The 72,089-nt window shown below is 35.2% G+C and overlaps 1 protein-coding gene and 9 non-coding genes across 10 annotated transcripts; 5 read left to right on the top strand and 5 right to left on the bottom strand.

Annotated features, from left to right (window-relative positions):
* Positions 1-12,762: 12,762 nt before the first annotated feature.
* LOC131026986 (abscisic acid receptor PYL9) lies at positions 12,763-22,313 on the bottom strand. The gene is made up of 3 exons (XM_057956986.2): positions 21,664-22,313; positions 15,074-15,289; positions 12,763-13,481 (listed from the first exon to the last, which is right to left on the bottom strand). Exons 1-3 carry the CDS (start codon positions 21,814-21,816, stop codon positions 13,263-13,265), a joined length of 588 nt encoding a protein of 195 aa, XP_057812969.1. The 5' UTR covers positions 21,817-22,313; the 3' UTR covers positions 12,763-13,262.
* A 10,345-nt stretch (positions 22,314-32,658) lies between these two features.
* LOC131027043 (U6 spliceosomal RNA) lies at positions 32,659-32,761 on the bottom strand. Its single transcript, XR_009102436.2, has one exon. It is a non-coding gene; the product is annotated as a U6 spliceosomal RNA (small nuclear RNA).
* Positions 32,762-33,140: 379 nt separating this feature from the next.
* Positions 33,141-33,212, bottom strand: TRNAT-UGU (transfer RNA threonine (anticodon UGU)). Its single transcript has one exon. It is a non-coding gene; the product is annotated as a tRNA-Thr (tRNA).
* A 112-nt stretch (positions 33,213-33,324) lies between these two features.
* TRNAA-UGC (transfer RNA alanine (anticodon UGC)) lies at positions 33,325-33,397 on the top strand. Its single transcript has one exon. It is a non-coding gene; the product is annotated as a tRNA-Ala (tRNA).
* A 99-nt stretch (positions 33,398-33,496) lies between these two features.
* On the top strand, positions 33,497-33,567 carry TRNAG-GCC (transfer RNA glycine (anticodon GCC)). Its single transcript has one exon. It is a non-coding gene; the product is annotated as a tRNA-Gly (tRNA).
* A 4,225-nt stretch (positions 33,568-37,792) lies between these two features.
* On the top strand, positions 37,793-37,865 carry TRNAA-UGC (transfer RNA alanine (anticodon UGC)). Its single transcript has one exon. It is a non-coding gene; the product is annotated as a tRNA-Ala (tRNA).
* Positions 37,866-41,387: 3,522 nt separating this feature from the next.
* Positions 41,388-41,458, bottom strand: TRNAG-GCC (transfer RNA glycine (anticodon GCC)). Its single transcript has one exon. It is a non-coding gene; the product is annotated as a tRNA-Gly (tRNA).
* An 87-nt stretch (positions 41,459-41,545) lies between these two features.
* On the bottom strand, positions 41,546-41,618 carry TRNAA-UGC (transfer RNA alanine (anticodon UGC)). Its single transcript has one exon. It is a non-coding gene; the product is annotated as a tRNA-Ala (tRNA).
* A 147-nt stretch (positions 41,619-41,765) lies between these two features.
* On the top strand, positions 41,766-41,837 carry TRNAT-UGU (transfer RNA threonine (anticodon UGU)). Its single transcript has one exon. It is a non-coding gene; the product is annotated as a tRNA-Thr (tRNA).
* Positions 41,838-42,115: 278 nt separating this feature from the next.
* On the top strand, positions 42,116-42,218 carry LOC131027044 (U6 spliceosomal RNA). The gene has a single exon (XR_009102437.2). It is a non-coding gene; the product is annotated as a U6 spliceosomal RNA (small nuclear RNA).
* Positions 42,219-72,089: the final 29,871 nt, after the last annotated feature.

The following is a 72,089-nucleotide window of genomic DNA, read 5'->3' as shown; positions in this document are numbered from 1 at the left end:
GATTTCTTTGATCATGATGATGTGATTCTCGATGATTGATAGAGCTTGATTTATTAGATTGATAAGATCGAGATTCAGTCGGGTTTCAAGAATGAAACCTTCTGTATAAGACAAAGATGATCAAGGCGTCTGCTTTCAGGAACGATATATCCTGTATAAGACAAAGATGATCAAGCGTCTGGTTTCAGGAATGATATATCCTATATAAGACTTGATCAAAACGTCTGGTTCCAGGAAAGATACATCATGTATAAGACATGATATAATAGATTTAGATGTAATTGATTGATAGAATTGATAAGATTGGTTGGATAAAGAACTGACATTTTGTTGATATCAAGTTGTAGAAAGATTCGGATATGCTGATGTTGGTTCTATTGAGGGGGTAACATAAAATTTGCGTTGGGTCGACAATATCTGGAGAGAGAGATGAGTCTTTGATGATTCCTGTGATAGATTTAACCTTGAATAAGATGAGCTTGTGGGATCACATGCAAGAATGAAATGCAAGCTAAATGCAAACGCCAATGCAAATGAAATGCAAAGCTACGACCGAACCAATCACTGGGTTATTGTGTTTTGTCATCATTGAGCTTTTGCTTTTAAAATGTGGGAAGTGAGTGAAAACATCGATGGTATAATTAAACCATGATGACCTGAGCACTATTTTCCTGGATTTTGATATTGCAAGTTAGCACAAGCATCGAGGCATAATTGAACCAAGATGACCTGAGTGTTGCTTGTGTAAAACAAGCAGCATTAACCATTTCTATACGCAAATCGGAAATGTCTTCGATGATACTCTGATGATCATGTCCTAAGATAACTTTGCACATATTAATGATTAATTTACAGATAGCAGGCAAGAAAAATATCATGTTCCTTCCTTGTTCCTCTAGTCAGAGACATCCTGGAGTCACTCGGAAATCATGATAGCGAAAATCAAGATAGAAAAGTTGAACAATCGTGTTAAAATCATTATCCAAAAGATATCATCCATTGAAAATTGTGTGGTGTACTTAGATTGACATGTGATAGTTTGATGGTGGACAAATTGATCTCGTGTTCAACATTGGATGTGTCTCAGTTTTTGCTTGATAAGAGTTTCCTAACTATTGTTCTTCCTGTTTGATGAATCCCAAAATGATCAAAAAATTTGCCCCCAGCTAGGTGTAGGATTTTGCCCCAAGTCTAGAAACAAAGTCATTATGATATACCCAATGATCCAAACCATGGTGAGAAATCACCTACGTATGTACAAAGGCTTATTATGGATATGAACAACACCGATGGAAAATGAATGCAACTGGAAGTATGCATGAACTAATAGATGGGAGAGCTAGCCGACAGATAAGGCCTGTTTGCCAGGTTTTCACCATCTGTTTTTATTGCACTTTTTCTCATATTTTATTTTTATTTTATTTTATTTTTTTCTCTTTTTTTATTTTTTTTCAATGTTTTTGTTGTTTTTGTTTTTTTTGCTTTTTCACTGTTTTTGGATTTTCTACTTTTTTAGACATAAAACTTCTTCAGATGCATGCTATTGATGGGTTCCTCGAGCTAATCCTTGTCCTGTGTTGATAGATGATATGCTCCTGACCTAAATACTGTTGTGACCACAAACGAACCTAACCAGTTTGGTTCAAACTTCCCTTTCTTTTCTCGATCTACTTGGTTGCATGGATTTTCTTTTAGTGCTAGTTCCCCAACTTGAAATGCTCTTGGTTTGACCTTGTGATTGTAACTACGACACATTCTTTGCTAATAGACCTTTAAATGATCAAAAACATTTTGTCTTCGTTCATGGATCAATTCTAATTCTTGCAATCTAGATACTCGTTGTTCTTTATCTAAGATAAGGTCTTTTAATGATACTCGTAGAGAAGGTATCTCCACTTCTATTGGCAGTATTGCTTCTTATCCATAGACAAGAGATAAAGGTGTGGCACCTGTTGGTGTACGGATACTGGTACGATAGGCCCGTAGAGAAGGGTTCAATTGAATATGTCAATCTCTTCCAGCATCATTCACGGTCTTTTTGAGGATTTTCAGAATGGTTTTGTTTGATGCCTCTGCTTGCCCATTCCCTTGTGGATAGTAGGTATTGAAAATTTGTGTTGGATCTTGAATTTATCACATAGTTCTTGTACATCTTGGTTCTTGAACGGTCGCCCATTATCAGTGATAATGGTCATGGGTATTCCATAGCAACAAATGTAGTTCAAGATAAATGCAAGAATTTGTTTTCTTGTGATATTGATGAGAAGTACTGCCTCAATCCATTTTGTGAAATATTTTGTAGCTACAAGGATGAATTTGTGACCATTGGATGGAGAAGGATTTATCTTTCCTACTAGATCAAGACCCCATTGGCAGAAAGGCCAAGACGTTGCCACAACATGAAGTTCTTGTGCAGGTGCATGAATCAAATTTCCATGGATTTGAAATTGTTTGCATGTTTTAGTTATCTGAAAAGAATCTCGTTCCATAGTTCGCCAATAATAGCTCAAGAGTATGAGTTTTTTTGAAAGGGTAAGGCCACTTGAATGAGTGCCACAAATGTCGTTATGGACTTCATTTAAGGCCTTCTTAGATTCTTCTTGTTCGAGACATCTTAAAAGAGTATCGTCCAGACCTCGTTTAAAAAGGGTATCCGCGACGAGAGTATAATGGGAGGATTGGCGAATAAAGTTTCTCTTTTGGTTTTTTGATAAGTCGGGAGGGAGGATATTATCTTTCAGGTATGTGTAAGTTTGGCCATAGTGGGAGGAATCATACCCAACAAGGTGACAAATAGTTTGGGAATCAGGACAATTATGTGCAGGGTAAAACAATTCTTCCACCAAGAATTCGTAATGCTCTTGATTTTCCTGTGTTTGAAGTAGAGAAGCAAGTGTTGCCATGGCATCTGCTGCTTTGTTGTCATTCCTTGGAATCTGCTGAAAAGTTATTTCTACAAATTATTTCTTGACATCATCAACCATCTTCTTATAAGGCATTAACTTTTCATACTTTGTTTGATAATCATCATTGATTTGATTGATGACAAGCTGAGAGTCTCCAAAGACTTGAAGTTGTGTAATGTTCCATTCTATAGCCATTTTGATACCTGTAACCAAAGCTTCATATTCTGTTGGATTGTTGGTGCATGGAAAACTTAATTTGTATGCTTTTGGAATTGTATGACCTTCTGGTGTGATGAATAGAATGCCTACTCCCGATCCATGTTGTGTATATGAACCATCAAAGTATAATTGCCATGTTTTTGTGGTGACCATTAGGATATCAGCATCGGGAAACTCAATCTATAAAGGATGATCATCTTGAAGTGGTGCCTCTACTAGTTGGTCTGCAATGACTTGCCCCTTTATAGCTTTTCTGTCAACATACTCAATATCAAACTCACTTAGAATCATAATCCATTTTGCTAGTCGTCCTGTTAATGTTGCCTTGTTGAGCAAATACTTTAATGGATCAATTTTAGCAATCAAATTGATGGAGTAAGATAGTAGATAGTACCTTAATTTTTGAGAAGTAAAAACTACCGCCAAACATGTTTTTTCTGTTGGTGAATAGTTGATCTCGTATCCTACTAATGTTCTTTTGATGTAGTAGATGGCTCATTCTTTTCCTTCATTGTCTTGTTGTGCAAGCAGGACTCCTAATGATACTTTGGTGGTTGATACATAGAGTAACAATGGCTTTCCTAGAATTGGTGACATTAGGATGGGTGGTTGCATGAGATAGGCCTTGATCTTATTGAATGCATCCTCGCATTGATGGTCCCACCTAAAAGTAACATTTTTATGCAATAGATGAGTAAATGGTTGGCATTTATTGACTAGTTGAGCAACAAATCTTATGATTGACTGTAGTCTTCCTTGAAGTGATCTTAGTTGACTGATTTGCCGAGGAGATGTCATTTCCATGATTGCTTTGACCTTAGCTGGATCTACTTCGATACCTCTAGCTGAAACAATGTAGCCCAATAGTTTGCCTGAAGTGACACCAAAGGCACATTTCTTGGGATTGAGTCATAGCTTATATTGTTCTAACCTGTCAAAGATCTTTTCTAGTATTCCTATATGGTCTTCTCTGTTGTATGATTTGGCAAATATGTCATCCACATAATCTTCCATGAATGTATGCATCATGTCATGGAATATCATTGTCATAGCTCTCTGATATGTAGCACCTGCGTTCTTTAGTCCAAAAGGCATGACATTCCAACATAAAGTACCCCACGGACATGTGAAAGCCTTCTTTTCTTGATCTTCAGGTGCTATTTTAATCTGATTGTATCCAGAAAAACCATCCATTAGAGAAAACATGGAGTGTCCAACAGTTAAATCTACAATGATGTCAATGTTAGGCAAAGGAAAATCATCCTTTGGACATGCATTATTAAGATCTCTAAAGTTTGTGCATATTTTAATACTTTTATCTAGTTTGGAAATGGGAACGATGTTGGATACCCATTGAGGATAAGCCACAGGTCTGATGAATCCTACATCCAGTAATTTCCTTACTTCTGCTTTGACTAGGAGAGCGATATGTGGATGCATCTTCCTTAATTTATGTTTAACTGGTTTGGCTCTTGGACTGACATTTAAGTGATGCATAATAAGCTTTGAATCCAATCCTGGCATGTCTGCATATGACCATGCGAAATTGATTTGCCATCGTTTGAATAATTCCATATATTGTTGGATTTCTTGTTCTGACAGAGAACTTGTTGGATGTAGGATCTTTGGTTGCTCTGTTGTCCCAATGTTAACTGTCTCTGTTGTTTTGATCAAAATGGATGACCTTTCTTGATAGTGTGCAGGTAAAGTGTCAAATATCCCATCTTCCGATGCCTTGAGGATATTTTCACCGTTAGATGTGTCCTTTCTTTTTACTTTTTCCTAATCTAATGTTGCCAAGAAATGGTTTTCAGCATTAGACCTGATATTGTTTTTTTTATTTTCACTTTTGCAACTAGGAGATTTGGCACCCACTTGACTAGAAGATGCGTTCTTGAAATTCTTGGTGAAAGTTGTTGCGGGTTCGATTGCATTAAGATATACAAATATGGCATGGTCATTAGGAAAGGTATCAATGGCAGTATGTCTTTCATTTTCCCAATCAATTAGTTCAGGGTGGATTAGAGGTAGGGGGTCATCAGGTTGAGATGTTTCGAGGGTATCAAGGGTCATGATAGATGTGTCAAAAAAAATTGATATGTATGTCAATGTCTAGAACGGTACTCTCATCAAAATGACCTCGCACGAGGAGCTCCTGATAGTCCACAATTAAGTCCAAGTCAACCAAATGTGATTCTAATTCAAGTGGGATAGTTCCTAATGTTTGCCCTACATACGTGTGAACTGCATCGACTCCTACATCTTCCTCAAAGCAATTTCCTTCAGTGGATTCTTCAGAGTGATAGGAATCCCATTCCCATTCATTAGGATATGTCTCACTTGCAGCTTGCAATCTACGGATTTGTTCATATAGTGTTTGATTTGTTTCTTCTTCTTTTCTTGCTATATCTTTTCTTCTTTCATATTCAACCTCTTCTGGACTGAGATTGAGTTTTGTCAACCTTGTTATGAGTTCGCCTTGAGTAGTACTAGGTTCGTGCTTGTTTTGATTGAGAGTTAATGCTGCTTGGGAGGTGCTTTTAGTTTGTTTTTCTTGTTGATTTGAAGCTTGCTTCTTTTTCCATTTCATGTTTGCTTGTTCTTGTTGCTTGGTTGATGCTTCTTCCCTTTCAATTGCACGTTGTTCCTGTCTATTTTCGTATTCCTCTTGTTGTTGGCTAGAAGATGTTTCTTCTAGTAGAGTAACTTGACCATACCCTAAGTCTGCTTTGTCTGTACCCTGCTGAGTGTAAGGTTGGATAGGTTCTGAGATACCTTCTTTTCTTTTTCCTATAGGACTCGTTCCAGTGTATCCCATTTTTTGAAGAATGTTAAATCCCTTTTCCATACTTTTCAGTGGGTATTCTAACATTGTTGATCTTTTGTTGGATTTATTCATCCTTGTATAGCCACTGTAGCACATATTTGTCTTTTGTTTCCTCTAATAAGGTCCCAACACTAACAAATGCTCCATCAAATATTGGAAGATGTTTCACAATTGGTTGTTGTTTAGAATTTGATGGTTTTTCATAGGACTTAGGAGAGAATGGTAATTGTGATATTGAATATTCTCCGTTCCCTTGATCTCTTAGTTGCATTTATTTTTCCATACTTGACAAAATTGAGGCAAATGATTTTTCTTTGGATTGTGTGTTTGAAGACGATGCCTCCCTATCGTGAGGAACAATGACCTCTTGAACTGGTTTGAGATTACTACAGTACTGAAATGGATTTGAATATGCTGAAATCGTGATTTCTTGCCCATTGTAGGGAAATTTTAGGCACCGATGATATGTTGATGGAACAACTTGTATGTCATGTATTCAGGGTCTTCCTAAGAGTGTTGTACGATAAGTCCAAGTCTAGAACTTGGCATGTTGTGTCTTTCTGCAAAGGTCCCACTCTGATGGGTAAAATCACAATTCCTTTAGAGGAATGCTCTTCTTCATCATATGCTTTGATGGTGATCTTTTTCTGAGGATCAATTGCATCTTTTGAATAACCTAGAGCACGAACAAGACTCAATGAGCAAATGTTTAAGCCAACTCCCTCATCTATTAGGACACGTTTAATGAGTGTTCTATGAATGAGGACTTCAATTTGTAAGGGAGCGTTATGGGGATGTTGCAAGGAATCGATGCTTAGATATAAAGGAGATGGGCTTTGAACATGATCCTTTGAAATAGATTTGATGGCAATCATGGATATCCCTTGGGGAACTTCATCTTTGGGTGTATTGTTTGGTGATGATGCTATGGAAGGTTCTTGCAAGCTTTCAAGAGGCGTAGGAGTAGATGCCTTTAGAGAGTCAATTTGCTTATGGGGGGATGATCCATTACTAGACATAGGTGTGCGATTTTGATCTTCCTCAGCAAAATCCTTTAGGGACCTTTTAAGAGTTGTATAAAAGAGCTACCTTTCTTTGGAGATGCATTTGAATCCTTGTGAGGTTTTGACATAGTTGGATTTTGATTTTGGACTTGTTTGATTTCTCTGATATGTTGGCTTGTTATGTCTTCTTCTTGTATTTTGCTTTGGTATGCCATGTTGCTATGATTTTCACTTATTTCAAATGTTTCAATTTATGTTTCAGGGATCCGATTGTCTAAAAGGTGTTTCGATAAGTGACCAACTGCCAATGTAGATATGATAGAGTGATATGACATGAAAAGATAATTCAAGCGTTTAAAAGTTTGCAAGTTTTTCGATCTTCGGTTTTGGAGTGCAATGATGATGGTTTTGATAAAAACCAAGTCTAATAGGACAATGTATCCTACGATGTGGGAAAAGGTTATCCTGACCAAACGTTGAAGTTTCGTGATAAAGGATGATAGATCCTGATGAGAAACTATGTTTTGAGTGATCAGTTTACCAAAGAGGGTGATAATGCACTTTCAAATGTTTAGATCTTGAACTTGTTGAAGGTGACTACTTGAAAATCTTGAGGTGTCTATTTCTAGAATCCAATTTGACAAATGATAACTTTACCAAGCGAACCAAGAAGACAATCTAAGCACAAAATGACAAATATCAGGTGTCTATGCTCACTATAAATTGATCAAGCAAATATGAGAGATCTAAAAAAGACATGCAAGAAGACAGCTCTGGACCGACAGAGACAAAAATTTGTACGACAGTTTATAGAGCCCCGGATGACAATTTAGACAGGCTCATACGACAAACTAAAAATCTCACATGACAAATGCATAAACTCGTACGAGCTTTCTCACAGAACCAGACGACAAAAGATAACACAAAATCCTCTACTAAACTAACTCGTACGACAATTCTTATTGAACCAGATGATAAATTAGATTTTTCGTACGACAAACTAGAAAACTCGTACAACTGAGGACAAAACAGAGATAAAAATTTTGTTTGGATAAATTTTTTATCAATGAAGTTTGATGTTTTGCTTCCGTTTTTTCAGTTTTAGATGTTTGATTTTCTGCTTTAAGGATGAAGACACAACAAACACATGATATGATAAGTGACCTCAAGCACATCATGTTAAATCCTAAGGAAGTTGGCTGAGAGAGAAAACATTTGCTTGCAAACTTAGGTACACACTCAGTAGCTAATCAGAATACGGCCGTTGAGTCTCACACAATAGATTCTCAATGTCGTATTATCCGACTCCAAACGCTAATGGGGGCACGATATGGCAAGTGTCTTGGGAGAGTTACTATCTCTCTTGCACAAAGATTATCCCCCTTTCGGAGGTGAATCGAGTAGCCTCTATCTTAGGGTTCGTAGTAAGGGTTTCCATTTGAAATTACCCCTTGTAGTCATGCAAGCGCGATTGAGGCCTATAGCCCTACAAGGTACCGAAACAAGAAGTAGTCACGCAAGCGTGATTGAGACCGCGAGGCCCTACTAAATGTACGATATGAGAGATCTCAAAAGAAAAAACTCAAATAATCCCATCATCCGAGACTTTAATCCTGAGAGGCCTATTTTTTAGAGTGAGTTGGAAATCTTAGGTCTAGGTGTACTCACTTGGGTCGTTCTTACAGGGTGATTACTTTTTCCCACTATGACAGGCCTGCTAAAGGTAATCAAATCTCAAACATAGAAGTGCTTCAAAGGTCGGGATTTCTGATTGTCCAAATGGACAAGAGAATACTCTCCTACCTTTTAGACAACTTCTCAAGCATAGAAAACAAGATATTCATTTACCATTAGCAAAATAAGTGTGCCTAGAAAACTTAAAGAAGACACAAAGTTTGGTTAAGTTCTCCTTAGGCAACCTGCAAAATAGATACGTTAGTAGTCATGTTGTTTTAATGAAATGAAGCTTTGACAAGCGTAATCTTCAACAATTGTCCAGCAAAAACCAGTTAGGCTGCTAGAAAATTTCACAAACAAACCAGGGTTAGCATTAGTAATAGCCAAATTGAAGCATGAAAACCCTAAAATGTAATCTGTTTTGAAAACATAGAAGCAAAATTTTGTAAGATTATTCTCACCTACTCATACGAGTATTCTCACATTCTCGTATGAGTAAACAAAGAAACTCGTACGATAATTCAAAGGAACTCGTACGAGATTCTGAATTAAACCCGGTTAGAAACCTGCTATATTGAAAAATTGATGATGCTAAGAGGCCAAAAATGAGATTTTCGGCCTCACGATGGGTGCCAAAATATCGTGTCTGTGAAGTGTGGTACCTGCAGCTGCAACACAAACACTCAATAGATCATTACAAGCATGGCTAGCAAATAAAATCAAATGAAAGATAAACCATGACAAAGCGACCTATCGCCTCCTAAGAGATGCGATTATGAATTTTCTCTCAGATCTGGATAAGCAATCCCAGTGACTTGACTACACCTAGACGGAGGATTTGAAATGATAATGATATGCAAGCTAGATGAGATTGATTATGCTAGATTGATCCAAGAGGATAATTAAGCTAATGATATGCATGATTAAGCTATGATGATCATGAAATTAAACTAGAATAGAGATTGATTAAGCTACATGATTCAACAATTATTCTAGAAAATGATCAAATTAAAGTAGACCTAAGATGCAACTGCCTATAATAACAATGCTTAAATGATATGCTAAAATGGATATGCCTATAATAATAATGCCTAAATTGATAATGAGATGGGATCCTTTGTGCTCCAAAATGGGGAATATTTATAGGATTTCCAAGGCCGGGGGTGAGGTGGTAGAAATCAACGGTCAAGATTGAGTTTGAAGATATCAAGGGTGAAATTGGAGGAGGTTGGAGAAGAGATTGGAGGAAGGGACACTTGTCATCTCTATGGTGACAAGTGTCAAGGAGCTTTTCTCATAAGAGGGCAAGTGTCCAAGAGGGGAGACATGTGGCCAAAGTGCCATGTATCTCAAGGGAAGAATATCCACACCATAGGAGGTTAGGATAAGGAGGTTAGGATGTGCAAGATAGGATAGGGTTAGTTAAACCCAAGGTTAGGTGGAATGGGTTAGGTTAGAGGGATGGTTAGGTTAGGTGGTTAGAAGTTAGGAGGCATGTGGGTAATTTGAATTTAAAAATTTAAATAATAGGAAAAGACAAATTAATTTTCAACAACTCATAAATTGATTTGTTTTAATTAATTAGGGGATTAGAAGAATTGATTGAATGGGGGGAGGACTAATTAATTTGAATTAATTAATCAAAATGAGACTATTAAAATGAACCTATTAAATAAATCCTTAGATTTATTAATAAGTACATGAAAGGGAAAATTTAATCAAATTGCTCATGAATTCAATTAAATTAGGAAAGGGGATCAATTAAATAATTGTTTATTTAATTAATTATCTTCAGACCATTTTTAGGTATATACAGTGTCCCATTACTCCAAATAGAAACAAAATCCACTACTTAAATTTACCTTAACATCAACATTCATTGCATTTAATATGTTGGAATAAATAATTCATATATTAATTAGTCAATTATATTAATCCACTAAATAATCGATGCTTTAGTTAGTAATTAATTATTGGCATTTATTAGTTAGTTAATTAATTAATATTTATCTCCATGCATAATGCAAACTAGGAAAAACAAGCTATGTTTAGATTTGAAGAGTTTCATGCATTAATTAGTCTATTATGTTTTTTATGCATACATGACTGATTCATGCATTGTGTTTCTATATGTTGAGTTATCGTGTATTAGCTAGTAATTATTAGTTTATTATCCTCTACCCTTAAACTAAACTTAGACATTAAATAATATTGTAGGTATTATTAAATACACATTATTCTTTTAGGGTTGCACAAATTTCGAGTTGCATAATCTCCTTTTATAAGGATTGTATTGTATTTCTTTTTCATTCCCTCTTTGAATGATAATATTTTTCTTCAGAGCCATTATTGTTTTTTTGTCTTCATTCTTCTCTTGTGACATGTATTTTTCTTGCAGGTGTTCTTGGGGTCTCTAAAGTTGTATTTATCAACTTCTTCATGGTATCAGAGCTTACATTTGCTTCTACTTGTTCTTGATTTTTTAGAAGAATTTTTTGGAGGCTAGGGTTTCAAAATTTTCAGAGTTTTTTATTTGAATATGGGGTGCTTCTTTGTTTCTAAGCATTTTGGGCTCAAACAAACTTCACGGTTGAGCTCAGACTACCCAAAAACCCCCATTTTCATATCAAATTTGTCCAATTTGGACAACTCCAACCCCTACAATTTTGGGGGGGTTTTTTTGCCCTTTTGGGCACACATTTCAAGAAAAAATATCAAAAAAAAAAATTGGGCAATTTAATGGCGTGCCCAGGCCGATGCGGTCTCCGCACCACTACGGTCATGACACCAATCACCGAAACCACTGCCGCTGGCGATTTACTCACCATCGCGGCCAACAGTAGCGATGGTAACCGTCAACGGTGACCGCCACCGCTTGCAGACACCACCGACTAACCCGCCACTACCGGCAGCTCCACCTAGTCACCGTCAAACCCCTCTTGAAAGTCTTTTTGATAGCAAAGTCGTTTTTTTGCAATAACTTAGGCAAACGGAGTCGGATTTTGGCAAACGAATAGGCGTCGAAAAACTCTTTCCGAGTTGTCTTCAGATCTAGAGGTTTGATCTTTTTTTTTTGTTGTTTTGATGTTTGTTTTTTTTTAACGTCAAAGCCATAAGTTCTTTTTTGCACTCCGGGAGGCATATCTTGAACATCCAAACACCGTTTTTGGCACACGAGATATAGTTGAAAAATTGGTTCTGTGCAATTTCAATTGGTTGGATAATTATAGAATCCAATGGTTTAAATTGATGTGAGCATAGTCAATAAACCCTTTAATTTGATGCCCCTATATTACCTTTTATTAAGTCTCACTACTTTTGTATTTGGATACCTCTAAATATATAAGGCACATTTTACTTCAACTCAAAATCTATACAATTAAAAATAATCATCATATTATTTCACATACTATAAAATTCCACTTATTTATTTTACTTGTTTTTATTGAACATTTAAACTAAATAATACAATATGATATAAATAATATAATATAACATACAAATTCATCCTTGTTAAAATAATCCTTTGTATTCTTTTTAAAATCAATAATACTTTTGGTAAGAATATATTATATAATATACATATTTACTCTTTAAATAACCATCCGATTTCATATTAAAAAATTGGCATTTAATTAGTGTAATGCATCTTTTCTAAAGGTAATATAGTAGAAAAGCTGGGTACTTAAAAAAATAACGCATTGACCTTGACATTTCCAAATTATATGCCGTCATTGAAGATTGAATTTATATAAATTAATAAAAATGGTTTTTAATTATATTAAAAAATTAAAGTGGGATTTTCTTTTTAAATTGCTGATTCTGTGAAGATATTACGTGTGAATGCTGCATACCATCCGTGCCCTTACACCGAACTAAATATCAAAAGTTTGGTGATTTTTATAATTTTTAACTATACACAGATGGCTTGAATATGTCCCATCGGGCTACAGTCATAATTACTGTATTGAATTGTTAATTGCTTATTAGGTTACGGGTGTTCATCTATATTATGATAAATTATGTTTATATTATAATCGGTTGAACGAGAATGATGTGGAGAGTGTGCAATGACTTCTTTTGGTAGTAAAATTATGATAGGAAATTTGCAACAGAAAAGATCTCCAGGTGAAAAGAAAAAAGATTACACCACTACCATATAGATCATATATGTATGATGGTTTCCAAGGAAATGGAAAATAAGAATTTCTGCAGGTTTTCGGACTCTCAAACATATAAATTACAGTTTATAGACATTCAATATGACATGCACACAAAGCCACAGGAGCCCAAGGCTCCATTCCGGACCACAAGAGTAACAGGTTTCCCTGGTAGGCAAAAGTAGGAAGCAACATGAGAACCTTTCTTAGTATGTATATCTCCTCTATAGGCCATGTCAAATTCATTATACCCACTTCTAGGCTGTGTTCGGGGAAAAACATAGAACACCCTTTGACCCCACAAAATTCTTACAAGAGAGAGTAACACTAGTCTTTTTCAAATAGAAATAGAAATATGGGAAGTAGAACTTCAAAGCTTTCTGCCTCCAAAACACATCCAGCTAGGCCCAAGATGCAGGTTTTCACAATGGTGTGGAAAAATAGTTTGGGTATATGGTCCCGCCTCAGACTATGCTCTCTCCAGAAGTTCTGTGTGGTGCTGTGATGCCAATTTTTCTGCCACATCCGCAAGGGACTTGAGATTGCATTTGACTAATGCTTCTACAAAGTAACAGGTTTCTTCCTTGGTGTTTCCATCTGGAACATCAACCACATATGATTCAATTACCATAGTGCCTGGCCTCCCATCTATCATCTCTGGATGAACTGTCACTGTTGAAGAGTAATTCTGCAGCCACAGCCACACAGAGTCAAATTTCAAAACCCCACATGACCATTTGAGAATTTCAAAACAGAGTCGAATTAAAATACATTTATTTTTCACAATCCATTAATTGATGAAGATAGTTTTTAGATTTGATTATGTGTTTTCATCTTATAAATCAAATAAATTAATTTTTTACAATCCATAAATCGATGAAGATAGTTTCTGGATCTGATTATGTGTTAGTTTTTTCATCTTATAAATTAAATACATTAATTTTTCACAATCCATGAATTGATGAAGATAGTTTCTGAATTCCATTGTGTGTTAGTTTTTTCATCTTATAATAGATTAGAGTATGATCCCAAACATTGATGAAAAACCAAAACACAATTGAATCCAGAAACTATCTTCGTCAAAATCAAATCAACTTGCTACATGATAGACAAATTTAAGAATTTCGAGCCATAGAGCTATAGAATATAGTCAAATGGACCTATAGGTTTATGAAAACAAATGAAAGATTTTATTAGTGCTATACTTCTTGCTAAGTAGCATAATTTTGTTTCCTCCAAAATATACTTAGCCTTCACCCAACACTCAAAATGTTAGTGTGGTTTCGTGCTGCATTCAAGTTCTTTCAAGGTGGGGGATGAGGTCCACATTTATGGCCACACTGACTTGGGGACGATCAACCCCAAGAACTTTGACCAATACATAGAAACACTCCACAAGGTCATAGAAAATAAAAAAAGTTTGATGATATGGTCAAGACTGAAAGTAACATATCCTTCCAAGATAATGCCTTGTCCAGCAGGCCCTGATATAGTGGCAGGGTAAAGCGATTGCCATGATGATGACACTTAACCAGTCAACTAACCAATTAAAAGAAAAGTAGCCGAATGCTTCCAAAAAGCAAGGTTTGCCCCTAAATCATTTTGTCAGCAGAAGAGCTAAAGTATATTTTTAGGGTAGAGAGAGAGAATAGAAGAAAAATATTAATTAATGTGGAGGATCCGAATCTCATCATAGGGAAATGTGACATGACACTACGACCAGAGCTTGTAACTACGGCATACACAGAAAATTACTACAAGCTAGAAACAGCCCACATGGCTAGCGCATCAGAGCTGAAAAATGCATCCTTCTGCTTCAGAATTGGTGAAGTTTTTGTATAGGTAATGTCACAGTTCAAATAGATAATGAATTAGAGTAATGGAATATTCAAAAGATTGTTTCCAGAAGCAACCCTTTGAATATTACATGGACTAAGGAAAACTAAAGTAATGGAGTAATATTCCAGTAAAAGAAATATTGGATACATATGATGATTCTACAAAACATATAATAAGAATTATGTGAACAAAGTGAAGGAATACCCATCTCTCCAGACTGGATTTTGTTCAGGATACATGGATACCAATACATCCCTGGCCTCTAGAATGTTACAAATGGTGCTACTTGCTACCATCCATCCCTTTTCTTCCAATTCAAAGTTACACAAGGTTCAAAGATTCAACAGGAAGTTTCTGAACTACCGAGATTAAAAGTTCCAAGTGAACTGCATTTATATTAAGGTTACTGTATAATGTTCATTGTAGGTAAAAATATCTCACCTTCAGCCGATGATCACCACCAAGAATTTTGACGCTCAAAATATGTTCATTGTCATCCAAGATTTCTAATCTCTCTTCACTAGCTGTTGCTGGTAGACCAGTTTTGACGTTCACATTCCTTATGCTTCCTACTCTGATATCACCCCTCATTGTGCAACTATGAACAAAGGGCTTATACTTTTGGGGTTGGTCAAATGTTCTGACTATGGACCATACCTGCAATATCACTAGCATCTAGCTGTAAGGCTCATATCAAAATGCACACAATTTTCTAAAATTTAAAAAAAACATACTAGTAGTAGTAACCCACATGTTCTGTAAGTTAAAGCTTTGATTTTTCGTGTCATATTTTCCCTGCAGCAACTGAACTAATGTCTAATTGCAAATGAACCTTTCAATATTTTGTAATGCGTAGGAATAAACTTGCAATATAATGAAGTTTAATGACCTATCTTTTACCTTCTTGTAACAAAATACTTACTCCTACATGTGTGCTCACCAACATTTTTGTTATTCTATTTATTAAGCTATCAGCCCAGAGTTTTGATTAATTCACTCTTCATAAAGGATCCTTTGCTACATGGTAAATAGCATATCAGTGCATGCAAGGAGTGCCTCTATTTATATTTTTTTAAGCTAGCATATTCAAAAAAATTATAATTTATAAAAGGGGCAATAGTATGAAGGGGCTGAAAGAACAAGAAGCAATTTAACCATTTAAAACAGTACTATAAAGTACAAATCTTTGGCTGCTTCTATTGTTTTGCACGATTGTGTTAACTGCGCAATATAAACCTTATTTACGACAGTACAACTACAGGGTAGTTATACGGATACCACTATGACAGAGAAAAGACCCATATCCAGAAGTGGATAATACAAATCATGATGGTATGTGTTCTAGTTTGAATATTTTGTGTGAGAAATGTTCCTTGTTTAGGTCAAGACTCAAAACTCGAGAAGAAGAAACAATAACTCTAAAAACTAATTGAAACAGAAACTGCTAAAAAAAAACTAAGAATTTGATATAGGCAATAGGTCAAGACCCAGGGAAATAAGAATTTGGTTCACATGAAATATCAAAAAATGATCCCAGGAGAAAATTATTTTTAAAGAATTTAAAGAAAATGGTCAAAAAAGGAAAATTCCAAGAATTAAAAGAAGCTAAATCATAGTCCAAGAATATAAGAATTTGACTTTCTGATGTAATATCAAGCAATGGTCCAGGAAGATAAAATTCCGATTCCATCTAGTCAGATGGTTCCAAGAAGGGAAAATTCCATTTAATCCATTTGTAGTGAGATGATTCCATGAAATCCATTTGTAGTGAGATGATTCCATGAAACATTTAACTTTTTCCCCAACGTTGGTCAATTTTTATGCCTTTGAGTTGACATCATCACTAACCCTACAAGTTCTTGAACCTTGATCTCATTCAGGGCAAAACATCTTATACAATTTATCCACTGGTATTTAATATCACTAAAAAATGTATTGCTATGGGCAGGTCCCCAAGGCCCAAGCAAAGAATCTTATCCAGTTAATTGCTGGAAAGTTGGAAACTGATTTTCACAGAGAATATCGGACAACTACCTTAAACAAATTGACAAGGCCCCTTTTGAAGTAACCTTTTTTATAGGGGAAAATTCCAAACTAAGAATTTGTCTTTGAAATAATAAATATCTAGTTTTTTCCTACAATTTGTCAATCTTAAAAGAAATTGCATACAAAGTTCTAGACATATATATTCCACAAGACTAACTCTCCTCTATCATTTGGGAAAAAAAATTATAATAATCATGAATAATTAAAATAAATAAATCTATCAAAATGTATACTTATTCTGAGAGGCAATACCTTACAGTGGCTGTAGGAGAGGAAAGCATCTGATGTGGTGAGCATGCAAGAATAGTTGGAAAAAATCTATTTAGATCAGATTACTTTTTACATATAAAGATGGAGATATATAAGATTGAGGTGCTTATCCATCTTAATTAACAAATTTAGTACCTGTCTTATACATGATAGTGTAAGGTATCTATATTAGTAGTAGTTAAAATTATATAATATAATTGGTTTGTGGATTAATCTTAATTGTTAAAGAGTTGGAAGTTAAAAGTTAATGTTCACCAATAAAATAGGACAACTATTTATTATTTTTGAATTTGGATGAGGTGTAAACTTTTAATTAAATGTTTGATGGTTGATTCATTTGATATTTACTTAATTGTCAAATAATTCAGACGACAAACGGGCAGCTGTAAGTTTACACCTCATTCATGCTCAAAAGTAATAAAGAATTATCCTATTTTACTTCTTTCAAATCTAAGAACAACCTATTGATATATTAAATATTTACTTAATTATCAAATAGTTCAAGAGTCGAACAGTTTTCACCCTATGGTAAATGGCAAAAACTTGAACCCTTTAACCTATTTATAGAACCAATGCTCTTGATATAAATTAGGGGTAATTTGCAATAAAAATAGACATCAGATTTTGGTCTTCGTTGAAAATTACCAATTACAAATTTCCTGGAAAAAGCCCACCATACAAACACAAAAGCTTGAAATATGGAAAAAACACAAATAAAAAATAGGGCAACAATGATCATAAAATTAAGAACCAGCCAATATTTGAATTTGACCTCTATTTAGCAACATTTCAATAAAGTGGCTACCAGTACTGGATGCTGCTGGGGAAATTTCAGACCATTTTGCAGTAGGACTCTCCCATTAGATAAGAAATATCCAGCTCTATGCTCCAGCTTTTCACAATTTTACATTCAAAATTACCAGCTGCGAAATCGCAGATGACTCCACAAAAAATCCACCATACAACTGTACCATTTGGGAAATAATAGTACAGTTGTAATTATTAAGCATGTATATAAGCTCACCAAAAGTTAAATATGACAAAATGAACAAGTTGAAGTATCCCAAATTAAATAAGATGATAGTTGTTCAGCAACAATTCTATTGAGGGGAACTAATTAAGCTCCCACGATTATAGTCATAGTTACCTCGAGATGGGAATGCCATTGAAATGAGAATATGTTATAGACTAAACTCTTATGAGGGCTTCAGGAATTTTTCAAGGAATAGGAGATTTAGGGAGGGAAAAAATTTACATGATAAATTGGAAATCTTACTGATAAGAGAATTTTACAATTCATAGAAAAGATAGAAAGTTGTTTCTGGTTAAATTATGTACAAGATTTTTGAATCAATCTTTTTATTGTGATGATGGATCACTGGGTGTGATCCCAAAAGTTGATTCAAAAATCTTGTACACAATTTAATCCAGGAACAGCTTTCTATCTAATTGGAATCTTTTTCAAAAAAAATAGGATGGATCAGGGAGTGTGTGATAGGAAACGTTGATTCAAAAATCTTGTAAACAATTTAATCCAGAAACAGTTTTCTATCTAATTGGAATCTTTTTCAAAACAATAGCAGCCCCTGCAAATTTGAACAGGTGGAAAAGGTGATGGCTAGAAATTGCCCCACCAGCTTAAACTTTTTTCCTGTCAATCGTCAATAATCCTAATTTAACATGGAGATGCCAAGTACCAGGCTAATTTTCAAAAATAGGAGATAGGGTTATGCTATTTTTTTAATATAACTTAATAATTTAGGGAAAATTTCATGACAGAGAAATTTGAAAACAAAAACAGTAAACCAGTCATTAAAGACAATTTCTCTTTAGACCATTGCAATGACAGGAAATCAACCATTATCCAAGCTCTTTGTTTTTTTTCCCTTCGTCTTCTACCTTTTAATATGTTTTGTACTAAGTTTTCTGCTAGACTTCAATTTTTTATTTTACAAAAAAGAATAAACTAATCTTGTAGCATACTTTTTTTTTTTTCAAAAAAAAAAAAAACTTCATACTCCATAAATTTTATCCCCATATAAGACCTGACCTTTACAAAATAAATAAAGTTACAGTTATATTATGTATAGCTCAGGATGCAATCTCTAAAAGGGCATTGGAAGAGGGACATGGTCCCTTCTTAGTATTCCAAGAGCTTCCTGGTAACATAAAATAAATATCACAGAGAATTTCCGACCAATTTGTAATGAAGCTGCTCCATGACACGTGAAATCAATAATCAGGTTGCTGCGAACTTATAGCCCCGTCTCAAAAATTCTACGTTGGTAAAAATAGCAGCTCAACAAAGGTGAAGATTTCATCTGTATTCCATTTCTAAGTGTCACATTAGATTTGCTCTTAAGTATAATGCTAGTCATAGGTCAATTTTGGGAGGGTCTTAAATTTTATTTTATCAGTTACAAGTCAAATTTAGGACCTTCTATTTGTTGTTGAATTATTCTACCATTGTGCTACAATCCATTTTCAATTCAATTATGGTCCATTTTCCAGATCCCTTTAGTCATACTGTTGATGTTTGGAGATTCTCGTTTATCCTGGCTTTGCTGATCTGATCTCTATTTTTATATTAAATTTTTCACGGAAGAGTTGAACCTAAGACCTCCCATTTATTGCTGAGTGCTCTACTTCTGAACTACTAACCTTCTTAGTAAGAAGTCCAAATATAACTTGGGGATTAGAAAAACTCCGATTTTAAGACTTGTGAAGAAATCCAGCAGGTCTATTTTGGCTGCGTCAGGTAGCACAGCCTATGGAAGGGATTGCGCCTTTCCTTTGCGAAGAAACTATCACCCAGATGTGAAGATAGGGATTTTACTATCCAAAGAGAGGATATAGGAAGTTTTTTTGAGACGACTACTATATTAAGATTTAGTTTTTAACAAAATATTTATCAGACGATTTAAATTCATAACAGGCAACTTCATCGCAACTAACTCCACAATTTATTCATTGTCACTAGTACAAAAATTAATCATTAGAATTCACAATAAATAATCTTATATTTTTTTAAGGTCATTTTATTGAAAATTAAAATCATTAGAATTCACAATAAATAATCTTATATTTTTTTAAGGTCATTTTATTGAAAATTAAAACACAACTTACAAATAGAGCTGAAGCTGCTGAGATTTTTTAGGAAGCTCTTTTTAGTTGGTGGTCTCATAATTTGTATGTAAATTGTTTTGATGGGATTATTTTTTGTTTTTGTGGGAATCAAATTCAGATTATTGATTTACAGATCTAAAAAGTAGGAGCTTTTATTTTATAAAAAAAAAATTCAAATAATCCTGTAACCCAGAAAAAAAATTTCCATAAGACCTCATTTTCTTAAAAAAAGGAGGCTTAAACCACCTCATGAAACCCCTGCCTAAGAAAACTTAATTACTACAATTCACAATAGTTAGTTTTATATTTCATGAGACCATTGCATTGCATTTCTGGGAATATTTGGGATTTTTAAATACCACTGTTACCTGCCATAAGATATTGCATTGCTATAACCCGTTTGACAATTAAACAGTTTGGCAATTGCATCTAAAACTAAACAGAGACTGTTTTAAATTTCACCGAATCTCTTGATTTTGAATTTGCTGTTAACTTGCTCCTGGGCTGGAATATTTTGGCATTGGGATCCAATTCAATCGTCAACAAGTGATATGTTTGATTATTTTTGTTTTATGCAAAGTTTCAGAGATGTTCACAAGGCGGCCTTGGATTCACTCGTCCAAGGCAACTTGTAAACCAATTGCCCACCACTCTCAACAACATGGTACCATATTGAATTGAAACTTACAATCTTTAAATCATTTGTTTGAAAAACAATTACAGTGCAAAGAGCCCCACAGAGACCAGTAAAGACTGTTAATACCCAAAAGCAACCCTAGGCAGTCTCACCCCAGGGGGTCATTAATTGCAAATGATTTGCACTACTGAGATAGAATACATCGTCCAGGGCTATGCCTGTGGCAAACAGAGGGCTCGCTAAATGTCCTTGGCCGGCTTAAGTCTAAGCCCCTCCAACTATCTACAGTAGTAAACATCTATATTTTGCAGAGAATGGGCAGATGTACGTCTAGCTCAAAGGATTGACAGCCTTAAGGTGTGGGCAGGGTAATACTTCCCAGGGCATAGTACAGCAGGTGTAGGAAAATCCAAAGGCCTATCTAGGCTCGTTACAAGTATATCTAGGTCCATAATATAATGTAATCCCTCTAATATATCATACAGACAAACACAGAAGATGCAGTCATTAATTGGGACTCTCTCTGAACTCTCTGAGAGTTATGAACTTGAAAGAGAATAACTTGATTAGACTCTTAAGGCTGTCAAACAATTCCAGAACTTGACCTGCAAGCAGTAGAACAACAATTCCCTATGGATTATTATAACCACTAATTAGCACTTGTTCACAAGCAGAATTGATTTCCTAAACATCGCAGTACACTAGTGCTATTCAATAGCAGCCTCTGGCTTCTACCCTTCACTGGCAGTTCACTCAAATACATACAAACTCACAGACATCATTGGTATCTAAAATATAAAGAGTCACACCCATCCAACAAGATCCCACAAGTAAAAATTAGCTGATAAATAGTATCCAAAATGGGTGCTGCTCTTTCTTGCTATCAGATCTGATGATACTGAATATGGAAGATTTAAGACATGAGAAACCGAATGTGAATAGTAGTACTAACCAGATGTACAGGAGCCTTGATATGTTTTACAAGTTGAGACGTGCACTGATTTCCCTGCAACTCATGTCTGTGGTATCTTAAAACATAATCTGACTCCATATTTCCTCCTAGCCACAACCTTCCTTCTCTCCAGCTACCCCTACTTCCATCCATTTCTAACACTGAGCAGCCTCTAATTCAAAGTATAGAACTTAAACCCACAATTATTTCTCAATTGGGTATGTGCAATCAATTCCAGATCCAGTACCCACCTGATAGACTACTCTAGACCAGGCTATTCCCTCAACCGAAGAAGATAAAGATATATATTTCTACCTAAATAACTCCAAATAATTCCACTGTAGAAGTCTCTCTCTCTTTCTCCTTTCTATACTCTATTAATTGCACTTGCTAGTACTTAAACGAGAAGCAAGCAATAGAAATGCCACAAAGAAGCAAAATTTGTCTCTGAGACCCAAAATCAACCATTCATCTGCAGCACTTTTTTCGCATTGAAGGACTTGTGTTGTTTAGGGAAGCCCAAAGGTGCTATCCCTGACTCCTTTTCACAACATAACACGTGTCAGCCGACAAGCATTTCACTCTTTTCAGACACCCATAATCTATTTTCCCTCGATATCAATTCGTACACATTAAATATCTTTGATCCAGGAAATTCCACCCCTTCAAAAAAAAAACTGAAAATTTGTGGAAGTGGGTTTTGATTAAATACTTTTTGGTCTTTTCATGTCATGAGATATTTATTGGAGTGCCAAAGGAGTTGTACTTAGGTGAACAAATGAATATGTTATTGTATGGGTGGACAGGACACATTATTTTTGTGCATCTTTCCTTTAGACCAGACATTTTTGCCAGTGATTTTTGTCCATAGGGTGGATTCCTTCTTGTTTATCCCATTTTAACAACCTAGTTAGTTGCACCCTCACATCTCCTTCTCCATCCTTATCCTTTAGTTGTTTTGGACTTTTACTCATATACCCAAGGTGACTAAGTAAAGTGTTTGTGTACGACTGTGGAGAATAAATCTAAGCTAACATATTGTGAGTGGGTGGAGCATTGATAAAGTAGCTAAAGTACAAGGGGGCAAAACTAAGCAAGTGGGAGAAAATTACATAGAACTAATTATATTCTTTCAATGTTTGTGACAGCATCATTTTGCCACGCCTGGTGTACTTGAGCATCTTCCTTGCCACATTCGCATCTTGATGACATTATCTCAATTGTCATCTATGACCTTAAGATTCCTTTGCTTTTATATGTTCAATATTCATCAACAAATGGATCATAATGGCCCTCCCTCCCCCAGACCTTTATAACCCATTTGCAACTTGCCTTGGGCTTATTAGGACAGTTGCATAAATGTCACATGTATATAATCTTTGGTAGAGATGGAGACTAATTTTACTTGGATTTGTGGCCACCTTTATTAGGCCCAAGTGGTTTAAGTCTACAAGTTCTCTACTTTACCTTCTTGAGAGTGGTTCCACTACCTAAACCTTGTCATTAAAAGATGAGACAAGGTCTCAAGAGGATATTTATCTAATCATTTGGTATGGGGGATTATAACACATCTCACTTTGAAATTACTTTTTTGTATTTCAATTAAAATATTGTTAAATATGTATTAAAAGTGGTTTTTTTTTTTTTTCCATAAATATTTTGTATAGTTTTCAGAGAGATTTGTGTTTTGCTTTTCTTTTCATTTGCTTTACAAATTTGTTCTTGAAAAACTTTTAATGTTCAGTAAGACATCATTTTGAAATTACTTTTTCTTCACTTCAATTTAAATGTTGTTAAATATGTATTAAAAGTGGTCCTTTTTTCATTTTCTTTATAAATTTGTTTTTTTCTAAAAATTGTAAATGTTTTCTATAGTTCTCGAGAGAGATTTGTGTTTTGTTTTTCTTTTTATTTTCTTTACAAATTTGTTCTTGAAAAACTTTTAATGTCTTATATAATGTTTGAGGGAGGTTTGTATTTATGAAGTTGAAGATTGGAATTATGACGACAACATATATAATGAGTCATTTTAACTTGTTATTTTTGTTTATTTGATTTTTTTATTGTTTGTTTTTAATTTTAAACAACAACAAGACAAGGATGCTAACCTTATAGACAAACAACCTAAAGGCAACTTTAACCAGCCATTAACAATACCAAATAGTACAAAATTATAAAATTAAAAAATAGTTCAAAGTAAACTTAGCAGTATAAGATTTTATAAAACTCAAAAAACAACCAACAAAATAGTTCAAAGTAAAATTAGCAATATAAGAGTTTATAAAACTTATACGATAGGAAACTCAAAAAATGACCAACACAATAGCTAGGCAAATAGATTGCCCTAAATCTTGAGTGAGGAATTTAAAGAGATCTTTGTAATTTTTTTACTTTGTTATAAGTAATGTTAGATTTATATAGTTCAAAATTATGTTTGATTATTAGGCTCTTGTTTCTAATTTTAGTCAAGGAGATGCCTTAGAAGTTATGGAGAATTCAACTTGAAGGTTTTTATCACTAGGGATTTTGTATTTTTGTTTGGGACGAGCTTGGAATGATCTAGAACATATTAGGGATGACTTGAAACAAAAGTGCACATGAAAAATGGAGTAGAATTAACTAATTTTAGTCAAATTGCTCCTAAAATATGGGTAGGCTACAATACCAACTCACTTTTCTATCCATATCTTTGTAACTAATCATTATGTTGGTGATCTAAGTTGTCAGTCTCAAATCCCTAACTTAGGTAAGTCTTTTATTGAGTGTTAGGGTGTCAAACTTAGGGAAAATACGTATAACCTTATGATTAGGCAAGGCAATTTAGGACCCATTATTGAGGTGGGTAAAAATCCCTTCACTTTTAGCTCTATTAAATCAAGGGGGGCTTCTCTAATGTATTTTAATATATATCACTATAGTGACTAAACACCTTACCTTGGCACAAACCATATCCATTATATAGTACACAATTACTGCAATTTTTACTTCATGCACATTTGTTGGTTTGAGGGATTCAAGGTTTAGCACTTGAATAGGTAGATGAACTATCACATTAGATATTTTGTCATATCTCATTTCTAATCAATTTATGTCTATACATGTTAGGCTTGCACTTATTTCTTTCTTATTTTTATTTTTTGTGATTTTCCTTTCTAAGTATGCTTTTCCTCCACTCTTCTCTTCCATTCTTCCTATACAAGATTCAAACTTCTCCATCTTGTCACACTTTTCATCTTTTTCCTACCCCACTATCATATTTGTTGGACTTCTTGAACTTGCCCTTACTAGCATGCTTGTTGTTCAACTCTTAATGCCCTAACCTATAGTATGTACATCTGGTGGTATGACCGACCCATTATGCCTTGACCTATAGTAATCCTAACTTCATAACACGTGTCACATTATTTCTAGTAGTTTTTTTGGTGCCATAACTTTCAAAGTGGAATCTTTCCCACCCATGATCACTATATTAATTTGAATTTATGGATGTACTTGATGACCAACCTATTTTATTTATGGAGGATATAAGCAAGAAAATATTTTTATTTAAGATCACCATTGACACGCAATCAAATTCCTCTTAAAAACTATTTTGAGCATTTGTGTTCAAGTGTGAGAATCCTAAGATAAAACCCTAGTGATTTTAGAGGAAAATCTTATATATAATTTTATATTTGAGATTCATTATACATGAACTTCAATTGCATTATATTGATATGATTTTCCATTGCTATTGGTATGAATTATTGTTGTACTTATTGATATTGTAAAACTATTTTAATATAATACAATCATTATTGTAATAAGAAAGTAACTTATTACTTGTTGCTCATTATAATATGAAGATAAGGAGTTATGTTTGTCAAATAACAAAGTAGAGTAGAATATTAACAAATGGTAAAAGATATTGCAACCACAGTAAATTATCTTAGATAATTTTATATCATGTGCAAGTTGTAGATGGCTCACAAGCCTAATGTATGAACTAAGCTCTTTGATACCACATGTAGTGATCCACTTGGCCTAATAAAAAATTATTTTATCAAATAACAAAGTAAAATAGAATATTAACAAATATTAAAAGTTGATGCACATACTTTCTTCACTTAACTAAATGCAAGTAATTGATGACAATAGTGAGTTTGGCCTACCTTATCCAATTGAACATTCAAACTTACTAACCAATCTAGCCATTTGATGAACAATGGGCAAAAGACATGGATACTTGCTAAAAATGACTCCAAATGACTTTAGATCAAGACTATAGATGGCTTGATGTATTCATGTCCAATCCTTCCAAATTTAGAATAATTTCGTTATTTTGTAGCCCTTATAGAAAATTTGGTAGAAACCCTATTTTTTTAATAACTCTCTCATATCTAAGTTCAAAATGACCTCAAATTTATGTCATAGTTGCTTCAATATGTCCTTGATCAACCTTCTAGAAATTAAAAAAACAAACAAACTGTCAATTTGAGAGAGATATACACTTCACGAGTTGACTTCTTGAATTAAAAAAAAAATGTAGTGTTTCATATATTTCTCATGCTAAGATACCACTTGTAATGAAGTAAATTGAACAAGGAAAGAATATAATATGATAATTCTTGACAATTATAATCCATTTCAAGGTAGAAAAATTTCAAAGGTCTTTAAAATGAACACAATTCACAATTTGAGAACCATGAACTAACAAGTAGTTCTTATGTATACCATATGTATGCCTTGGATGCTACCTAGTTTGAATTAACTACATATATAAGATCATATAAATGATTGTATAACTTAATTACAAGTTATAATTCTAAACATAAATCTACTATACGTAGCCTAATTATTTGATAGGCTTTTCTTGGTGGAAACTCCACCAAAATTGTCATGTCTCATGCTAGTTTTTCATCTTCACAAATGCAAGCAACATGGTCAACAAGGTATCAATGATCGCAATGAATTGTGGTGTCACATCTGAAGAGGGAAAGGATAGTAGAGCCAATAGAAACCATAGAAAATAGAAGCCAACACAACCAATTCATGTCTCGTCACACAATATCAAAGAAGTTAAAGAAGGGTACCATATACACCACCCCCACCTCCATTAGTACAATTGATTGCTCATTTTTAAAGAAGGGTACCATATAATTTTTCTTTGAGTTTTGTATAGAGGTAATTTTAGCAATCAATTGTATGGTTTTCAAATGTTTTGTGGGTAGATCATTCTATGTTAGATCTATGTATTGTAGGGGAAAATAAGAATTTTGGAGAGACACCCATATGAGAAGTTGTATTGAAGAAGGTGTAATGAAGACAAGTTTGATGGGCTTTGCTTTATTGAAATTCTTGTAATTACTCATAGATAGGGTTTCTAGGGTTTCAATAGGATATTGTTTTATTTTTGGTTTCATGGGGACTATTCTTATGGGATTTGGATTTAGTTTTGGCAGGGCATCTAAATGAGTATAAGCTATCATGGTTATCCTACCCAATTTATTATGATTTGGATGATTAATGAATCTCTAAAATTTGTTAAGAAAAAAATCATAGATATTGCTATTTATTAAAATTCCATTTCCCATACTAGATTCATGTCACATTTCTATTTATGTTTCTTGCTCGAAAGACACCACTCGAGATCACGCTGAGAGAGTCGATATCCTCGACTTGTCCCAATTCGAAGTACCCTTGTGGGGTGATGAAATCCCCAATCAAAGATACCCCTCACTACAAAAAGAAAAGGCGGGTGTTGTTAATCAATTTTCTCTTACACCCAAGATCCACAAAGGCGAGGGGAGAGGATACTAAGCGTAATGATAAGTCCACCCTACGAATGTGCAAGCACACAAAACACGAAAAACACACGTTCTTTTTAACACCAAAATATGTGTTTTATAATATAATGCATGAAAATCAAATCTAAGCTAGTGGGAAAATGATATTCTTTGACAAGTGTCCTGCAACAACGATTAGTAGTTTTGGTTCTTAGTCTTGGACAGACGAAAACGTTGTGAGGACAAAGAAAAGTTATTGAAAAATCAAAATCAAACACTTGAGTAGAGACGCTAAAGTGCAAGCGTAGACACTAATTCGTTTGCACAAACATTGATTGAGGTCCTGCACAGAAAAAGTTAGCATGCAAATTCAAAATTTTAAAAAATTGAGAGTAAGCGAGAATAAGCAGAGATGTTGACATGCAGGCGCAGACATTGATTGAGGTCCTAAACAAAAAAAAAGATTAGCTTGCAAAAATTCAAAATTTTAAATTTTAAAAATAAGCAGAAAAAGTACCCAGGCGGAGACGTTGAAGTATGCACAAACATTGATCCGTGGATTCATGTTTGCACAGACGTTGATCTGTGGATGGATTGACATTAATGTAGACGTTGATTTTTATGAATTTTTTTTTTAAATGTTAGGTAGGATTTTTGTCTTTAATGGAGGTGCTAATTTGTACTGCGGAGATGCCGAAATAGAGGGGCATAGACTCCAATATGTAGACGGAGACGTCAATCTTAGTTTTTGCACAAAATGTTGGCGAGAAAGTTTAAATTTAAATGAAGATGCCAAAGTAGAATTTCAAAGACGCCGAAACAGCGTTGCGGAGATGCCGAAGTGAAATCTCAAACGTCGTTCTGAGAACTTGTGAACGATTAGATTCTAGGGACATGGGTCCCATCGAGCGTGCCAAAATGAACCAAGAGAAAACTTCCAAAGGTGACGATGGTTAGTATTTATCCAAATAAGCACAAAATCATTAAAACATGCATAAAATAACCATTATACCTTCCAAACTCTTCTCTTGCTCCTCGAATTAAGCTTGATGAAGTGGAAGATGTGCCCTTGTTGCTCCACTTGATTTTCTCCTTGGATGAGGGATTGGTGTGGATTGCTCTCCACTACACAACAAGAGATTGGATTGAGTGATTGAGTAGGATGAAATGAATTGCCTAAGTGAGGCAAGATTTGGGCATTATGATGGTGCTATGGATGATCTTGGGACTAAAATGGACAACATGACAATGCATGAGAAGTGGATGATTTGAGGGGAGATGAGACTCCAATTTGTAGATTGGAGGCCAAAATGGAGGGCCAATATTGATTTCGAAATGGAGGGATAGGATTGAAAGAGAGAGTGGGAGATGATTGAGAGGATAAGGTGTGGGATCCAAGAGATATGCCATAAAGGCATTTCTTGTCAATACACCTCTCAAGATTCATGGGGAAGAGCTCTCAAGTACATTGAGAAGAGAAAAAGGAATATAAAATTCCTTGGGGGAAGGGAGGAGGAATTAAAAATATCTAAATAAGAGATGTGTGGGAAGACTAAATGAGAAAATGAATTAAAAATTCCTTGGGAAGAGGAGGCATGGGGAGATTCAAAGAATTTGAATTTCCTTGAAAGGATCAAAGTGGGTGCATTTAAGATTGGAGGATGAGATGGGAAAGCCATTTATGGAAAAAAGTTGGCCCATTCCTAATCAAGGTGATTAGGGATGCACAAATGATTAAGGAATTGTATTAGGTGGATTAATGAGTGATTAGAGTGCAAGTGGGAAAGTTAGGAAGATGTGGCATGAGGATAATCAAGCTTCTAGAAGAATTAATTAGGCTAAGTGAGGATTGGGGAAAGTGATTTATTGGAATCACATGGTTAGCTTAGTTAATTGAAGTTAATTAGCTAAGCATAATTTAGAAGAAATAAATGATATTTGAAATGATTTTTAGAAGAATAGGAAATAATTAATTTTGATGAATTAATTATAGGACTATAGTGATAAAATTAATTAAATTTGATTTAATTAATTTTAAGAAGAAAGGGACCAACATAATTAAATTAATTAATTATGTTGTAAGGCTTGAATTAATTAAATATTAATTTAATTAATTTTGGATGTCTATGGATGTAACATAAGAAAACCTTCATCGATGCAATATTATTGCAATGCAGAGATTTTAAGCAATTTTAATCTTGCAACATGGAAACAATTTTAAGTTTTTAGAGTGATTTGGTATTGAATGAAAATAGCACTAGCAACAAAAAAGGTCATTAGTGCCATAAATTTTGAGAAAAAAATATTGTTTAGTCAAGTCAAAGTGATCTTTTGATGCAAATATGGTATATTTCTATGTTAAGGTGGAGTGAATTGTTGTTGTTCCCACATCAAACAAGGTATAAGATAGCTAGAATAGGATCACATTGTGCCCTTAGTAGGGTAGTGTAGTGCATTCTTCCACTAAACGGATGGTCAAATACAAAGACATTTTTCAGTATTCGTAGATGAACCAGAAAACATGCAACAAGAAGATTTAGTAGATTACCTAACTCTTTGAGGTTGCCTTTGATCTTTTTTTGCATAGGGTTCTCACTGTGAATAGTTATTTTTCAATCTGCATTTGGAGGTGTATTTCCTCTATTCGTTGGGAATTTTAGATCAAGTGGGTTTAGTTTTATTCAACAATTTGAAATTGGCTTTGATAATTTTTTGTTGATTTTCCTCAATAACTTAATAGTCATTTTTGTTAAAAATAGTAAAACAAAAATTTTATTGTACCTTTCATAAATTGGGATTTATTATTGTGTGTTCTACTAGGCTCTTCATATCAAGCTTTGATATCTATTTGTAGAGAAATTTTCTTTCTATAGGTTCAACTCTTGAATGTGATTTGTATCTTTGCTAAGGAGAGATGATTTTCTTAAGAAACACATAAGATGTTCATATGTCAACATGATAAATTTTATCAAAATGCCTATGGGATTTATCCAATTTTCCTACAGTCTTGTCTTGTTTGTATGTATGTCAGATCTAGATTGTTTCGGATCAAGCAACAGTTAAAAAAAAAAATTCAATAAAGAAGAAATAATACATTAAGAGAGTCAATGTATCTTTATGATCTATTTTCTTGAGGAAAATGTTGAATATTTTGTGAAACCGTATGCCTTCATATTCAAAACCTCTTAAGAGCATAGGAAGCATATTTGAATTAATCTATAGTTATGCATTTGATGTAGAGTATGATTGTAATGCACAAAACACTATTAAAGAGTTGAGAACTAAGCTTTGCTTTTCATTACATATAACTAGGGGAGAGGACCCAATAATTGAAAACCCTTACTTCACGCTTCTCAAAATCCTATGCGAAAATTTCAAATCATTCCCAATTTTTATGGTAGCTTACTTAGCAAGTCCCCTACTTATAAGTAAGGTTGCATAGCCACATCATCAAATATGATGCCTAATTCCATAATTGTAGCTTGCATGTAATACTAGTCACCTCCATTTCAAATGCCACCTCAGTTGTTAGGTCCCACAAGATGACTTGACATAGTAGGCATAAAATGAATAATTAAACTAATAAATTAATGCTAGAACTTGAAAAGGTTGAGATGCCAGTATTAGTGTATGCACTTTCCAATCGTATTTTCTTAAAAAATTCTAACTTCTTTTCAATCTATTTTATGCATGTCCTACAAAAATTGTAGTCCACTAGACCATATTTCTTTGAGGAAATATATCAAATAAAGCAACACCTAGTATGAGATTTCAATGAAAAATTGACTTACGAAGACATCATACAAATCAAGTGGATTATTTTACTCTTGCCACATATGACTCTATACTAGTGAATGGATAAGTGAGTTGGCCAAGATTATTTAAGTCCTATTTCAAATTGTGTTTTATAGAATGGATTTAAATCTCCTAGATCGAGAAAGAAATCTCATACTTATGGATTATGCTATTCTCCTTAAGTTGATAAGGGAGAATAATGTTAGAATATTTCATATATAAGCTAATACCCAAAATTGATAGTGAAACCTTAAGTTCTATTCCTTGTCCCCTTAATCAAATTTATAATGGGCTGATTATAACTCTTCACCTATGATGTAAATTCTTATATTGTTATGAATGGCTCAATAATTGTTATGTATTATGGTTAGTAGAGATGTTTACATGAGGCTTTGACATGGTTTTGCATTATGATTTGTTGTTTTATTTATGATTATTTGGAGTCATATATAATTCTTGTTGAAAATATGATATCTCACCTATTGGATTATAAACCGTGCTAGCTGGAACATTGATTTGGATTCTTGGTTTATGGTTAATAGAAGGGTTGCATAGCCACTCGTATTGTTACATAAGAATAGTTTCAAATAGAACAATATATCTAGTACACCTAGTTAGATATAAGGTATGCGGGTAGTCTTAGAAATGAACAATGTTTCCAATACTCAAATGCATAGGACATTGAAAGTTTTTGTGACTTATTTTCTAAAGATAAAACTCTAAATCTAGTTGGTATAAGAACAAAAATATGATATTCAATGATACATAAATTTAAATGGTTTATTATCCTATCACGGTCATTCATATTTAGGATCAAATACTTATAAGTGCAAGTCACTCTCTAAAACTAGTTGGTATAAGAACAAAAATATGATATTCAATGATACATAAACTTAAATGGTTTATTATCCTATCATGGTCATTCATATTTAGGATCAAATACTTATAAGTGCAAGTCACTCTCTAAAACTCATTCTTTGTCCTTTGCCAACTAGGACAATTCTTCTTCATTATCTTTCTAAACCCAATTATCAATGATAAATTTTCCAAAATATTTCACAAATTTCTTTCTATATTGTGTCCAAGTATATACCACATGCAATGACCCACTTGGTGTGATAACAAATATGTTTTATGAAAACAAGAAAGTAGAATAAAAATATTAACAAATAGTACAAATTAATGCGTATACTCATTTCACTTAATTGAATACTCAAGAAATGGTAATGGTGAGTTAAGAAAATTCAAATTTAATAGCCAAAAGGAACTCTTTGTAGAAGAAGGATACGACATATGAGTACTTGTTAAAAATGAACGTGTCCATATTTGACTCTTCCAAATTTGGTAAATGAACGTGTCCATATTTGACTCTTCCAAATTTGGTAGAAACCCTAATTTTACACCAACCTTCTCAGATCTACAGGAGAAGTATGAAAAAAAATTGGACCATTTCTCGATTTATGTGTGTCATCCTTGCACAGGGGCCATACTAATCTTCTCTGTAATGTTCCAATTTTATCGGATGTCTCCAAAGAGACACTAGAAGGGGCGTACGGAACAATATATGTGGTGCTAGTATCATATACGCGTAGTGAATGTGGGAGTAAAGCCACGCGTGTACGTCTTTCTATCGCCTTGAGAATAGAGACACGAAACACACACAGACCTCAACTCTTGAGTAGCTGTCTATTCTAGCTCCAAAAAGTGGTACGGCACGACTAACACGTGATGTTAGTCGTAAATGTCAACTATAGATTTTTTATCCCACGATGGAAAATGCATAACAGTAACAGATTTGTCTTTTTTAGAGTGAGAACTGACACAACCCAACTGCTGCTGCAGTGCTGCAAGAAAAAGAGAAAGATAACACTAAAATCGAGCACAGCTGCTAACCATGCAAACAAATCGCTCTCCATTTGCCTCCACGCAGGATCGAACTACGGACCTTCAGTTTACAAGACTGACGCTCTACCACTGAGCTATAGAGGCCGTTCTGAACAGTATGTTTGCCCATTGTTTCCAATTCCAGGGAATCTTGAATTAGGACATAACGCTCTACTTCCAATGATTGCACAAAGGAAAAACAAAATTGTAGCAATTCGGGGATGTAGCTCACATGGTAGAGCGCTCGCTTTGCATGCGAGAGGTACGGGGTTCGATACCCCGCATCTCCATTTGCTCTAATTCATCTGTCCATTGTAAGATTCTTTTCCCTTTCCTTTTCTGCTTACAGAGATCTGCCCAATTGATCTCTCTTACTTCCTTTCATCTGCGCACCAGTGGTCTAGTGGTAGAATAGTACCCTGCCACGGTACAGACCCGGGTTCGATTCCCGGCTGGTGCATTTGAGTTTTCTTGGTTTCAAAACATAGCTATACACAAATGATTTTACTGTTTTAATTTATTTACTACCGGATAATAACAGGTAATCACAGTGGGCTCAAATTTGCAGGTCTGTTGAGCTTGGAATTGCAATATGTTTTGGAGGAAATTTGCACCAGTTTAGGCCATCCATTTTACGCTCTTCTCATTCTCGCTGGTCAATTACTACGCCCCTCTTTTATCATACGGATACGGATACAGATATTTGTTCTAGTATCTTCTTTCCCCCTCTTTTAATTATATAATATATGTGTACCTTATTAAGAAGCTTTTAGATACATCTCTTTTAATTATATGTCTTTCTACTAAATTGGGTCAGATCCTCAATATTTGACTCCATTTTTTCTTGGATGAATGCATTCTAAGTGACAAAAATATTCAACTCAATTAACCGTTGGATTGTTACACTTCTTGCATTCTACCAGTGTAACACACTTGTCATCCAAGCTGAGCATTGTAGTCGAATCTAAACCTTCTAAGTTAGTATTTGAGTTTCCATTTTAGAAACAAGAAGATACCTAACACTCTTTGGTAATTTTACTCATCCTTGCACACATATTCAACCAATAGTGTTCTCTTGAGGCTTTCAACACTAGACTTGCAGCAACCTTAAAGCTTTGAAGCACATCTCATTCTCTCTCATGGTATCAACATGGAGATAACTCTTTCTTCGATAAAATTATCTTCCTCTACTATGTAAGATTGGGAAATTGTTGTCTTTGAAGCAATCTTTATAGTTTATTCTATTGTCTTTTGATAGAAGCATATATATATCTTCTATTGTCTTTTATGTCATTTTTCTTTTTTTTATCTATATCCATCTTGGTTGTCTATGGAGGTGGAAACACCAAATCGAGGGCTTGACTAAGGCAAACCCCTAAACAACCACCCCAACCTTCTCTTTGGTCTTTTATGTGCGGGTTCTAAAAGAAGCCTTCTTTGCAGAAGCTCTCATAGACATCCGATCTTTTGGATGATTTCTTCCCTTTTCTTTCTCTTTCTATTATGCTTTCAAGTTAGTTCATTTTAATATATAATAGTCAATATACTTCATTTTGCTTCATTTTGGTATTATGAGGATTTATTCTATGACCAAAACCCAAGTCCTTACAGGTTTTTTTCATGTGCTTTGTTGCATCAAGCTTCTAGTTTTATGATGACCAGCTATGTGGATTGCATCCTTTAAGTTGGTGGTTTTATCCATCCTTTAAGTTGGTGGTTTTATCCCTTTTTGTATCATTAATTTACCAACCCTACTTTTCTATTTTTCTATTGACTAGATGTTGTCTATTTCCTTTTGTTTTGTAGTCATGGTTTTATTTTAATTTGGGTCCTAGTCAATTTCTACATGTCAAGTCTACATTGCTTCACTATGAGCTTTCACATTACAATTTATACTTTGCAATATTATTAGGACCACAAGCTAGTGTTGTGTTGCCATGTGTAATTTGGGCTAACTTATCTTCTTTTGGTTATAATATATAGATTTTCACTTGGGTTTTGTTGGTACTTCCCAATTGGTCAGTAAATGCTTAAATATATGAAGAGTTACGAAGTCTTGTCCTTATGCATATGAAATGGCTTCACTTCTATGTCACATCGTTGTCTTGGGTATGGGCCCCAATTTTTAATGCAATATGTGATGGATCTCATCACAAGCTTTTAGCTATAGAGTTAATATATGCTCAAGAGATGTGGCATGCTCTAATTGCATCACAATTATGGTTTCCAAATCTTTTATTAAGGTTGCTAGATGTCTTTTGTTGAGACATTTCCTTAGTGGGTGAATATGCATTCTAAGTGTTCTAATATCAAGGTGAATTGAAATATTTTAATTGGTCTATAAAGTGTTGTTACATGCAAAGCATTTAAGGTTTTTTGGGCTTAAAGTAGGTGGCAATTTCTTATTGTATAATAATTTTGAGTTGAGTCATTCTCTTAATGTGATGCTTTGATGATATTCATAAGCTCGAATAAAAATCCTATGGTGGAAGATAGGTGGTGAGTTGTTATCACTTTGTTGAAAAGGGCCCCGCTAGGTATATAAGGGCATTAAGTTGAAGAATCTGTTAGCACTAGCTATCAGAATATAGGTAGTATAGGATTGGGCCACACAAGGACTACTTTTCGAGGGGTGTGACATGTACACAAGTATCCTACGTGGCATACAATGAATTTATATTTGATGCTTGTCAACTATCTTTTCATAAGATTCAAAAGCAATTTGCGATAGCCATTAATTTAGTTCATCTAAAGGAAGCAATGGATAAAATTCAAGACATTTAAAAGAAGTTAACAATTACGATACACGTGCATTTAATGCAAAAGCTAGCTAAGAGAGTAGGCTATTCATGGCACATTTATTTTTTGGTTTTTATAATTATAAAATGAATATTGTTTCTTTTCAAGGGATAAAGTTGAGGGCTGCATCTATTCTGGCTCTAAAACGGACCTTTCGTACAGTGTGTTAGTGACAGGTTAGTCAATCGCAGTCATTAATTGCAAAATCGACGGTGTAAAACGCGCGACTAGCACGTGTGTTAGTCAATCCGTACTATCGTTTTGGAGCCAAAATAGATGCGTCCAAAGTTGAGAGGAGTTTTGAATGAGACTTAATTAATTAATCTAGATCATCAAGAAAACAAAACATGCTTAGAATATTGATATTTGTTTTAGTTTTATTTCGAGATAGGATTTAACTAATTAGAGACGTCATCATTCCAATAATAAGATGTGATCTATTTGAGAATTATCATAATCGTGCTAACAAATTTGCCCTGTGTCTAACATATGAAAATCTAACTTAGGCAAGCTAGTAGTTACAAATGTGTTTGCTAGTACTAACCTCATATTTTCCTTATGAAACAATTATGATCCCAATTCTAGACAACTGAAAGGTAAGTAAGGTGAGATGTTGCTCACCTTAAGCAAGAAGTTTGTAGAGATATTTTTTAACCTTGACCATAAGAAAATTACAAGAGAATTTTCTTTATGAGTTATGAGCTAAGAATATAGAAGGGATAGAAGTATAGATACAAGGTAAAGGTTAATGGCCAAATTTTGACCTGAAAAATTATATATTTCAAATTGCTAGTGGGTAATAGGTTGAGATGTATGATAGTTCAACAACCTTTAAATGCCCCTTTTGTTGGCACAAGGAAAGTTTGAAACATATTTTTGGGGACTATTCATGCACTAAAAAAAACAATGTTGTGTTTATCTGTCTTTATCTTGGAAAGAAGCATTGTGGGTTTTGGATCACAAAATAATGTAATTGTGGATTCTATGAGACATAGTATATTGCTTAATATATGAAAAAGTAGATGTTCTGTTATTTTTCAAACTATAATATTTATCAAGAAGGGGAAATGTTAAAAATTTACTATGACATCGTTCTCTAGATAATTTCATTGTAATTTTTGGAGGTGTTCCCAAAGAACATGTGAAGATTAGTTATGAGTTGAACAAGATCAAATTTCAAATACTTCAACCTCATAGTAAAAAACCTATATATTCCACATAGCTTTATTATATACTAAAATCCAAATTGTGATTATGATGTGTTGTAATGGGTAGTCCTACATGTGTGAAAGCTATGTTGCTAGGGGAGAGGAGCCAATACATGTGCAGGTACCGATACATGTTATAGTACATAGACAAAATGAGACCAATAGTGGTGCTCTAAAAATGTCATGTCAATGCTTTTCCCCAAAAAGGTACCTCTAAAATTCTAAAAATAACCAATGATGTGATGCCACATTTGCGCACAAGTAAACATGACTTAGTGCACACCTATGGATCTTATGACAATTTGGGACCAATTTGGACACCTTCACAAAAAAACATGTTGATGTGGCATCATATTTGACCATATGAACTTGAAATTTTGTTTTTGAGTAGGGGACTTGACAAGCAAGCTACTGTATAAAAATTCTTTTTTTTTTGAAATGTTCACATATGATTTTGAGAAACGTGAACGTTCTGGCTCCTCTCCCATATCCTACAAGAAACAAATAAAATAAAAAAATTCAAACAAACTGAAAGGACGCTCTACGACTTAGCTGTGTAGGCCATTGTGAATAGTAATTTCAGTTGTTTCTAGCCTTTTGATGACAGATGAGGGAATCTTAAATCAGGAAAACCCATATATACTAGATAATTTGTGGCTTAATTAGGATTTTTGTCTTGGGGATGTAGCTCACATGGTAGAGCGCTCGCTTTGCATGCGAGAGGTACGGGGTTCGATACCCCACATCTCCACTTATTTACATTTCATTATTCTGTTAATGGCGGCGGCGTATGATCCTGGAAAAATTCGTTTCTTTTCATTTTTCCTGTTACAAAAATTCCCAATCAATCTCTTTCGAATCCCTTTAACTTCCCACCAGTGACCACGGTTCGATTCCCGGCAGGTCCATCTTGTGTTTTTCAAAAACAGGTATACAATGCTGTTTTGATTTAATTAGAATTGGAACAACATTTAGTTCCAGATAACAACAGCGAACCAACCTTTTCACGCCGCCATTCAGTAAATTGGGCTCTTTTAGACCATTCTTTTTACGTCTTTTATGTTGATATATGTTGCAGTATATTCTTTGCCCCTCTTTTAACTATGATATCTTTGTACCTTACTTCAATTTATGGATGGAATACTTTTTCAGCAATGAGGTGACTTGTAGTACTCTATTGCCACGTAATCCATATTAAAAAGTTTTAATTATTTTTGTTCTATCATTTAAAATTTAGAATTATTTCTTTCTAAAAATCAATTGTAAACTCTCGTTATCAAATTCAACCATCTATATAGTGACACAAACTCTCCTTCTTGCATTGTGATCTCCTTTTTTATTGTTCTTTTTTTTAATTGTTTACCAACACTCAATGACTACTTAGCTCTTTATAGTAAATTATCAAAATTCTTAAGACATTGCTAGCTTACAAATCATTTTCTCCGGGTTTTCCACTTAAACTAGTAGCATCCCTAGAAGTTACTTTTCATTACCCATTATAGACATGTTTACATATGCATGGCACTAAACTATGGACATAAACAGAATAACAAATTACTTATATGCTCAATAAGGTTCAAATTTTGAATTAAATCGATACACCATATGATGTGCTATGTGGATGTTACTAAATATTCAATAAATAAAAACTTAATAGTTTTTTGTTGTTTAGGAGGTGTTGGAGTGGTCACATAACTTGTTTGAATCTTTGAAAGTAACCATAAACGAGGAGAGGGTAATAGTTCTAATTATTGCTAATCAATACCAAGTGTTCCACCTTCATTCAACTGCACCGTTACTCTACAGAAATCACCACTCACTCCCATCTCATCACCATCCATTATCATTTGCAACCATAATCATGGAGCAATATCGAGCATCCGAAGACGTCATCAAGCATACATAGAATCGAAGAATAATCAAATCAAAGCGGGCATTTGTAAATAAATAAAGGGTGAGACTATCCATCAAGTGATATTGTTCCTTTGGTGACAGGTGTCCATAATGTGTTACAAATTCATTCTAATAGTATTGGGTCCTCGTGGTAGCAAGTACACATCATGTACAATGATGTGTCTACTTCCATTTTGGTTCCTGTAAACCGAAATGTTACAAATTCTAACATCAACAATAATTTACAATAGACCCCTTGATATCAACTAGCCTTTGTCACCTTCTTTTGACTCGAAGACATTATGTCATTTCCAATGGGTGCTTGGTAATGATATCGATCAATTTTTGCATTTGAAACATACTATTTGAGACCACATTGATTCAAGTGTCATACATGTATATAATGGAAGTGATATAACTAATAAATTAGCAATGAGACTATATAATTATATTGATATACATTGATTCCTTTCCTAAAAATTCTTCTAAATTCATTGTCTTCCACTCACAAATTTTCCAACAAGGGAATTCAAGCACGATAGGACAAAACAATGCATTGCAAGAATAAAGGTAGATGGCAAGAGACAAAATAACTTCCCCAAGTTTTACTATGGAGGGTGAAACTCATCAAACATGGGATTGATCAAGACAAAATCTTTTATAATACGCCCTTTGGTAATTTGTTGCCACCACAATTGACTATTAAAAAGATTGAAAAAAGAGCCCCTTTAAAAAATAAAAAATGGGGGGCTGTAGGGGGCATTGAGGTTGGGTATTGTGTTTGTCAAGTCATTCCCACATATTGAGCTTTGATTGTAAGCACAAAAAAATTAGGACCCAATAATTTTATAAGGGTGGGTGAAAATTAGGCCTCTCCCAAAACAATGAAACTTAGATTGCCCTTTTAAGTGTGAAAACTATTGAAAATCTAACATCAACATGTTAACTTCCCAAAAACAATCTGGCCCACAAATATTTTCTATCACATTCGAGTAGAATCTTGACAACACTTTAGTAGCAAAGGAAAAAAGAGACAAGTTAAAAGGTGGGACACTATATGCAAGGAAATAAAATTAGAGAATTAGATAATATGTGTGTTTTATATAAACAATCGCAAGTGCTAAGAATATAACTAAGAGAAACTAGATGAGGTGTCAAAAAAAGAACTACAAGTTAATTGCACAACCCAATAAAGTGACATTGAATCTAACCAATCAGCCAATTTAGTGCATCATTTAACAAATTCCAATGAAAATAATTACATGGGGAAAATCATTTAACTAATCAATCAATCTAGTGAAATTGAGTTACATGGAGCAGACACCCATCTCAAATTAACTAAACTAATCAAAGGGACACGATATTTGTAGTCTAAATTGTTAGAAATATTGTTAAACTATTACAAATAAAGATGTAAAACACGAATTAAGGTGCTTGAGATACACCAACATCCCCATTAAGGTCAAGTTGGGTGGAGGTTTGAGAAGAAGGAAGAAGTAATTGTATAGTGTGGCACATTAGTTACAAATTTTGTTATAATTCATAACATTGACTAAAGTTGAACATACATCATCATTGCTAATGGTCTACTGAATGTCCACATCTAATCCTCGGTGTGGTGAAATGGAGATCGATCATTCAAATTTGGATATGTTGTGAAAAGAACTGCGCATGGATCCTCTATATGTTTGGTTCATTGGTGTTTCTCTAGATTGTGAGAGGTGTATGAAACTTTGATTATCGCACTAAAAAGAAATGGGGTCATTTTAAGGAAGTTCAAACCGTACCAACAAGTGATGCACCAGAAAGATTCTTAACTAGGAAGAATTGTTTTATGATAATTGTTGAGGATAAGGAAGTACTTGAGTGCTTCTTGAAAGACCAAGTGGTAGGACTAGTAGACCCAAAAAGGTTGACATATCTTAGAATGGAATTCCTACCATCAATACCAGTTGTCCAATCTAACAGCAAGATGATTGGAAACCCTAGAAATATAGTGAATGTAAAGTAGCACGAACTATTGTTGTAGAACACTTGATACGAAGGGAAATAACTAGACCTATTGGCCTATGATAGGTGACGTTATTATGTAAAAAAGCATGACATGCAATGAGTGAGGCATCATAGTTAAAACTCTAGAAGAATGCATGGTTAAGAATGACCTTAAAAGAGGAGGGGCCGGGGCCGGGGCCTAGTAACTGAGGAGAGGGGGCGTAAAATGGATGGCCTAAACTGGCGCAAATTTCCTCCAAAACATATTGGAAGTCCAAGCTCAACAGATCTGCAAATTTGAGCCCACTGTGATTGCCTGTTGTTATCCGGTGGTAATTAAATTAAAACAGTAGTGTATAACTATGTTTCGAAATCAAGAAAAACTGTATGCACCAGCCGGGAATCGAACCCGGGTCTGTACCGTGGCAGGGTACTATTCTACCACTAGACCACTGGTGCAGAGTTGAAGGGAAAGCCAGAAGCTGACTTCTGGACATTTTTGTAAACAGAAAACGAATCTTGCAAATAGATTGATGAACAGATCAGTGGAGAAGCGGGGTATCGAACCCCGTACCTCTCGCATGCAAAGCGAGCGCTCTACCATGTGAGCTACATCCCCGAACTGCAAAATGAGTTTTCTTTTTTTGTAATGATTGAACAAGAAAGGAAGCGCAGCGTTGTGAGCATCGGTATGTAGAGGTTTAGGTTTCCTGATTCAAGATTCCCCTGGAACTGGAAACAATGGGCAAACATTCTGCTCATAGAGGCCTCTATAGCTCAGTGGTAGAGCGTCAGTCTTGTAAACTGAAGGTCCGTAGTTCGATCCTGCGTGGAGGCAAGGGTAGGGTTGTTTGCTTGCTTGCTTGGTTAGTTAGCAGCTTTGCCCAGTTGAAGTGTTTGAGTTTTGCTTGGCAGGAGTTGAGGTGAGGTATCTGTAACATTACATTTTAGTTTTTTTGATATACTCTACTTTAATACGTCTAGCCTACTCTATCGTGTCTCTACTCCCGAGGAGATGGAAGGAAGGATTGAAGGACACGCGTGGCTTTAATCCCACATTTGTTACGTGTAAATGATATTGACACCACATATATTGTTTTGTACGCCCCTACTAGTGTTACTTCGGAGACATCCGATAAAATTGGAACGATACAGAGAAGAGTAGCATGGCCATTGAGCAAGGATGACACGCATAAATCGAGAAATGGTTCAAATTTATTTTATACCTATTTTTCAGAGGTCAATAAAATGTTCTGAATTTTGGAAAATTTATCATCACTGATAACGAGATTTAGAAAGATAATTTTCACTTTTATTTCATTTTCAATATAATTTTCTATGTCATTTATATCAAACATTTCATTATATTCAACATCAAAAACTTCAATTTGTATCTCATTTGAGGGTAAAGAAAAACCTTCATCTTGATGCGTATGCATCATACCTTCTCTTCTGATCCTCTTCTTTTTTCTATATTTTTTCCTATTTGCTTCCATTTCTTTCAATTGAAATTTCATCCTTATTACTTTATTATGACTACTGTCATTCATTATAAAAACAAAAATTGTTGCCCTCATTATTGATAGAATTAAATTATTGGTTCATGAGTGTAGAAAAAATATGATTTTATTTGTGGTATGCATATATCACGGGTTTCTTTAGTCTAAGATATTTCTTACTCATAATTTTTTTAATCTGTTATTCAAAACAAGGTTTGGCATTCAAGATGAATATCTATTACTTGAAACAGGAAATGTTTTTCAACACTTCCTTGTAACACATCTATTTCCAAAAAATGGGTATATATTTGTTATTTCTAGAAATATCTATTCCCTCCTTTTGTCCTCAAGCATGCATTGAGTTTAGGTTTACATTAGAAGGAATGTATTTTGGAAGATGAGCTTCACCCTCAAAGGTTTTTATCTTAAATGAGTATGATCATGGTATATAAACTTCAATGATGGAAGATTGGTTAATCAACACTTTTGAGCAATATAAATAAATTTTGGATTTGGATACAAAACATAAAATTGTGACTTATTTTGGAAAATTTATCATCGTTGATAACCGAATTTAGAAAGAAAGGAAGAAGACTTGTCCTAGCTGATGAAAAATTGTGACTTATTTTGGAAAATTTATCATCGTTGATAACCGAATTTAGAAAGAAAGGAAAAAGACTTGTCCTAGTCGGTGAAAAATTGTGACTTATTTTGGAAAATTTATCATCGTTGATAACCGAATTTAGAAAGAAAGGAAGAAGACTTGTCCTAGCCAGTGAAGGACAAATGATGAGTTTTGAAGAGTTGCCTACACTTACAAGTATTTGATCCAAAATATGAACGATCATGATAGGATAATAGGACATGTTGATTTGCCAAAAAACACATCAAGGAGTACCATCAAAGGAGGTTTTAAAATATGGTTATCAGATAATGAGCATTCTTAAAATAACTAATTAAGGGTATGATAATTAGGTTGGGAAGCTAATCCTATGAGCTCGCTACAACTCATGTGGATTTTGTTGTTATTAAGTATCATGGAAAGAAAAGATGGTGAACCTTGAAAACATTATATTTTGAATTATCTGATGCTCACAATTATCTAATTCTTGTCACAACTACCTATGCATCAAGCAAATCAACCATGGTAGTTACTCATACATTATCAACATAATATTTGTTCAACCAAAAATTCAATATAGCACTATGCAAGCTTATCATTTACTAAAAGTGACTTCCAAGAACTTCTACTCAATAATAGTTAAAAATATTTTCTTCTCTCTAACCATACATAAACTACATAGACTATAATGTATACTTCTTATTCATAAGTCAATTTAGTCCATATACGATAGCATTATCAATAGGATTAATATTTGATTCACTATGCTCACAATATGAATAACATTGAATCCTATGTTAGACAGTTCAAATAACCGGAAGACAACTGAGGGGTGGGGGGGGGGGGGGGTGAATCAGTTGTCTCGGATTACTTGAAGCATTAGCAATTTAAACTTTAATATCGGAACCTAAAACATTAATACTGGAATAGAAGTTAAACCAATTAAGCATAAACAATAATCACAGAATAAATATTTCCACATAACACCAAGATTTGTACATGGAAAACCCAGTAAAGGGAAAAACCACAGTGGGAAGCTTACCCACAGTTAGATAATACTTATGCAGTAAGTATGTGAATTACAATTGAGGGGCTTGCACTTGGCAAGAAGGCCAACAACCTAGAGCGCATTGCTCGTCACAAAAGAAGCCTCACTGACTACATAGAAATCCAGACTACAATCTAGAGAAGTGTTGAACTACAAAAGATAGCATCTCCTATGCCTGAGTACAGTTTCGGTTAAGCTCAATACCGGAGGACTAAATCCTCTTACATAAACCCAACTCGATCTCCAATGATCGACCAACTCCTCTTCCTGAATGATATTACATTATTCACATATTACATTCCTTGACAATGACCTCTAATAATAACCATGATGATCTACAATGAGATCTCACATCTATATATACAAACCCTCAACCATAAACAATTAGGTCGGCCACCAGATGATAAACCAATTACATAATTACAAACCATGTCAACCTAAGGCCAAACAAATAATATCCAACACATAAGACATCCCATAAATACATCAATATGTCCTATCCACACGTTACGTTAAAGCCAGTCCATAACCTAGATCAATCGGGACCCAGTATAGGTCCACACGCCACAACAATGATCTCCATCCACCAAGTCTCTAACATGATCACCAACAACATCTAGAAACTCCACCAGAAGCTGAACCAACACCACTTATGCAAATCATCAAAGATCTCCACCAAAATCTCTACCGGTGAAACCCTCACCGAAACCAGAAACTAAGCTTCTAAGCAAGCAGGATAGCATTCGATCACCAGACCAAAACCAACTAACCAAATATGAGCATGAATATCATGAGCAAGCCAATTCCATCACCAAACTATACTAGAGCCTACCGAATCATGTCGGATCCAAGTTAACCAGAAACCACTCAATCTACCGGGACTAGAAGGGTGTCGATAAAGCATCCAAATAACTAGTGTTGGCATCAATGAAAAAACATCAATGCAACACATAATCAATTCCACCAAATGGTCAACAATCTCCCCCTTTGGCATTGATGGCAACATTAGATGTGAAAAACATCTAAGTACCAAGAAATGCCAAACAAGTCTCCCCCAATTGAAGACAACCAACAAACTCCCACATATAGCTCTGAATATCAATATCTCCCCCTGTGAATAATATCTCTGTAAAAGCTTTGAATTTATTTTCCTTTTTCACAACAATATCAGTCCCCCTTTCTTTTCTTTTTCACTATCTTTTTATTTTTCACATCAATATCACTCCCCCTTTGACATCAATGCCATAAATCTGACAGAAATATCAAAGCAAAAACATAAACCACTGAATCACAAAGCTGACTACTCCCCCTGAGTAGTAGCATCCTACATCAGTGCCAGAATGAATAGTATCTCTAATAGTGCATGTCGAACTGATGCCAAATCACATCAATCAAGTCTCTACCGGAGGGGCAAAAACTCCCAATCTGTCTCTCAGGTACTCAAATGATTCCTTGGGCAAAGGTTTAGTGAAAATATCTACAATCTTCTCTTTAGTGTTCACACAAACCAGTCTAACCTCATTTGCTTCCACCTTTTCCTTCAAAAATTTATATTTGATAGATATGTGCTTTTTTTTAGAATGAAATACGAGATTCTTGGATATATCAATAGCAACAGAGTTATCATAGTGAATAACTACCGGTGCAACACAATCCACCTTTATATCCTTCAAAATTTGCTTCATCCATAAAACTTGTGTACAGTTAGTAGCAACAACAACATACTCAGCTTCAGCAGTAGATAAAGAAGTACATGAATGCTTCTTACTGATCCATTAAACCAACTTCTTTCCAAGAAATAAAGCTCCACCAGAAGTACTTTTTCGGTCATCAATATCTCTAGCCCAATCAACATCTATATATGCACATAAAGTAAAGTTATCATCCTTAGGGTACCACTAGTCATATTTTGATGTACCTTGCAAGTATCTAAAAATCCTTTTCACCGCCATCTCATGATTTTCTCTAGGATCACTCTGAAATCTTGAAACAATACAAACAATATTCATAATGTCAAGCCTAATCTGAGTCAAATAAAGAAAACCTCCAATCATAGATTTGTATCTTATAGGATTTATTGGTGCAGAAACATCTTTTCTTGTCAATTTCTCACTTGTAACCATAGGAGTACTTATCGGTTTAGAATATCCCATACCAAACTTCTTCAACAATTCCTTAGCATATTTAGTTTGACAGATGAAAATACCTTTGTCAGTTTGAGTAATTTGCAAATCTAAGAAAAATTTCATCTCACCAATCATAGACATCTCAAATTCTTTCTCCATATTATTAGAAAATTCTATGCATAACTTATCTTCACCTCCAAAAATAATGTCATCAACAAATACTTCAATAATCAGTATATCATCATCAACGATTTTATAATATAAATTACTGTCAGCATTGCCCTTAGTAAAACCAAGCTTCAAAAGATATTTGTCCAACCTTGCATACCAAGCTCTAGGTGCTTGTTTCAATCCATATAAAAATTTCCTTAGCCTGCAAACCATATCTGTATCATTTGATAGTGAAAAACCATCAGGTTGCTCAATATAAACTTCCTCATCAAGATCCCCATTCAAAAATGCACATTTAACATCCATCTGATAAACCTTGTAGTTTTTATAAGCAGCATAGGCAAGAAATAATCTTACAGCTTCAATCCTAGCTACATGTGCAAAAGTCTCTCCATAATCAATTCCTTCCTTCCGAGAATATCCTTTACAAACAAATCTAGCCTTATTCCTTATAACTTGACCATCCTCATTCAATTTATTCCTAAGAACCCATTTAGTTCCAATAGCACTTTTATTTTTAGGTTGAGGAACCAAGGTCCATGTGTTATTTTTTTCAGTTTGATCTAATTCTTCTTCCATAGCTTTCAACCAATATTCATCTTTACATGCCTCAATTACTGATACCGGGTCAACTTGTGAAATTAAACATACCTCATTAGTTGCCAGTCTTCTTCTTGTCATCACTCCATTGCTCTTATTCCCAATGATCCGATCTTCTGAATGATTCAATCTCACATACCTAGGAGTCTTCTGACTTTCAGTTCCTCTTCCATGTTCTTTAGTTACTATAGAGTTCTTTGATACTGCCAGAGTAACTGGTTCAGCTCTCTATTCTAGTAAAGGTGCTACCGGTTCAGATATAATCATTTCTACTGCCAGTTCCTTCTCATAAACTCTGATTTGACTTCTGTTCAGCTCATCTACTTTAACATTAGCACTCTCCACAATTCTCTGCAATCTCTTGTTATAACATATATATGCTTTACTTTCATTAGAATAACCAAGAAATATGCCTTCATCGTATCTAGGATTTTCCCAATGATATCATCTATCCTGATATAACATTTACTACCAAAAATTCTGAAATACTTAATTGTAGGTGTATTGCCAAACCATAATTCATAAGGTGTCTTACCAGTTTCTCCTTTGATATGTACTCTGTTGAATGTATAAACCGTCGTACTCACTGCTTCTCTCCAGTAGATATGAGGTAGACTAGCTTCCATCATCATTGTTCTAGCAGCATCCAAGATAGTTATGTTCTTCCTTTCCACAACTCCATTTTGTTGAGGTGTCCGGGGAGCAGAAAATTGTCTTCTTATACCATGCTTGTCACAAAAGTTATTAAACTCATCAGATGTGAGTTCTCCACCATGATCTGATCTCAAACACTTAATCTTCAATCTTGTCTCAATTTCCACTTTAGCCTTAAAGATTTTAAACTTTTCAAATGTTTTAGATTTTTCTTTCAAAAAAGTAACCCACATCATTCTAGAATAGTCATAAATGATTAGCATGAAATATCTATCACCTTGAAAACTTTTAACTCTAGCAGGGCTACATAAATCAATATGAATAAGATCAAGAAAATCATTTGATTTATCTTGTATACTACTAAAAGAGGTTCTGACCTATTTACCCATTTGATATTCTTTACATACCAAATTATAGGGCTTCATAATCTTAGGTATATCCCTAACTGCCTTAGTTGAACAGATCTTCAAAATGCAATCAAAATTCACATGACACAACCTTTTATGCCATAGCCAACTCTCATCAATCTGTGTAATCAAACATGTCTTCTCACCAGAGTTCACATGAAATATATTACCTTTTGTCTGTGTACCGGTTGCAATCTCCAAACCAGATCTGTTAATGATTTTGCATTTTCCATCCTTGAACTGTAATTGAAATCCCTTATCTACCAATTGACCTACACTCAAAAGATTATGCCTCAAACCTTCAATATAATAAATATTGTCAGTATTGTTCTTACCATCCAGTGATATAGCTCATTTTCCTTTAATCATACATGCCTTGTCATCTCCAAATCTAACTAGACCACCATCAAATTCTTGCAAAGACAAAAACTTCCCTTTATCTCCAATCATATGATGTGAACAAACACTGTCAATTACTCATTCATCCTTGTCTTCAATTTTAGCAACAAGTGCCTTCTCTTTAGGTGCATTCTCTTCCAGTGCTGGATCATCTTCTTTTATAGCTAGGAACACCCATTCCTTCCCATTGCTGGATCCACTACCAGAGTCTTCTGTCGGTTCATCATCAAAATCAGTATTGCCTTCCTCATCCGCCATGTAGCATGATTTGTCTATGTTTTTCTTATACTTATACGTGTTCTGATATCCAGTGTTAGGTTTAAATGATCTTCTAACTCTTTCTTAAAATCTTAAATTCCTTTCAAGACATCTAGATGCAAAATGACCATCTTATTACATGCAAAACATTTAAAAGGTTCTTTTTCTTCATACTCACTTCCTACCAGTCCTTTCGGTACTCTTCTAGCAAATAGTGCTTCAAGTTTCTCAAACTCATCATCTTCTCTCTTCATATCTTCCAATTCCTTTACATATAAAGCTTTCCAGTCTTGCTTACCGGTTGTAGATGTAGATGCATGAAAAGCAGGTACAAACTTCACAACTCCAGAAGGTCCAAATTCTTCAGGCTCAAAAGAAGATAGTTTCCCAACCAGAGTATCTCTGTTGATAGATGTATCAGCCATTGTTCTCAACTCATTAGTAGCAGTAACCTTCATTTTATAAGCCAATGGTAGGGCTCTCAGGACTTTAGAAACAATTTCATCTTCGCTCAGAGTTCCACCACAACATTGAATTCCCATAACAATCTCATTTACCCTTTCCATAAATGCAGTAATCCTTTCATCTTCTTCCATCTTCAGGTTTTCATATCTCACCCGGTACCCATCAAGTTTAGAAATCTTCACTGTAGGGTCACCTTCATTAAGAGTTCCCAACTTATCCCATATAGCCTTTCCAAATGATTTTTTGATCAATCCCATTGTTTGCTTATCAGAAAGTGCACACAAGAGGGATTCTCTTTCTCTACAATCATTCTCAAGTTCCTTGTCCATGTCTTCTAGAGGAGGATTGCCAGATCCCAGATTATAGGGTGTGACACCATTCTGTGTGATCTCCCAAATCTCCTTGCCAAGACATCTCATATGAGTCTCCATCTGAATCTTCCATACTGTGTAATTTGTTCTATCGAGCCACAGAATATCCCTTCAAAAGATAGCTCCAGAAGAGTTGGATGAACTTGAACTGTTAGTCGCCATAGGATCTTCCTCAAGAGGTTAAGCTTTCTGCAGAGAGGACCAAAGCTCGGATACCAATTGTTAGACAATTCAAATAACCGGAAGATAACTGTGAGGGGGGGGGGGTGAATCAGTTGTCTCAGATTACCAGAACCATTAGCAATTTAAACTTTAATACTGGAACCTAAAACATTAATACCAAAATAGCAGTTAAACCAATTAAGCATAAACAATAATCACAGAATAAATACCATCCACATAACACCAAGATTTGTATGTGGAAAACCCGGTAAAGGAAAAAACCACGGTGGGAAGCTTACCCACAGTCAAATAATACTTCTACAATAAGTATGTGAATTACAATTGAAGGGCCTGCACTTGCAGGAAGGCCATCAACCTAGAGTGCACTGCTCATCACAAAATGATCCTCACTGACTACATAGAAATCCATACTACAATCCAAAGAAGTGTTGAACTGCAAAAGATAACATCTCCTATGCCTGAGTACAGATCCGGTTAAGCTCAATACCGGAGGACTAAATCGTCTTACATAAATCCAAATCGATCTCCAATGATCGACCAAATCCTCTGCCTGAATGATATTACATTATTTGCACATTACATTCCTTGACCATGACCTCTAATAATAACCATGATGATCTACAATGAGATCTTACATCTATATATGTTGGCATTATAATAGACAAAGGGAGATTGTTGGCATTTCAATAAGGATATTGAGAAGGTTGTTGATGATTATGGATATAACTGATTAAGGATGCTTACTGTCTTAATATTATTATTTTGTCATTGATGTCAAGAAATTAATTTTCTAATTCAGTATGATGTTGCCATATCTTAAGAAGTATGATTTGTTGAGTATAAAGATGTCGGTAAAAGACACAGAAAGAATGTGATGAATAAGGGGAGGAATAAGTTATTCAATGGGCAACTATTACCGAGTTAGACAATGATGAGATCATGATGTTTAGATTGTTTTGATATCCTATATATGTTGTTGATTGAAAGGTTGATACTATACTATGTTACCGAGCAAAGAACCTAGTCGGTAAACCCTGAGGTTATCGCTATCAGTTAATGAAGGCAGAATGTCTACCGAGTGAAGTTTAGCATTTATCGAGTTGCAACCGAGTAACAACATAATGCATTGAATGAATAAAAGCATTATTTAATGAAGGAAGCTAATGAGCTGGTTATGATTAAATGATTGGTATGTCGTGAATGAAGTTTGTTAAAGAATCTATGGCAAAGGAAAATCGGCAGGAAGATCTACAGATCAGATTGAACTGCAATACCCTAGCACAAGTTCCAAGAAATGTATGCAAGTTCCAAGGCAGGGTAAAACGTTTTCAAATCGAAGGATACATTGAACCTAGTCAAGTTTGAAGATCTGATGGCTATGATTGATCATGGGAAATGTGATCAAGGAGATTAAGCGGTTGACAAATTGTTTATAAATAAGGAACTGTTGATAAACAATGTATGCGGGAAAGTGTATGCACATGGATGCTACATAGTGATTACCGAGCACAGAAGCTTGAAGACCTATTTGAATAACAGAGTATAGAGCCTAGCAGATGGACAAGATAAGTCCTATTGTATTGAGCAAATAAGAATCTGCTTTAGCATTTTAGATGTGAAGTTGTAGATAGATTTTTATTACTGTTATTTTGTAAAGTGACAGAAAATCTCTTAACCGAGTGGACTTAACGATCTTATTTGTAAAACCCTCTAGCAAGGTGACATTTTGAGTGAGTGTTTGAAATCCTTTAACAAGGTCACTTCTAACAAGATGAAGATCCTAATAGATCTGAGGGAAATCCCTTAACCGGGTCACATCTAGCAATGTGTTTGTAATCTTTAACAGGATTTTCTTTTAACCGAGTATACTCTAGAAGAGTATATTTCTTAGTGGGTCTGAAATCCCACAGTGGTTTTTCCCTACTTGGGTTTCCACGTTAAATCTGGTGTTATGAGTTTTATGATGTTTATATGCTTTTGAGTTTGCATGTTTAGCAGTTTTTGTTATATTACTGAAGTATAGGTTACCGAGGTTGAATCTGTTGTTTTTCTGAAAGATTAAGTTTGTATGATTCACGCCCCCTTCTCATCTTGTTAGCTTGGCATCTGCACTTAACATTAAGTATCAGAACTATCAATTGGTATCAGAGCTTTGGACTCCGAAGAAAAAGTTTAAAGGCACTTGAGGAAAAGATCCAAAGATGTATAAGAGAGATGCACCGAAGCTGAACAAGTCAAGTTTCTCTACATGGCAAAAAAGGATGAAGCTACACCTATCAGGAGTTGGAGAATATGATGTACATTATCTAGAGAATGATTTCATTACACCGAGCACCTATCCATTGACAATGGAAGAGATAAAGGCAAAGCAAGAACATATCTAAGCAATGATTGAAATAACATCTACATTGACTGACTCAGAGTTTAATGATCTAAAAGGCTGCAATGATGCATAGGCAATGTGGGACAAGCTCATATCTGTGTATGGCGGTGATGAACATGTTCAAAGAGCAAAAGTGGATAGTCTAAGAGGACAACTTGAATCTATGAGGATGAATGAAGGTGAGAACATAACCCAGTACAATACAAGACTAAAGGAGATTGCCAATCAAATCAAAGGAGCAGGTGGAACTATTGAAGAAAATGATATAACAAGTAAGTTTTTAAGAACCCTTCTACCAGCTTATGCAATTCGAGTCTCTGCAATCAATGAATTGAAGTCTGTACCCAATATGCCAGTTTCTTTGGATGCTACTATTGGTAAGCTACATGCATTTGAATTAAGTAATTTTGATAACAGTGGGTCTTTGGTAAATAAAGTTGAATTTGCATTTAGTTCTTTTCATATTGGTAAATCTGATGATTACAATGATAGAATGAGTAAGTATACTGAAGGGGATCACAGTGGAGCAAGTGAAAGCTTTCGCAAGAACATGGAAAAAGTGCACAAACAGTATGAGGAAATCAGAAAGCAAGAAGAGTTTGAAGCACTATTAACTAGAAGGTTACCAAGAGGCAAAGGTAAGTATAAAGGAAAACTACCTTTGAAATGTTTCAATTGTGATAAGATAGGACATATGGCTTCTAACTATCCTGACAAAGAATCTACTAAAAAGATAGATTACCGAAACGACAGACAGAAAGATAATCATTACAGAGGACACCGAGATTTCAGGAGAAGAGATAGAAAGTCATGCCTAATAGCTGGTGAGGAATCCAATGATGATAAATCAGATGAAAATGATACAGAGGAAGTAGTTTATGTGGCTATCAAAGATGGATCAGATGAAGAAAGGTATGAAGAAAAAGCCCTAATATCTCACATAAATACTAATGATTCTTGGATCATAGATAGTGGATGCTCACATCACATGACAGGTGATAAACACAAATTTTTTACATTAGAAGATTATAATGGAGGCTATGTAAGATTTGGTAATGATGCACAATGTTCGATAAAAGGGTAAAGGATCTATAACACTTCTTGACAATGCAAAATGCAATGATGTTTATTGGGTTGAAGGTTTGAAATACAATTTGTTGAGTGTAGCACAACTAAACAACACAGGTTACCGAATAGAATTTTAGAAAAGAATTGTCAAAGTTCATGACAAGCATGGAAAGTTAGCTGCTACCGGGACACAAATAAAAGGTAACACATTTCACCTTGACTCAACTCAGAACAAGTGTTTGTATGCAAAGATAGATGATACCTGGTTATGGCATAAAAGGTTTTGTCATGTAAATTTTGATAATCTGATCAATATAAGCAAGAAGCACCGAGTAAGAGGTCTACCGAGTTTGGAAAAACCTAAGAATGCTATGTGCCGAGGATGCCAGATGGGTAAGATGACAAGATCAAGCTTTACAAGTAAGTCCTACACTTCTAAGGGAATTTTACATCTTGCGCACATTGATCTTTGTGGTCCTATGAAAGTTCAAAGTTATTATGGTGATAAATATTTCATATTATTTGTGGATGATTACTCAAGGATGATGTCAGTAATGTTTTTAAAAGAAAAATCAGAAGCTTTTCAAATGTTTAAATGGTACAAGGCAAGAGTTGAAAATGAAAAAGGAAGACAACTGAAATGTCTTAGATCAGACAGAGGAGGAGAGTTCACATCTTATGAGTTCAACTTATTCTGCAATGATCATGGTATAAAAAGACAAGTCTCTGCACCAAGAACTCCAAAACAAAATGGAATTGCTGAGAGAAGAAATAGATCTATTGTGGATTGTGTCAGAACCCTGATGATTGAAAAGAAAGTGTCACAAACATTTTGGAGAGAAGGAATAAGCACAACAATTTACACCCTGAACCGAGTACAACTGAAGAAAGGAACTTTGAAGACACCATATGAGATCTGGTATGACAAGAAACCTAATGTAAGTTATTTTAAAATCTTTGGAAGTAGATGCTATGTTCACAAAGATGATAGAAATGGAAAGTTTGATCAGAAAAACGAAGAAGGAACATTTTTAGGTTATTCTTCTAGAAGCAAAGCATTTAAATGGCTGATCAGATCATCTAACAAAATAGTAGAAAGTGCAAATGTGAAAATTGATGAATTTGCAGAAAGAAATGATGAAAGAAACTCCAAGGAACCAGAAGATTATGATGAATTTGTCTATGTTCAACTGACAAGCATTACTGAGAAAACTGTTGAAGGAAATGAAGAGAATATTCAGTTACCGAGTGATGAAGAAGATCATACAGAGCCTACCGAGCTTGTACTAGCCAAGTATGTCAGAAGACATCATGCATTAAGTCATATTATAGGAGATAAGAATGATCCAGTGATGACAAGGAACAAACTGAGACATAACACATGTCTGGTATCTGAATTTGAACCGAGTTTAGTGAAAGAGGCATTTAACAGTGAAGATTGGATAAATGCTATGACAGAAGAGATTGATCAAATCAAGAAGAACGACACATGGACATTGGTCCCAAGACCAAAGGACAAAAATGTAATCGGTACAAAGTGAATTTTCAGAAACAAGCTGAATGAAAAAGGTGAGGTCACTAGAAATAAAGCAAGACTAGTTTGCAAAGGTTATGCCCAAGAAGAGGGAATTGATTATGGTGAGACTTTTGCACCTGTGGCAAGACTTGGAGGAGTAAGAACATTGTTGGCATATGTTGCTTACAAGAATTTCAAGGTATATCAAATGGATGTCAAATCTGCATTTCTGAATGGTATATTAGAAGAAGAAGTTTTTATTGAACAACCTGAAGGATTTGTTGAAGACAAGAATAATGATCAGGTATGTAAATTGAACAAAGCTTTATATGGTTTGAAACAAGCACCTAGAGCATGGTATGAAAGATTGCACTCTTATATGATCAAAATTGGTTTTATAAGAACAAGTGAAAACAACAATATGTACATGAAGAATGATGAAAACGGAATACTAATCTCAGCCATATTTGTTGATGATATTATATTTTGTGGAAATGACTCTCTATGCAAGAACTTTGGAAATGAAATGAGCAAAGAATTTGAGATGTCATTAATTGGTGAGATAAAGTGTGTGGGGGAAAAAGTGAAACTAAGCAAACATGCCCTAATCTCACTTTCAATCACACATTTGTGGAATACGAAAGAGCCTAGAGGTATCACACAATTGGCTACTTCTTTTTGTGGAAGAGAGAGCCACAGGCTACCTATTAGGATTTCTATTCCTTTGTTGTAATTGAAAGATAAAATGATGCAAGTTCAATCCCAAACCCCAAAGTGCAAGTATGAACTAATAACAAGATTGCAGAATTGAACTTAAATAATGGAAAGCTGTAAACACAAGGACAAGACAAGAATGTAAATGTGTACCTGGTGTTAAAATCTGAGTGAAAATGTTCAGGACGGGGGCGTGGGCGCCACTGTCCTGATTTTGCACCTGAAACTGCTATTTTGCAACCTGAAAAGCTGTCAGAAAGTTGCTGAAAGTTGCTGTCTGACAGAAGGACCAGGGCGCCCAGCGCCCCTGTCCTGGCAGGACCAAGGCGCCCCACGCCCCTGTCCTGGTCTTTTTCTCTGAAACTTGGTGTGGAGTGCTGTCTCGGCCTGCTTCTCCCGGATCTGCAACTTGCGGCGTCGTCTGAATCCCGAAACCTGCACTTATATCTGAAAAGGTGTTTTGGGCGGCTATATAGGGTTTTGCCTTAGTCAAACCCCCGCTTTGGTGATTTCCACCTCCACGAATAGCCAAGTTGTATTGTAAAAGTAGTGTGTGCAGATCTTGTGTGTGTGCAAGATCCTAAAATGCAAGTAAGCTAACTAGAGCAACCTAGAAAGTAAACCCTAATTGCTTGCAAATGATAATGTAAATGCTCCAAATCAAGATGTAAAGAGATCTAAAGCATGAATATAAGTGATATAATGAGGCTTATGCAAAGACATGAAAAAAACATGAAATCATACCCAACCCCATGGGAGGGGTACAAGCCAATCTTCAGTCGGTAATCCCCTATTGCTCTTCAATGTCTTCAAAGCCCTAAATGGATGAATGAAATTGATCAATGCTTGATGGATGGATGTTGAATGTTGTTGAAGTCTTCAAAGATCTGCTCTTTCACTGCATAGAAGGCACTTGAAAACCCAAAATTCCCCATCCTTTCAAATGAAGAAAGAGAGCTCTTATGTATGAAACCCTAGGTCATAATTTCGTCTTTTGGCTGACCTAGAGATTGAATATCCCGCCAATTTCTTGGGGTTAAGCTTTATTTTATGATTGGATCGCGCTCCTAAAATTTCGGGAAAAATGTCCGGGACCATGTGCACTCCGGGCGCCATGGTCCCGACAACTTTTCACCAAATTTTCAGGGTCGTCGGATATGATGATTTTAGAGAGAATCCCGAAGTTACAGGTGATTTCGAGATGTTTTGACCCCCGAAATCAAGCCCCCAAGTTCAAAATAGGACCTAATTAGGGTTTTTGATTAAATGATGTAGTAGAGGAATAAAATGAAAGGGGCACACTTTAATGAAAAGGGCCCAACTTTATGATGTAGGAGATGATAAAATAGAACCTTAGACCTAATTAATTTAATTAATTAAGTGCTAAAGGGGAAATGCAATGCAAAATGCAAAATGCGCCAAGCGGGTGCTAAACTAGGTGTGAAATTGTACCACCCTAGCAAGTGTGTACAATTTACGACGCTACATTTAGCCCCCACTTTAGCGGTCATATGAACACTACGTGCATATGCAAGCTAAAGTACAGAAAAGTAAACATTATTTGAAAAAGGATATATCCATAAGTCTGTTGAACGAAGCCCCCAGCGGTATCTGCAGTACACAGTTAGGAACCGCACCCTACAAAACACACGTTAGATCACAAAATCACCTAATGCTTACTAAGGAAGGTGATGAAAATTTGAGGGTAGCTATATGCCCCCCCCTATTTCGGCTTGCTAATTTTAGTGAGTTGAAACAGGGTATCATGTTTACCACTTTGAATTGTTAAAGAATATTGATGACAAATGCTCACAAGAAGATTTGATATGAGATCAAAAACTAATGGAGAATCATTTGGTAAGAAAGAGGACTAAATCTCAATTCCAGCACAACAAAGAGTGTGAGGATTTGAGAGTTCTCTAACACAAGATGAAGGATGTAAATGGAAACAAAATGCAAAGAGAAGAAAAGAAAGGAAAAAAGCATGAATACACACATTGGTGATCTATGAGAAGAATAATGAGAGAGAAAACATGGACTTCTCGCCCCTAGATCTTGTCTAGGTGATCCATGGGAAAAAGGACATGGAAAACTAGCCCCTAGAGTCTGTCTAGGTGATCCATGTAAGGGAGGAGAGTGAGAAAGTCTAGCCTTATGCCGCTAGTTCCACTCAACCTCGTGCATGTGTGTGTAAGGGAGGTTAGAAGCACCTCATAGGAGTCTATGCCCAAGTATGCTACAACCTGTATATGTATAGTACAAAAGCGTGACATCTCGCTCTAAGAGTTTGTGCTCTGGTTCCGAGAATAATCACCTTGCATAAAAGAAAAATGGAGACATCTCGCTCTAAGAGTCTGTGCTCTGGTTCCGAGAATGACCCATTGCTCAAAAGGTGTAATGTTTATGTCATAAGCAAAGTAGAACAAGGATACCTACCTTCATCACAAAAGAAGATACCCCAAAAATGCAACAATGTCATAGATCCAAGCAAGAGAGTTTTGCACTCTTTAAGCAAGGATAAGATAGTTGAAAAGGGATATCTTGTAGTATGTGTAAAGGAGATCCTTAGAGGAGAAGAGATCTTTGTACAAAAGACACCTATCCTCGAGAGGAATTGTCTTAGACAAATATAACATCTTCTAGAATAAGACAAAGAAGAGAATAAGAATGCAATACTTCCTTCTTTTGCGAGGTGAAAGTGATTCTTAATGAAGGATGACACTCTTTTTAACCCAATTGGGAGAATGAATTCATTATGGATGTATTTTACCAAGTGCAAAAGAGGTTGTAGTCAAGGACTCACACCTCTTGTAAGAGAGAATCCTTGAACAAACAACAACAAATGCATACAAGGAATAACATCAAGTAATAAAGTTCGCCCCATCCACGAAATAGGAAAAAGTGGATCCTTAGATAAAAATAAGGAAAGATCATTGCCTCCCAAGGATAAGGACAATGAGAAGGACTTATACAATCTTCTAGGGAGAGATTTAGACATAAGCAAATTGCAAGACATTAGTGTATGTAAAATGCTCCTCACAAGAAGTGGGTAGGATAAGAAAGAGAATACACATCTTCTCCCATATCTAGGAAAAGAGGATTCTAAAGAAAAGATGATCAATATTTTCACATTATTACCCCATAGGAACAAGAGATAACATAGAAAAATTAGGCTATTATGTTGCTTCAAAAATATGATTGCACTTGAAATTGTACCATCATGAATGACAATGAGCCCCCAGTAAATGAGCTACCAATGTCACATAATGATGAGCAACATAATAGCCATTAATGTTATTTAAAGACATGATAGATTGAATGAGGTATTTGAATATGACATGCTGAATGCTCAACTATAAGTGAGATCAAAAACATGTATAAAGTGATAAAAATCGTAGAAGAAAAGTCACAAGAAATCTTAGAAGAGGGATGAGTGTAATTTATTAGAGCCTTATCCTTGGAGGAAAGGACTTTATGATGAATAAGAGATAAAGATTCATAAGTGGATTTAGAAATTTGAGGGGAGTCATAAAGAGATTTGTTCATCGCCAAGATTTCCTTATGAGGGGAATGAGAATTGATAGAAGTAGTAGATGATTTAGTTGAAGTGAGATCATCATCATTACTAAATATAGCATTCACATTGAGAGATGGTCTTTTAGATGCTTTGGTGGGCTTAGAAAGATTATATCCAAGTCCAAATGAATATTCATGCATGTTATGTTCTAAAGGAATTTTAATTCCTTGTTCATTTGCGCCACAACTATTTCCACTATAGCCACTCTTAGCCAAAATGTGAAAACCACGACCATAACGATTAGCCATTTCAGAAAGAAAAGGTGGTTTTTCATAAGACAAAGAATTAAATTCTTCAGAATTAGAGGTGTGAGGAGAAGAAGTTTGAGAAGCGGCCACAAAATTATTGCTCATAGGTTCAGGTAAGACAGATTGATCTCTAGTTTCTTCCTTCTTTTTAACTTTAAGCTCTCTAGGAGGAACCCTATACTCACCTACAAAGGTGGGATTAAAATCAAGAGATCCCCAATCGTCTTCTGCGAGAACCTTCTCAGGATCAAAAGCCTTTTCATGTGTAGATTCAAGTTGAGAAGAATCTTCTTCAGGAACTTCAGACTCATCCAAAGAATTTTGATTTTCAGAGGGTGATGATCCATCCATAGGTATCTTGTTTAACGATTCATCACTAGAAGAGGAAGGCTTAGAAGAACTCCCTTTGGAAGTAGATGTTTGCAAACAAGCTTGAAAATTAGTATCGCCTATCAAGGTATATGTCTTATTGTTATAAATAAATTTAACTTGTCTATGCAATGTAGAGGGGACAGCTTGCATATTGTGAATCCAAGGTCTCCCTAATAACAAGTTGTATGTTAGATTTCCCAACATAACATGGATAGGAGTAGGCAAAGTAACAGGTCCCACTGTGATGGGTAAGGTGATAATACCTAATGAAGACTTAGCCACATTATCAAAGCCTCGAATGGGACGAGAGTCAGGCTCAATAAGGGATGTATCCACATTCATCTTATGCAATAAATTAATGCTACACACATTAAGGCCAGAACCATTATCTACCAGTGTTCGTCTTATAGCAGTGTCATTTATGATAACCACAATCATCAAGGGATCATATTGATGTTGAATTTCACTAGTAGGCAACTCATCTTGAGTAAACACAATTTGAGCTTTAGGATTCATCACAGAGTTAACCAAAGACACTATATTACTAGATGTATTAGGTGGAGGAACATTCAAATCTTTCAAGGCATCTTGTAACATTCCATGATGAGCGGAAGAAGTTTGGATCAAATCCCAAAGGGATATCTTAGCAGGGGTAGTTTTAAGTTGTTCTATGAGATCATATTCCTTACCAAGAACTTGTGAAATACGAGGAGCTTGAGGAAGAATAGGTTGGGAAGGAGGAAGTGAAGTTGGGATAACTGGAGGAGGATTAGGTTGCCTATTGTTTCTTGTGTTATAGGTATGGGCAACCGCATGATAACTCTCTCTAGTTAATTGCTTAGCATACTCATAAGGGCTCTTAGTAGAGTAACCTCCTTGCACAGTAATAATAGGTTTCTTAGGAGTGCAAAAAGAATCATTAGCATAACCACCTTGAACAACTAAGATAGGCTTATTTAAAGGTTGAGAATTTTGAGAAGGACAAGCACCTTGGACAGTGAAGAGAGGTTTGTTAGGTGTCTCATTCACATGTATCAAATTGATTGAGGATGGTTCAGAGGAATGAACATAAGTGTTGGAAGAATTATTGATAGTCTTCTCTTGCACTAAAATCTTATCATAGATTAAATCAATTTTAGGAGAGAGACAAGGGGTAGGCATTGATGTTCTAGTAGGAAGAGTAATACTAGGGAAGGTCATATCATCCTCTATCATCAAAGGATTTACATGGGGAATAAACTCTCTAGGAGAAGGATCAACATTACTCTCTAAAGTCTCACTTTTGAGAGGGAGATCTTTGAAAGATATGTTAACCATCTTGCTTTGAACTAGGGTATCCTTATGAGTAGAACCAAGTTGAGGAGAGGGAGATGATTTATTTTTAGAGGGAGAATAATTGAGATTCAAGGAAGGTGAGAAACTATCAAGGGAGTTTTCAATCTTGATTTCATCCCCTTTGGCTAGGGTTCTCTCATGGGGGAGAGAATAATCTACACCTTCTTCTAATGGTTCATCCCAAATAGTGAGGTTGTTGAAAGGAATGTTTGAAGTATTGTCAATTTCGGGAGAGGAGATAACATTGTTTATTAATTTCTCATCCTTAGGAGGGAGAGCATCAATAGATGTGTTAAAATCATCCTCTTTCCTCAAAATATGTTCAATATTATCTTTAGGGGAGAGAGAATTAAGGAAATTGCTTATTATTTCATCTTCTTTCTCTAAGGGATGCTTATGGGTAAGACAAACTTTAGGAGAAGGGTAAGCATTTATCATTAATTCATCATCTCTAGTGGGAATTTTGTTGGAAAAGGAAATGCCATCACTAGGGAATGTAGGGATCATGTCATCTTCTTGCACAAAAGGATCCTCATGAAGGGAGTGTTTTTTAGGAGGAACATGAACATATGTCTCCAAAGATTCATGCTTAGGAAGGAGATCTTTGAAAGAAGTGTTCATAACCTCTTGTTGCACCAACATGCCCCCATTGAAAGGACCAACTTTAGGAGAAAATAAGTCAATGTCCATCAATACCTTTTCACTTAGAGAGGCATCATGTAGGGAAGGTGAAGTAACATTAAGAAAGGTGTTTATGATATCATTCTCTTCCTCTAGGATAGCTAAATTGGAAGGGCACATTTTAGGAGAATTGTCAAGATCACTCTTAAAGTCTTCATCCTTAGAGCATGGGAGAGTCTCAAAGGGATCAGAAGCAACTCTTTTAGGCACTAAAATTTTGTTATAGATGGGGGGAGGTTCTTTAGGAGAAGGAAAAATTGAAACAAGGGAAGCTAACCCATTATCACATCTATGAAATGAATGCATCATGACAACAATTTTCCTCTTTCAAATGATATCACATAGAAGGAAATGTTTAATTTTAACCAATGCAAGCACTTAGAATGTAGATTTAGAAAATGAAATTTATGATTCAAATGAGTTCCTAAATCATATTTGAAATTATTGATCCCAATTAAGCTATCCACAAGTTCAACTTTGAATTTTAGCAAAAATTTCCTCTAAATTTTTGAATCTTGCAAGAAATTAAAACTTGTAAATGCAAATTTGAATTTGAAATAGCATAAACACTCAAATTTGAAAACATAAATCAAAATTAGAGAAGATTGGAGTTCACGTCGGGTTCACCAAAATGTGTGGGGGAAAAAGTGAAACTAAGCAAACATGCCCTAATCTCACTTTCAATCACACATTTGTGGAATACGAAAGAGCCTAGAGGTATCACACAATTGGCTACTTCTTTTTGTGGAAGAGAGAGCCACGGGCTACCTATTAGGATTTCTATTCCTTTGTTGTAATTGAAAGATAAAATGATGCAAGTTCAATCCCAAACCCCAAAGTGCAAGTATGAACTAATAACAAGATTGCAAAATTGAACTTAAATAATGGAAAGCTGTAAACACAAGGACAAGACAAGAATGTAAATGCGTACCTGGTGTTAAAATCTGAGTGAAAATGTTCGGGACGGGGGCGTGGGCGCCACTGTCCTGATTTTGCACCTGAAACTGCTGTTTTGCAACTTGAAAAGCTGTTAGAAAGTTGCTGAAAGTTGCTGTCTGACAGAAGGACCAGACGCCCAGCGCCCCTATCCTGGCAGGACCAGGGCGCCCAGCGCCCCTGTCTTGGCAGGACCAGGGCGCCCCACGCCCCTGTCCTGGTCTTTTTCTTTGAAACTTGGTGTGGAGTGCTGTCTCGGCCTGCTTCTCCCGGATCTGCAACTTGCGGCGTCGTCTGAATCCCGAAACCTGCACTTATATCTGGAAAGGTGTTTTGGGCGGCTATATAGGGTTTTGCCTTAGTCAAACCCCCGCTTTGGTGATTTCCACCTCCACAAATAGCCAAGTTGTATTGTAAAAGTAGTGTGTGCAGATCTTGTGTGTGTGCAAGATCCTTAAATGCAAGTAAGCTAACTAGAGCAACCTAGAAAGTAAACCCTAATTGCTTGCAAATGATAATGTAAATGCTCCAAATCAAGATGTAAAGAGATCTAAAGCATGAATATAAGTGATATAATGAGGCTTATGCAAAGACATGAAAACAACATGAAATCATACCCAACCCCATGGGAGGGGTACAAGCCAATCTTCAGTCGATAATCCCCTATTGCTCTTCAATGTCTTCAAAGCCCTAAATGGATGAATGAAATTGATCAATGCTTGATGGATGGATGTTGAATGTTGTTGAAGTCTTCAAAGATCTGCTCTTTCACTACATAGAAGGCACTTGAAAACCCAAAATTCCCCATCCTTTCAAATGAAGAAAGAGAGCTCTTATGTATGAAACCCTAGGTCATAATTTCATCTTTTGGCCGACCTAGAGATTGAATATCCCGCCAATTTCTTGGGGTTAAGCTTTATTTTATGATTGGATCGCGCTCCTAAAATTTCGGGAAAAATGTCCGGGACCATGTGCACTCCGGGCGCCATGGTCCTGACAACTTTTCACCAAATTTTCAGGGCCGTCAGATATGATGATTTTAGAGAGAATCCCGAAGTTACAGGTGATTTCGAGATGTTTTGACCCCCGAAATCAAGCCCCCAAGTTCAAAATAGGACCTAATTAGGGTTTTTGATTAAATGATGTATTAGAGGAATAAAATGAAAGGGGCACACTTTAATGAAAAGGGCCCAACTTTATGATGTAGGAGATGATAAAATAGAACCTTAGACCTAATTAATTTAATTAATTAAGTGCTAAAGGGGAAATGCAATGCAAAATGCAAAATGCGCCAAGCGGGTGCTAAACTAGGTGTGAAATTGTACCACCCTAGCAAGTGCGTACAATTTACGACGCTACATAAAGTATTTTATAGGTTTACAAATACTGCAAATGAAAGATGATATTTTCATTACTCAATCCAAATACATAAAGGAAATCTTGAAGAAATTTGGAATGGAGGATTCAAAACCAGTAAGTACTCCTATGACTACCAACTGTAAATTATCAAAGAATGATGAATCTACATCTGTTGATGAGACACTTTACCGATCCATGATTGGAAAACTACAATATGTTATTCACAACAGGCTAGATATAGCACATGCAGTAGGTATAGTTGCAAGATTCTCTGCAGATCCTAAGGAAACACATATGACAACAATCAAGCAAATTTTCAGATACTTGAAAGGCACTGAAGATTATGGCTTAGCATATCAGAAAGGAAATGTTTTTGATTTAAAAGTTTATACCGATGCTGATTGGGCAGGCAACATTGATGACAAAAAAAGCACAAGTGGAGGAGCCTTCTTTTTAGGAGAAAGACTAGTGAGTTGGCTTAGCAAGAAACAAGGATGTGTTTCACAGTCAGCATCAGAAGCTGAATACATTGCTGCAGCATTGAATTGTACCAATATAGCATGGATCAAACAACTATTGGAAGGTATAAATGAGCAAGTTATCAAGCCAGTAACTATATTCTGTGACAATACTAGTGCCATTAACATTTCAAAGAATCTTGTTATGCACTCTAAGACAAAGCACATCTCTATCAAATATCATTATCTTAGAGAAGAAGCTCAAGAGAAGAAAGTGGTGCTGGAGTATGTTAGCACAAAGGAACAAATAGCAGATATCTTCACTAAGCCACTGCCAAGGGACACTTTTGAGTATCTTAGAAGTAAGTTAGGGGTCCTACCCCTATCTTTCATTCATTGACCAAGTTCGGTGAAAGCATCAATTCGATGACTCTACAAAATATCTTTTAGGAGTTGATGCTGATTTACACACTTTAGGATGTTTTCTAAAGGTGTGCAGGAAACAATAATAGGGAACATGAATTGAAGATAAAATGCTCTGACCGAGACTAAGTTGACACATAAAAGTAGGAAATCACTTCATACAGGAAGAAATTATGTTTTCGTTCTTTACTTTTTGGCATTGTTGTCAAAGGGGGAGAAGATTGAAGAAAAGGGGAGAAGACTAATGTATGGGGGAGAAGACTGATGACAGGGGGAGAGCATTTCAACATTTCAGAACAACAATCCAAATCAATTAGGTCAAATCAATTGGTTTTGCCATCAATGCCAAAGGGGGAGATTGTTGGCATTATAACAGACAAAGGGAGATTGTTGGCATTTCAATAAGGATATTGAGAAGGTTGTTGATGATTATGGATATAACTGATTAAGGATGTTTACTGTCTTAATATTATTATTTTGTCATTGATGTCAAGAAATTGATTTTCTAATTCAGTATGATGTTGCCATATCTTAAGAAGTATGATTTGATGAGTATAAAGATGTTGGTAAGAGACACAGAAAGAATGTGATGAATAAGGGGAGGAAGAAGTTATTCAATGGGCAACTATTACCGAGTTAGACAAAGATGAGATCATGATGTTTAGATTGTTTTGATATCCTACATATGTTCTTTATTGAAAGGTTGATACTATACTATGTTACTGAGAAAAGAACCTAGTCAGTAAATCCTAAGGAACCTAGTTGGTAAACCCTAAGGTTATCGCTATCGGTTAATGAAGGCAAAATGTCTACCGAGTGAAGTTTAGTATTTACCGAGTTGCAACCGAGTAATAAAAGAATGCATTGAATGAATAAAAGCATTATTTAATGAAGGAAGCTGATGAGCTGGTTATGATTAAATGATTGGTATGCTGTGAATGAAGTTTGTTAAAGAATCTATGGCAAAGGAAAATCGGTAGGAAGATCTACAACTCATATTGAACCGCAATACCCTAGCACAAGTTCCAAGAAATGTATGCAAGTTCCAAGGTGGGGTAAAGCATTTTCAGATTGAAGGATACATTGAACCTAGTCAAGTTTGAAGATCTGATGGCTATGATTGATCATGGGAAATGTGATCAAGGAGATTAAATGGTTGGCAAATTGTTTATAAATAAGGAACTGTTGATAAACAATGTATGCGGGCAAGTGTATGCACAGGGATGCTACATAGTGATTACCGAGCACAGAAGCTTGAAGACCTATTTGAATAACAAAGTATAGAGCCCAATAGATGGACAAGATAAGTCCTATTGTATTGAGAAAATAAGAATCTGCTTTAGCATTTTAGATGTGAAGTTGCAGATAGATTTTTATTACTGTTATTTTGTAAAGTGATAGAAAATCTCTTAACCGAGTGGACTTAACAATCTTATTTGTAAAACCCTCTAGCAAGGTGACATTCTGAGTGAGTGTTTGAAATCCTTTAATAAGGTCACTTCTAACAAGGTGAAGATCCTAACAGATCTGAGGGAGATCCCTTAACTGGGTCACATCTAGCAATGTGTTTGTAATCTTTAACAGGATTTGCTTTTAACCGAGCATACTCCAGAAGAGTATATTTCTTAGTGGGTCCGAAATCCCACAGTGGTTTTTCCATATTTGGGTTTCCACATTAAACCTGGTGTTATGAGTTTTATGATGTTTATATGCTTTTGAGTTTGCATGTTTAGCATTTTTGGTTATATTACTGAAGTATATGTTACTGAGGTTGAATCTGTTGTTTTTCTGGAAGATTAAGTTTGTATGATTCACCCCCCCCTCTCATCTTGTTAGCTTGGCATTTGCACTTAACATTAAGTATCAGAACTATCAATATATACAAACCTTCGACCATAAACAATTAGGTCAGCCACCAGATGATAAACCAATTACATAATTACAAACCATGTTGGCCTAAGGCCAAACAAATAATATCCAACACATAAGACATCCTAGAAATACATCAATAGGTCATATCCACACGTTACATTAAAGTCGGTCCATAACCTAGATAAACTGGGACCTAATATAGGCCCACATGCCACAACAATGATCTCCATCCACCAAGTCTCAAACATGATCACCAACATCATCCAGAAACTCCACCAGAATCTGCACCAACACCACTTATGTAAATCATCAAAGATCTCCACCAAAAGCTCTACTGGTGAAACCCTCGTCAAAACCAAAAACTAAGCTTCTAAGCAAGCATGATAACATCTGATCACCAGACCAAAACCAACTGACCAAATATGAGCATGAGTATCGTGAACAAGCCAATTCCATCACCAAACTATATTGGAGCCTGTCGGATCCAAGTTAACTAGAAACCACTCAACCTACCGGGACCAGAAGGGTGCCGGTAAAGCATCCAAACAACTAGTGTTGGCCTCAATGACAAAACATCAATGCAACACATAATCAATTCCACCAAATGGCTAACATCCTAGTATAACAATCTTTATTACGTGTGTTTTAGTGAGAGAAAATAGGAAATCTAATCATTTCGTGTTGTAAACCCAATCTAAATCAAAACTAATATGCAAACAATTTTTTTAGATTGCTTAAGTTAAAACAATTTAGATATAATATTTGGGTTCTCCAAAGAGTATTTTACTAATTAGTCATTTAATGAGTTCATAATGAAGTAATAACTTAATTATTGTAGAAAGCAACAATTCTATTGACCATAAACCAAGAATCCAAATCAATGTCCCAGCTAGTAAGGTTAATAATCTCATAGCTAAGATATCATATTTCCAACAAGAATTAAATATGACTCCAAATAATCATAAATTAAGCACCATATCATACTTCAAATTCAGGTGATAATCTATTTGTCAATAATTAAGGAGCAATACTAACATCATAATAAGACCAATTAATTTAAAGTTAGAAAGATAGGAATGGATTTATTTCAAGAAAAAATACATCTAATTAAGCATTACCATCTTTCTACTCTCAAAATTCATTACTCTTAAATTGTCAACATTCACATAACAACATCAAATCCCCATGTAAGTATCTCTACTAACAATAATACATAAAAATTACTGAGAAATTCATAACAATATAAGAATTTACATCATAAGTGAAGGGTTTTAATCACCTCATTATAATTTTTATCAAGGACATAAGGAATAGAACTTAAGGTTTCACTATCATTTTTGGATATTAGCTTATATGTGGCAATGTTCTAACATTAATTTCCCTCGTCAACTTGAGGATAATAGCTTAATCCATAAGTTTGAGATTTATTTATTGATCTAGGATATTTGAATCCGTTATATAAAACACAATTTGAAATAGGACTTAAAAGGATCTTGGCCAACTTGCCTATCCATTCACCAGAATAGAGCCATATGTGGCGAGAGTAAAACAATCCAACTGATTTGTATGATGTTTCCTTAAGTAAATTTTTCATCAAATTGAATTTAACATAAACAAAGACAAGACACCTCTTTGTAAGGCTATTGTTATGCCTGCATGAGTTTTCTTTTCTAATAGCCTTTGTTGTGCCTCATCTTGTTAATAGCGTAAAGTACAAGTTTGAGAATTATTAATCCTTAGTTGTCGCAATAGGCAAGCTTAAATAATTGATGGTTGAAGTCAATTAAAAAAATAGAGAAGCATACATACCTTATTTTTACTAGAAGTTAATAAGAATAGGCTCATTACTGTTTGATTTAAAAGCTACCAAAAATTCTTACTATGGATTAAAAGTGTGATTTCCTAAGTGTTAATTTTGATAAGTGAAAATAAGGGTTTATAAGTTTGGGCATGAAAACTAGACCAAATTCTCAAACAAATTACATTGGGGAGAGGAGTGAGATCAATAGATTGAACCAAAATTGTGTGAAAAGGGCTAAATATAGATTGGATTCCACTCCTTTTTGTTTTGGGGGTTGAATTGGATACTTTAAAGATTAAAATTGAACGCTACATCTAGGTCTAAAGATGGAAATTCGACATAAATGAACATGAATAGGTAGTTGTAGATTTGATATGAAGTTGTAAGTACATATTTCAGATGAGGAAGATGAATGGAACCTGTGACTGAAAAATCGGGACGATGGAGCTTAGGAAGATCCTATCCCCATAATGTTGGATGCGAACGAAATTGGCATTCAAAGAAAAGAATAATTAATAAACATACTTCCCTATTTGCACTAATAAGTAGCATTTCCATTCATCTATTCTTAAGATCAAAATAAAGGTGCAAAGAGGAGAGACAAATTACTACAGGACAGATTAAATTAAAGAGGAGAAAGGTTTACCCAATTCATTGCATATTAAATTATAGAGAAGATGGACATGGTGAGCGAAGGAGTTCATGAGAGAATAAAAGGAGGAGATCTAGAAGGAAGATAATAGGGATATGTAGCAGATGTGGAACTATTGATCGAAGAAAACTCCAGGCGCAATGCTAGAAAGGATATAAATAGACATATCCCACAATGGGTTTATGAGTAGGGGCGGCAATGGGTTGATAAAAGATTTATAGTGAGGAAAACACAAGTGAAAAAAGAATGGGAGAAGAGGATTTGGCAAGGAACACAACCACGACTTGACCTAATAAGTTCAGAAGCATTACCATGACAACCTATACTAGGAAAACAAGGAGGAATTCGAGAGCAAGGATTGGATACCCTAAGGAAGGAAGTGGATTTTTGGGTAACTAGAGCCAGAGAAACCCTAATGTCAAAGATAAAATGACAAACCATAGGTATGGACCATTTTGGCAAAAGAAATTCAAAAATGTCGACTCCTCATGGAATTGGCAAGCAAAGGACATGCAGACCATGGAAGGAAAAAGAAAAAGTAGGCCTTGTAAAGGAAAATAACCGCTACATCTCAAAATGGCTTCACCTCCAAATATGATGAACCAAAAAGGTGAGTCCCAAACCCCACATAAACCCCCAGATAAAAGAATTTTAGTTTTCTTAGAACAATCTCAAATAAATAACTCAGTAGATAGGCCTAAAGAAGTAGGGCTTTTCATTAAATGGGGTGGTTGTTGGCCGACATTTGGTAAAATTGGAGGATGGTGTGACACACATTGGGGAACCAACATCTAATTGAAAGCATTGCCTAATGGATTCTTTCTAGTAGAATTCCTATCGGAAAAAGATAGATGGACTATAGTAAATCATGGACCTTACATGATGGATGTATACTGAATATACATGCAGGATTGGAGACCCAATTTTGATCCTTGGAAGTGTTGGACATTGTTGCTACTAGGATATGTTATTGTCATTGATGTCAACATATTCCTGTGATTTATTTCTCCTGTGATTGTAGAACGGTTTATTGGGATCATGGTTTGGCGTATGGAGTATTCTTAGTGTCATTACATCTTTCTATATTGGTTTCAGTGATCCAGGAAGCTTAATTGACCATATCATATGATCCGGTTTGCAGTTTGGTTTTTCTGATCAGTGCTTTGCAGAGTTCGGTATTTCCTTCGATATATTTCAGTGTGATCACATCTTGAGCTGAGATTTTGGGAGATTGTTTGGGATGTTCATGTGTATCTTCATTTCAGATGGTTCATTATTTGGTGCTCCGCAAATTATCTTTCCTTCTGACAGTTGCTATTGTTTAAGTGATCTCAAGTTTTAGATGTTGATCGATGAAGATTTGATAAGTGGTGTTGGTGCAACTGTTATTGATGATTCTAACGTTCTTGCTAGTGTTTCCTAATTTTGTCCTATTTTTTTATGGTCCGCATTGATCATTGTGCGAGTTTTTGTTATTTTCATGATCCAGTTATGTTATTCATGTTATGCGGTATTTTTGGTGGTGTAGCATGTTGCGGTTGATCTTGGTAAGATTTCTGGTGGTGTTGCATGTTTGGAGACTTGGTTCAGGTCCATGTATATTATTATATTGGTCCAATGGTCGATCTTTATATCATGTAATGTAATTTTGTAATTAGGTGTTGAGGGTTTAGCCGACCTTGTTGTTAAGGTTTATGAATTGTATAAATAGGTGATATAGTCATGTAATTTAGATATCGAGGTTGTGTCTTCATTATCAGAGAGTGGTCTATGTGCAATCAAAGGGATTCATCTTTCGGTGTGGTGTATTGAGCAAAGATTGGTGTAGAGAAGACATATGTGCTTAACCGAAACTGTCATCAGGCATTAGCATATGCTATTATTGCAGTTCATTCCTTCCAGATTGTAGTCTAAATCTTGTTGTAAGTTAGTGAGACTTCCCCGAGGGTTGTAGCCTTCCGGGTTATTGTATCTTGAGATGTGAGCTCTAGGCAGTGTGCTTGAATGCTAGTGCATTCCCCATTGTAATTATTACACATACTACTGCAGAGTATCATCTTATTGTGGTTAGGTTCCCACCGTGGTTTTTCTCTTAACTGGGTTTTCCACATCAAAATATTGGTGTTGTGTGTTGTGTTGTCAACTTGCTTATCTTTTTTATTACTGCAGTTTATCATATTTGTGATTGTGGTTAAGTTTGATAATCTAGTGAAAACTGATTCACCCCCTCTTAGTTTTATTTCGTTATTGTTGCCAACAATTGATATCAGAGCTAGATCCTCTAGAAGAAGCTTAACCACTTGAGGAGATTCAAGATGGCAAATGGAGGTGTTATCTTTAAGGAGTGTCCAAAATTTGATGGAAGTAACTATGCTATTTGGAAGAACTAGATGGAGGTGCACTTGCGATGTCTTGGAGAAGATTACTAGAAGATTACAAAGAATGCCTATTTTGTTCCTCTGAATGGATCGGAACTACTTATGAGATCAAGGAAGCTGAACATAACATTAGAGCTAAGGAAGCATTGCTGAGCACCTTGATTGATTTAGAGATGACTAATCTAATGGGACTTCAAACCACAAATGAGATATGGGAGAAGCTTGAGACCTTGTATGAAGGAGATAAACAAGTCAAAGTTGTTATGTTGCAAAGTTTCAAAGGGAAGTATGAGATGTTGAAGATAGGAGAAGATGAGAATATAAATTCCTTTATGGCTAAGGTGAATGAACTTGTCCTAGGTATCAGATGTGCTGGTGGAACCCTTGAAGAAGATGAAATTGTTGCTAAGGTGTTGAGATCATTGCCTCCTATATATAAACATAAGGTAGTTAATATTGATGAGATCTGGAGTGTAACTACCGGAGTGTAACTACTGTGACAAGAGATATGTTG

The sequence above is a fragment of the Cryptomeria japonica genome, chromosome 10, assembly GCF_030272615.1.
Source record: "Cryptomeria japonica chromosome 10, Sugi_1.0, whole genome shotgun sequence".
Taxonomy (NCBI): Eukaryota; Viridiplantae; Streptophyta; class Pinopsida; order Cupressales; family Cupressaceae; genus Cryptomeria; species Cryptomeria japonica.
This window is presented reverse-complemented; position numbering and strand designations above follow the sequence as displayed.

Excerpts from the sequence above, each read along its gene's own strand:
- LOC131026986 (XM_057956986.2), bottom strand. The coding sequence starts at position 21,816 with ATGGATGGAAGTAGGGGTAGCTGGAGAGAAGGAAGGTTGTGGCTAGGA. Across the intron at positions 15,290-21,663 it reads TCAAGGCTCCTGTACATCTG|GTATGGTCCATAGTCAGAAC; the intron begins GTTAGTACTACT and ends GTGATATTGCAG. Across the intron at positions 13,482-15,073 it reads GTGGTGATCATCGGCTGAAG|AATTACTCTTCAACAGTGAC; the intron begins GTGAGATATTTT and ends CTGTGGCTGCAG.